Source organism: Chlamydotis macqueenii, chromosome 4, assembly GCF_036417535.1.
Source record: "Chlamydotis macqueenii isolate bChlMac1 chromosome 4, bChlMac1.mat, whole genome shotgun sequence".
Lineage (NCBI taxonomy): Eukaryota > Metazoa > Chordata > Aves > Otidiformes > Otididae > Chlamydotis > Chlamydotis macqueenii.
This window is the reverse complement of record NC_141559.1, coordinates 48,519,687-48,586,944: the sequence shown is the minus strand read 5'-3', so window position 1 is coordinate 48,586,944 and position 67,258 is coordinate 48,519,687. Positions and strand designations below refer to the sequence as shown.

Sequence of the window (67,258 nt, the reverse complement as noted above, 5' to 3'; positions counted from 1 at the left end):
TATCTGTGCACAAGAGAGTTGTGTGATAAAAGGCAAGAATCAGATAATCTATTTGCAAGAAGGGAATGAGTAATTTTTACCATGGGTGTTATGGGAGGAGCTCTGCCAGGGTATGTGGCAGATTTAGGAAAAAAAAAAAGCTACTTAGGCTTTTCTTTCTCTTTGCTGTAAGAGATGCTGCAAGTTACAGAACCTAACAGCCAGCTTTTGTACTCCTGCTTCCCCGAGCTGAAAGAGCCCATTCAGAGATGCTGCAGCTGTGGACTGTGGTCAGCCCATACTTGACCTTCTGGTCCTTTCTTGGCCAACCTACTGTTGCTTTCAAAGGGTGGATGGCTTCGGGTGGTTGACACAGGCACGGGCGTGAAGCAGGCATGAGTTTATGGAAGGACAGGAGGAAGGAAGAAATCTCAGGGTTTCTTCCCTTTTGGCTCACGCTGACATCACATGAAGCACTCAAGGCGGTGCACCTGGCAAGAACTCTGTGGAGATCAGAGCTGGACATAACCGTGCTCTGACTGGCTGGTGGCTGTGATGATCCCGCTTCAGCTGGTGCTGTACGGAGGGGAGCGGGAGCAGGAGCAGCTGGGCTGACTGCTGCTAACCTGAGCCTCGATGGCTTCTGGTTCCAAACTTGTGATCTTTTTGACATGCAGAGCAATGTGTGTGGAGTCCAGGGGCACCCAAGGGGCTCTGGCAGGGAGTTGTGTGCCTTGCCCCACACCTTTAGATGTGGGCACCCTTGGGGGAAACCAGTAAGCACAGAGGAGTACAGCTTGACCTCCATTCCAGCATCTCCCCCTTCTCCGGAGCCAGAGGAGGAGAAGGGGAGGAAGGAGGTGGCACCCAGGCCAGGGCAGAGAGGGGATAGTTGGGTCATCCCTCTTCCTGGGTGTTGAAGCCCTGAACAAGACTTCTTCAGGCCCCAAAGCAGGCAGCAGCCCTTCACAGCCGGGGTCCCCACTCTTCCAGGTCTGCAGTGCCTCAGGGTCCCTTGCCTAGTCCACTTCCCATGGCCGATCAGGTTTTCCTTTCACACCATTTAACCCTCACAGCCCCCAGCATTCAAGTTTTCCCATAGTGCTGCATTAATCTTTCAACAGATCTGGTCCTCTCTCCGCCATTTAAGAAGATTTATGAAAAATTTACCACTCTTACTTTACAGTGACATCCTTCTTTGCCTCAGCTGAGCTGAGATGTGATTGTTTTCACTTGATCTCTGTGCAAACCTGGGAGAGAGGTGTCCATTTCTGCCTGGGAGCACAGCAGATCCGCCCACCCCTTCCAAGGCAGGATGCCCACCGGGTGAGGAGCAGCACTGGTTTTTACCGTGGGCATTTTCCACCTTTTGTCCAGCCCTGGACTGGGCTGGGGTCATGGCTGGGTGCCTCAGCAGCATGGGCATATTCTGGACATGTGTGAAGCCTCGCCGAGGGCTGGTGGGGCAGAACATCTTGTTCACGGGCACGCTTCAACCCTTATTTTGTGGGGCTTTTTACCGTGAAAAAACCCCACCATGCTTAAAGAACTGCAGCATAGGCCATAGCTGCCCCAGGGACGCAAGCCTGGGGAGGGCCCAGCAGCTCGCTCTCCAGCGGGAAGGAGCACAGTTGTCCTTCCAGTGCGTCGGTACAGGGTGGGGGAAACTCCAGGAGACCCAGATCCTGGTTTGCAGAAGACAGCCATTGACTTTACAGTCTAAGCAGGCAGGTTACTTGCAGTAAAGCCACGCAGCAGAGTTCAAACAGCCAGCATTTGTTGATCTCCTCATGGAGAAACTAGTAAAACATCTAATTAATTTACCTAGAAATAGGACAGCAATCACAAGCCAAAGTTCACCACAATGATTTGCATTACGGTAACAAACATGCAGCTTAATCATGGCTGTACATCTCCATTTCCCTCTAGAAACTGCTGTGCCCTCTTCCCATCATGGAGAGCTCACAACTGATAGGGTGTGTAAGTAACACCCGTTTTCCCCCCAGCACTGAAATCCCAGGTAAGTCCTATGTCCTCTGCTCAGCAGCGCAGTTTCCATCCCACGGTACAACCCTGGCACAGAGAGCATCGTGCCGGATTCCCCGGGGTGCAAATGGGCGCAGCTCCTTTCCAAGCAGTGAAGTAACATCAGGTCACTCTGGCAGGGAGCACGGCCTCTTAGGGTCACGTAACCAACCTGGGAAATAGAAAAACATTTCTGTTAAAATTACCCAGCGCACTCAGTAGTACCTGGCTGAGTGGGATAAGAGCATGCCTCCCTCTCTACCTAAAAACTCCTTCACTGAATTCATTAATCATTCTTATCAGCATCCCCTTTTTTTTTCCTGCGCTATAAGCCTATTTGAACAAAAAACTTCTCAAGTCCAAATCCACTCTGAGTGATGAGTATCTTCAAAGCCATTAATTAACACAGGCAGTTGCTACATTACCTACATAAAAGTCCTCAGTGGAGGAGCAGTGACCCTGAAGAGAGACTATTAAAAGATAACATTTCTCTGACCTCTCTGCAACCTCCTAGCCAGGTAAATGTCTTATAAACAGGATATTTTTTGTAGCAGATCGAGCAAAATTAGCATTTTCCTTGTTATAAAGAGGCCGGTAGTTGAAAACTGGACTAAAATGTCTTTATTTTGCTTTTTAGCTTCCTAATGCTGGCTCACAGAAAAACCATCATGTGGAAAACCAAACAGGAAGCATTCTAATATTTGCGAGTGCTTTTCCAGTTTCCTTCCCTCTGTGATTATCACGTATGTTTTGACATTTATTACAGCCCTTGGCTTTGCCGCTTGTGGATTGTTGAGAGAGCACAGCTCTGACAGCCAAGGGAAGGCCATTACTGAGCGCCTATGTCCGGGTAACAATCTTTCAGGAGATCTGAAGGTGGGATTGCCAATGTCAATAACAAAACAGAGGATGTATATATATATATGTGTGTGTGTGTCTGTAGGTATATGCTTATGCTAGATTTACAGCTGGTGACTCCAGGAGGGACGGGGTACTGGCCCCTGTGAAGCAGCTCCGCGGTTTTGCTTAACTGCTCGCGAAAACGGGTGGCAAGAAGACTTCTAAGATGGCATCACAAAATCAAATGGCAAAGAGAAATCAGGCCTGCTGCAGGCTAAAAAAATATCTTCTGTGCAGGACAGGGAACCGAAATACCAGGGGTTTTATCCCTGCCTGGGGATTCACTGCTGTTTTACTGGAAGTTATCTGTTTCACTGGCTCACACAGGTGTGTGTACATATACACACATATACACACCTTTTATACGTATAAAAGCTGCATAACCAGAACTATCTGAATTCAATATGTATTACATCCAATTATTTATTAAAATAGTTTGGGAAATTAATAATTTAAATACTGGTTGGCAAAAAAACCCCACTATATTATGGAAAACCCTATATTTTTAAAAGTTCAAGCTTTTCCTTTGACTGCTTTAAAATATTCAAATAACCAACAGTAATTGCTAAAGAGTGTGCACATAAGACAGAAAAGCTAAACATTTGCACACAAAATGGTTTACAAGGAGAAAGCATGTGCATGCTTTGGAGTAGAAGACTGTTGGATGATGATGAACACTTAAACTTTTGGACGGAATAATTGAAATTTCAGCCTGGAGGTTAGCTTTGAATGTCCCAAGGGAATCAGACACTTTTTAGTAACTCCTAAATGCAGACAAAGGAATGTCAGCTACATGTTTTCATTCACTTTCTGGGGAGAAGTTTTTTACGCCCAGATCTTCCCATCCCACTGGAAAGTTCAGACTCTGGCAACTAGCACACATAGTTTTAACATAGCTTTGCTTTGATAGGACACATCCTATAAGCATGGCCATACAAACTTGATTGCCTTTGCACAATATCACATTCCCCAGCAAATGATCTAGAGATCTGGCAAAGAAATTTGACATGGTTTTCTTGAAAAAAAAACTAGAATAAAGTATTTACATTCTGTTCAGGTGAGGGAATTTATACTGTCTTGAATAAATATTTTTGGGATTTATCAAACTCTTGCCACCTCTTTGGAAATCAGAAAAATGACAACATTGAAAAATGTGGAGTTTTGCTTTCCTAAATTTGATTCATTCCCATTAGTATTTGCAACATTATTCCTTCCTTACCCCCCCAAATTAAAACTGTTTCTGCAAAGTTTCACTGGTAATGAGACAGCAAGGCAAAGAACGTGAATCCTTCTACAGTAAAAGGCAAGGAAGGTTGGTTACTTCTAACCTGAGGGGCTTTAAGATACAGGACCAAATATGCATACACTGAGGTAGGATGCTTTCCAGGCTCTGGATGACACCTCTTGGGGTGTGAAAGAAGAGGTGGTATGAAAGGGGAGCAGAGCTCTTTTAGACAAATTGTCTAGAAAAGTCAGAATTACTTTCTCCCAGAGGGACTTTAAAGTAGAGGAGAAAGGGCGAGCAGCCATCCTTTAAATGCTGATACGAGCATGCACACGAGTAACGTGCTGTGAAGAAGCCATGGGTAACTGGTAGGTAAGTGTCCTTTCTCCTGTGAGCTGCTGTCCCTATGCCTAATCACGCTGCTAGGGATGCTGAGCGGTCTCCACCTCCACTGCAGAGTAAAGGAAGACAAGTCTCAGAGCCGCACTGAGACTGGAAACTTCTCCAAGTCCTGCACTGCGCCTGGGTATTTCCACAGTAGAGAGTGCACATGCACATTCCCACGCAGGGCAATGCCAAGCAGTATTCCCTCCGAGTCAGGAGGATTTTCCCTGCTTTTCCCTGAACAAGCAGAAAGCTACGGCATGTCTGGCATCCAGGGTGCAAAGGGCATTTCAGCCATAGAGTTCTGGGGCCCGGGAAAGGCAGCAGACCAATTAGCGCCCTGACCAATTGCAAAAATCAGAGCTCATTCTTGAGGAAACTGGTAGAGCTTTTCAAGAAAAAAAAAAGTATCAGGAAATACAATAACATAAGGGAGATCAACCAGAAGGTCACAGTGATCTCTGGAAGCGAGTACCTGTCTACAGAGGCAAACCAGCAAGCAGGAGAGCGTGCTGCCTGGGCTGGATGGGAATCTTTGAGCAACCTCCTTGGGAAGCAGGGACCTCCCTCCTGCCAAGCCCCCTCCACCAGCAAGGGGAAGGGCAGCCATGTTCCACACGGATGGCATCCTCGCCAGTAGAGATTGCTGACACCTGAGAAGTGGAGCAGAACAGCTGGGATAAATTTTGACCAGTTTGCACATCTCAGGACCAGTCTGCATCTATGTTATCTGAAGTCATCTCCATGCTTTTTGCAGAGCACAGAGAGGTGTAGCCCAGCGTACTAGCCCTTAAATTAAGCAGGATTAAACAGGTCCCAGGTGGCACTTAATACTTGCACTGGGTTTGTCCATCCCTCATTTAAAAAAAAAATCTAGGGTTTACTGTAGTAGAAACCTCAAAGCAGCTGAAACTATTTTCCCCTTACCTAGTTCTGTCAGACTGCAGTACCCAAAATCATCCTCACGGAGAGCACTTTCTTGCCCTCTCATGCACTTGGTAGCATAAAAGGGGAAGAAACGATATTGCCAGGGCTAAGTCTCCAGCTCAGTAGCAGGCTGAACATGTTGATCTCTTTTTTTTTTTTTCCCCCGAAATATATTTTTAAACTAGTCTAAAAGTAGCTTCTATTTGATGCTTAATTAGTTCAAATTAAAACAGACTACATTTAAGTACTATACGTTGAAGCTTGAATGGTGCTCATCAAAATACAGTAAACAATAAAAAACCTGCACTTACACTGAAATATATGTGCCCTTTTCATCTCCTCAAGACTTCCAAAGGGATTTGGGTTATGAATTACAAACATTCCCCTCACCATTAGAGTCTTATGAGTCAGGAAGATAGTCATCATTAATCACTTCTCAAGCATTTTTAACAAGGTGGTTCCTGCTTGCTGCATGTTTTCATTCACATCAGTCATTTACATTAGCATAAAAGGTGTGCCTTGCACTTTACAGGCAGCTAAGACAAAAAACTTTGCTTTGTAGTGTTTACAGCTGCAGTAAGATCACACAAAACAAGGAAAGATTCTCTTTGTGAATGAAAAATAAAGAAGAATAGAAATTACAACTATGGCAAAGTAGCAAGTATTTTTTTTTTCCCCATGATGCAAGATAAGTTTGCGTTTCTGTCATTTGTTTGTTGTGTGGGATTTTTTTTTTTGTTTCCTCCGCCCCAGTTCCTACTTTTACTACTCAGCACTTTACTTAAAACTACACAATTCACTTAAGATTTTAATATCATTGTAACCAGGAAAGCGTTTTATGCCCTCCCCTTTCTCAAAGGAATGCAACTCACTATTTTGCTGTGAGACTGTTTTGGGAGGGCAAAAGGCACCCCAGTTCTCCACCAAACACTTGACATCACTTGCATCAACATGTCTTTTAAGAAGCAGTAGCAGACGTTCCAGAGTTGCTGTAATCTGAGTGGCTACTTAAAAAAAAAATTTGGAAATGAAACACATTTTCCACTCTTAAATAAAGAGATAAGATACCTATTCCATGACTGCCATTTAGTTAATAATAGTTAAGAATAGGGAAGGTTTCATTTGTTATTCCCAGCATGGTTTGTCAGTCGTCATCTTTTCCTCCTCTATACGCTGAAAAATACTGATAACTACATCTGCACTCCATGGAAAAGCTGTATACACTCACACATATTTTTTCAGGACTGCCAATTAGCCTACAGTCCTTTCATTGGCAAGGAATGTTTACATGCTTCTCTAACGCTTTTCTCCAAGCATTACAGCTGTTATTTTGGACTTTCGTGCCATAAAAGAATCTATCAGCCCACAAGACAGAGCAGAGTTATGAAACAACAGCTGTGAAAACAATGCAATTAAGGACACAGTTTCAGAAGTACTCTGTTACAAGTTGTTTATTAGAACTTCACTTTGACAATAAATAAGGTATTTCCCAAGCAATCAAAATGTAATTATTTAGAAAGTTAAACAACTGAAGTTTTCACAATGCATTTTTTTATATACATAAATTTACTGTATTTTAAACACCGGTTCATCCCAAGCTGTACAACAGCGGGATGTCCATCTTTTAAATTCACACAGCAGGAGACTCCTAAAACATACCTTTCATCGGGAAGCTGTGTGTGTACAAATAATCCCAAACCACATCAGCTGCAGGTTGGATAGTCCAGCCGTTAGGAATGAACCTCTCTGTTCATTAGACTATCTGTTGCTGCATTCAAATTCAGACATATGGCTTACCCAGGAGAAACAGCGCCTTTTAGATTTAGGGTTTTAAAGAACTAGTAAGCCGCTCGATTCCAATAGCACAACGTAACCATTTGTAGTTTACTGTGCTACTGCACACCCTGTTCTGCCCTCAACACAAGTGGCACAGAACTAACTTCTGTAAAGGATGATCATTTTCAATGTTTTAAATCTCAGTAAGTACAAACTTTGCACCTCAGCTTACTGTTAATTATGAAAATATCTTTCAGTTTTGGTCAAATGAATTAGCATTTCTCCACTTAAATACTCAAGACATTTAATATGACTTAATAATACTTTTAAGAGTTTGACATTCAAAGTTAACTTCAAAAGAATGTTCCTGTTAAATACAGCACCAAGTTTTCCCCATATGTTTATTCCTTAAAGAAAGTCTGTGAAAGACCAGGTGTTTTAAAACATTAGTTCTGCTAAGAGTTGTAATTTTAAAATAAAATTTAGTTCTTATGGTTTGATCAAAGCCATGTTTCCAAAGTGAGCTTTATATACTCCGTGCAACATCCCATTTTCTTTAAGTGTAGAGGTACAGGTCTCAAAGTTACGCAGCTGTAATTGAGTGATCATCTGCTTGACGACCCTGAGGCTTTAAGAAAATAAAGACAGATAATTAAAAAAAAAAAAAAGAACAACAAACGACCAAACACAAAAGACTAAGGCTGTTATGAAACTGTCTTTGCAATACATTGTGTTGATCAATGTAACTCTAGCACACAAGTACAGCACTAAGCCTTCTAATGGTTTCCAATAGCAGCACAAACACAGGGGACATCCAGCAGAAATTCCAGTTTGGCCCAGTGAGTACTTGGTAAAGGCCTCAGCTCGTTAACTGCCCTATTAAATGCCAAGGGCATCTCCATACACATTTGGACAGCTTAGCACAAGGCCTGGCTGATCAGAGTTCTGAGTATTACTGCAGTATAAAAAGCTGGTAATTACCAACACATAAAACAGGAATGAGACCAACAGTTTCTTGGAGGAATTTTAAGTAGAATCACTAGAGATGGGAGAGAGAAAGAAGGAATTTTTAAATAAAAAAGGGCATCCTTACAATAAGGTTCTTTGAGGTCCTGACAGCTCCAAAGCAAAAGCAAAGAACTCTGAAGCCCAAGAGATTCCACAGGAGCGTTGAGAACACCACGCTTTTGAGGAAAAAAAGCCTGTGTATTGACTTAAGAAGACATCTTGACAACCAGTCTAGAAGAGCCACTGATTGGCAGCATATGTACAAGTAAATTATGCCTATTTCTTTTGGCTAAAACAGAACTGAAAGAACGCCAGGCCTGTTTCCTGGAAACGGGATTACAGATGTCTGAACAAGTCCATCTCAAATCATATAAACAAACTCTTTGGGCTCCTTACTTGCTAAGAGTCTGACTAAAAAGTGAATACAATACTCTGGAGACAGCAGCAGTGGAACAAGAAAGTGTTGTTTTGGGCAACTGGATTTAACTTATTCTTAAAAAGTAAGAAGAAGCCTGCGATCCATTTTTGATAACGAGTGAATTTTCTTCAGAGTCATACCATGTAAGAAAAAAAAAAAAACAACTAGACTGAGTGATTCAATGAAAGGATGTGTTTTTAGAAGTTATTTAGGGAGATGTGGGATGCTATAGTGTTTCTGAACCTAGTCATATGAGCTGCTCAAATGCTTCTTTTTTTCAGAAGTGCTACAAATTACAATATTAAAGCATTCCATTACATTTAGCTTACTTCATTGTACTAAAAATACAGACAACTTTAAAACTAATTTCCTGAGGATTTTGGTTGATGACACCAATGCACAACCCAGGACTTTTCAAAGCAAGCAGCTCTGTTACAAACTGGTAATTTCAGTCTGCTCAGAAACACTCAGCTTTGAACGGGGCTGGGGGTGGTAGTCGCCAAGAACTGAGCAGCTCCACAGAGAGCCTTTAAACATAAGGCACTTCTCACAGTCTTACCTTTACAAAAATGTGTGTCGGTATGAATCGTCTCAGCAACTGATTAGTGAAGTTTGGGAATCGCAGCAAGTTAACGTGAAGAGATGGTAACTGCTGATATCCAGCCATCAGAGGATAGAAGTTGTATAACATTTCCTGCTGTGTGCCAGGAAGGATTCTTAATCGGATCTTAAAAAAGAAAACAGCCACAAACAGATAAGTTCTGTGACCAGAAGTCACAGTCCTTAGTCCTCTGTTTACTTTCTATTTATACATTGTTTACTTTCTGAAGTTGGAAAGAAAGCAACTACTTTCCTATTGTAGCTCAACTATTACTTCTATACTGAAGCACCATGTTACCCATAAACAATGTGACAAATGGCTCCTAGTCAGGCTTCCATTTAGCCCTTCTTTAAATGGAGTCTGCATCCATGAGTTCTTCCAGACAGAATTTACCATAAACATCTAAAAAACAATGAGTTTGTCCTCTCTGCACATCACTGTGTGTAAGTAGACTTACACATCAGTGTAAGTCTAACCAACGTATTTTTCACTACCATATAAGCCAGCAGGATCAGTAGATGTGACAATTTTGTACCTGTTTAAGGCCAGAGAACATGAAGGCATCACTGGGTTCCACTGACACCTCCACATCCTGGACTAAGTTGGTCTTATTTTGCAGGTGATATCTGACAGGTAGGGATTCTCGGACTCGACCAAACGATGGCAGATCTTTGGAAAGAAAGTAAGTAATTTCAAATACAAAATAAGTTTTAAAGTTCCATACATAAAAAATAAGTCTATTGCAAAAAGCAGTGAAAAGCTTGAAGAAAAAAAAAGACAGAATAACTAGGTATCCTAAAGCATTTCTGACAAGACTTTCCGGGGGGGGGGGGGGAAGATCAAAGAACACAACACAACTTCATTACAGCTTTTCAATTACACTTCTTCAACATCTAGTTACAAAACCTCCAACTGCTAACACTGCGTAGGAATGCTAACTAGCAAGTCACTTTGGTTGCTGCTGGGTGTCTTCAGCTTACCAAAAACCTTATCAGATACTGTCAGGAAGCTCCTTCAAAATATAACAGGAAATGATGGTGGAAGAATCTCAGTACAAGTGAGACTGAACTGAGGAAAGCATAGGAATTCTGTGTGTTCAGTGAGCTCTCCATTCCCCCTCTGATCTTTTGCAGGTGAAGTGCTAGAAGAGAAACAGTTCACCTGCCCGCAAGCAGCTCTAATTCTCCAGGCTGTTTCTTTCCTGGGATGCAGCCAGGGCGTGGGTGGATGGAACAATGCTTGCCACAGGCGTCTAGAGAAACCTACTGGGAAGGCAGCATCACCAGAGGTAACTCTGGCCTTTGTGCTGCCACATAACACAGGTTGATCCATTGACAGCTTTTAACAGAACACATTTGTGTAACTACCTTCCAGCTCTTCCCTTGAATTGAAGGGGGAAAGAGAGGGGCAAGGCTTGAGCCAGTCTGAGCGACAACAGAGTTTCTTTCACTGGCTCCATAACATGCAGCACCAGTTCTGTCTTTTGGTACAGTAAATGCAAGCTCTGGATGCTGTAAAACTTTGGCAGTCCTAAAAATTCTAATTGGGACATATATGTTGCCAAATTAATATTACCTGCATTAACATGGAGAGGAATGCTCTCTACAATCACGTGCGGTAGAGTGATGACTGTGCTAACGACTGGTAAGCTTTCCACAGGTGAACTTCTGCAGGAAAAAGTCAAACGCAGACCATGTTGAAAGTTAAACAACATAAAGTATCAAGTGAGTACACCAGAAGAACATCACTTAAATGTGACTAAAATAAAGTTATACTAATTTCAGTGATGGAAAGAAAAACCCCAAAGCCTTACATTGGATTGTCTGAAGTGAGCAAAAAAAAGTGCCATAGTATGGAGACAAAATAGCAAAAGGCAAGAACACTAAAAAGCTCTAAAAGTAAATAAAAGTTAACTGGAAGAAAGATACACCTCAATATTTGTCTTTGAAAACTGACTGAATACATAAAGCCACAGTCTAGGGTGGGAAAATAGTCTGCTCATTTGAAAAGTGTGTTTGTTTCTACTATTGCAAAACTATTCCTTTGACTTGGCTTCTCAAGTATTTCATGATGGGAAAAAACAAGGAGTGGAAGGTGACAGAACAGCTCTGTAACTGACCTAAGATCTTGCAAAGAAGAAAGTTTCATGGAATGTTAAAACCATAACCACGTAATACATATTTCTCTTAAGAAATAAATATTTATTCAAAAGTATAACAAGCCAAGCGGTAATTAGTAAGGTCCAAAGTCTAGACAGTGCTTGGTACAGGAAGATCCATAACCAAAAATGCCAGGGGGGAAAGAAGAAAAAAAAAAAAAAAAAGAAAAAAAGAGAGAGCACCAAAAAACCCAACTCACCATCATCCCTAAAAACAAAACAACTTATTTCCTGTCCCCATCCAGGCCAAGAGATACTTACTTTCTCTTCCAGGAAATGACGTAACATCCAGTTGCCACTCCACTAGCATTAGTAACTGGAGGACACCGAAGGCAAAAGCACTCACTGGCACTCTCACCTGTCTGTAAAACAACTATCAGCAACATTTTGTTTAAAATCAAAGCATAATCATTACTGCAGAAGCCACCAAGTCTATAAATCCAATATGGCACAAACACAACCGTTCAGCCAGAAAGGGCTTTGAAGTGCTTTGCAGACTATACATACATAATATATAAATTTAATAAAGATTGTGAAGTATCCCAATATTGTGTGACATACACAAGTATGTGACAGTTTACTTTCTGAACAGCATCATGAGATCTTTCACGTACACACAGAACAAGCCATTGCAAATGTAGAGTTCATGCACAAAAGGAAAAATAACGCCAGTTCAAATTCTACACTTCTCCCACTGCAAATTCCAAAACATCCACATAAGATGTCTGTCATGTTTTAAAATGAAAATGAACACAGACACTTCTCCTCTCCCATCAAAATGGATGAGAGGTGTGGAAGAGAGGGAACACAAGAAAAATCTACTGGCATTGAGTTTTTACTTCTCTCCCCCCCCACTCCAATTGAATGAAAAAAAAAAGAACAAAAAAAAAACCAAAAAAAAACCCAACCTTTTCACTTAGAGAGTGATTTTTTTAAAAAGTACTAAGGAAATAGATGTTTAAATCAATAAAGATTAATTATTATTTTGAATAAGTCTTACAAGGGAAAAAAAACCCAACAAAACAAAACCAAAAAGCGGACAGCTGAATAGCTGGTATCTGAGGGGGTTCGTACCTCCTGGCAGTTAGCTCTTTAGGAGCATCAACCAGAAGCCATGAAGCACAAGGTGCCAGAGCTAAAGATGAAATTTCATAGTTTGAAGACTGAAGGACCTGGGAAATAACTGCTTTTTGCCAGGTAATCCTTGAATCTACAGAGAAACTAGAGTCCTGCAAGTTCTTCATTACATAGGTGGACAGCTGCCCCACAATCAGGCAACAGTCCAGACTGCCTCATTTTATTCCAAGTTTTGATAGAATAATACACATTTTCACACCTTTGACTCAGTAAATACAAAGACAATGTTTGCTGGAAGATTTTGGATCCACTTTACTGCCAAGTTCTCCATTTATTTGACTTTAAAGGTCAACATACTGAACCCTTAAGGTTGAAATCTGTAAGATTTTTTTTTCATTTAAGTAATAAGTTACTAAATTGTGTGAGTATAAAAAAAAAATGCTTACCTCTAACTGTTATTTATAGCCTACCCTGTCTAGCTTCACATTTTTCAGTTTCATGACTGCAATCATGGATAAGGATCACTTTAGACTTTGGATGCTGCCTCTATCACACATTACTTGCATTCCAGAAAATATACATAGCCCATAAACACTGAAAGTACCAAGTATCTTTTCTTATGGATATCTAAGAAGTTGCATATCAGAAATACTTTCAGGTGCTTTCCCTTAGGTCTGTTATATTTAGAATTTTGGTTGCCATCTATATTCAAGTCTACTTACTTGATCCAGTGAAGCACAACTACATTCTGAAGCATACTGCTGTCTAAGTTGTGTTCTGGCAAGCAACTACAGTATTAAGCAGTTTTCTTTTACTTAGAGTTAGATAAGCAAATGCTGTTTAAAACATCCCCCTTTCTTACTCCCAACTTACGCAAAAAGTATCCTCCTGATAGAGAGCATAATAAGAAAACTTACCATTCTCCACATAAGATTCCAGTTGATCTACTGGAGTCATGGAAGCTGACAGCTGCAGCTGGCTGGTTACAATAGTGAGAGGCCAAGGAGAAGCACTCAGGATGTCTGTCATCAGTAAAAACGGTATATCTGCAAATACTCTGTCCAAATGCTCCAACTGTCAAGACAGACACAAGACCTGGCTATTTCTAACTAAACAGCGTAAGACCATTGGAAGTGGTGCAATTACAAAATACCAACAACTTTTCAAACATGTACCTTTGTGGAGACAAATTTGACAGCAACATCAAAAGGAAAGACTGTTTCTATGGTTACAGTTTCATCCTGTGTAGGTGTGAAGAAGAGGAAAAAAGTTACATTCAGTTTCAGACCTGGCTACTGATGTCAAAAGTTACTAATGTAAAATTACTTTTCATCATCATTTTAACAAAGTCTTCTCCAGGGCAGAATGTACCTGTAGTTATTTTTCAAGAACAAATACAGAAAAGGTTTTCTTCTGATTATACTTATGAAGCTGCTCACCCTAAATTGGGCTACCATACTGCTCATCTGGCATTTTTTCTATCTGCTAGAAACACTTCTAAGAGACTTGGAATTATAGCACTTAGATCGAGAATATTCCTTGTATTTCATGAATGTATGTCCAGCAGTTGGTGCATCTTAACTTCCTACCCGGTGACACTTGCAGAGGATTTCCTTCCCCTCAACGACAGTGTTGATTAAGTATGACACGTAAACCAGAAACATTCTTGCACCGACTGTTCCACAACGAATGTATATTGGTTTTTCCAGCTGCAAAATAAAGGAGATAGTATGAGCCAAGCTATTCCTAAAGTACCTTAATTAGATGGCTAATGAATTTTTGACAACTTTAGGCCTAAATTGGTCCAAGAGGGCAAGAGTAGAATGGATATTACTGACCATAAGGAATCTCCTACATGATCTTAATTATGCAGTGTATTATTTCAATCAGAGTAGCACAGCTGCAGTTGCTTTGCTACCAGGGATTGCCTGTTACTTAACAGTACAATAAAAGAGCCATTACTATGTAATATATGACATACCAAACTTCTAATTTACTAGTCACAATTTCAGTTTGGTGCAACATCTGCATATTTGGTGCTCTACCATGTTGAATCACACTTGCTGACTACAATTATCTATTGTCCATTAGGTAGTGCATTTAATGAACAGTTGAGATTAACCTCCTTATTTTCTTTCTTATCTGTCAGCTGTATCACCAGAGTACACCTTATTCCCAAATTTAGTCCAACATGGGATTAGCTAAAGAAATACTAAGCTACAAGTAAGCAATGTGTAAAATATGCCGTATTTCATTTATTTGTTCAGATATCTAAAACTAAATATAGGTCATTTTATGAGAGTCTTGTATTAGTTGATCCCCATCTTCTGAAGATCTGTTGCGTAGACAGAAAGTTTTAAACCTTCACCTTTTCCCCTGGTTGCAAGTCTCCTACAGGAATATCAGGAAGCAGCGCAGGAAAGGAGTCATCACACGTGTCTGTTCCGTGAAGAGTCACCTGAGTTTTCTGAGTCAAGTTGGCATCTTGGCCTAGGATTAAAAATAGTCTTCTTATTCACACAGGCTTACATCAGTGAAGCATGAAAGCAATAACTAAAAATAGTAAGATATTAATCTCAAAAAGCAATACACAAGGAATTAACATTGTTCATTTGGTTAACGGAAGCTTTCAAAAGTACCAGCAGAGGATAGATTTGACAACACGTTAAGTTTCCTAACTTGGAGGGAATCACATCCTGCAAGGTTTTTGTTTCATCTATTTAGGCCAGGGAATAAAACAAAAAACAAAACACCAACTCAAAAGACCTCAAAAAAGAGAAATCATATCTAAAATCGTATCTAGATGTTCCCTAGCACATAAAAAAAATCACAACGTGATTACGTGATCAAAGTTGTTCTTGGTATTCTATATGGACTAAAACGCAAGTTTCACAGTTCTGTGATTCTTCTGTTTTCAAGAGCATGGCTTACTGATTTTACATCTTTTTAAAACTGCTCTTCCAAATCTGTGTTGAAAATATGTAAAAACAAATGAATACATGTTAAATGAAACCATTCCTCAGTCAGAGGTTGATTACAATAATGGTATTACTGCAATCATGTGGGATAATTTTCAAAGCAAAACAAGCCACATCTTGCCAAAGAGTTGCAACTGTGGAAAATACATCACCCTCCCTATAAATGAAATGTCAGTTTTCAATTGTTCTTTTAATGTAATCAGCAAGCTCACATTGACCTTGCATATCACATGTTAAGAGTCAAGATCAAGGGGGAAAAAAGAAAAAAAAAAAAAAAGAATAAAAAGTAAGACCGACTATTAAACACTGCTTTAGGAGCCAAGCCCAAACATCCCATTAAATGAGTTTAAAGAACACTCCACTGACTCGACTGAACTGTACAACTGTATAGGGAATGTGGTTCTACTTCACAGTACACAGCACATATTGCATCCTATATGGCAGCGGCTTAAAAATGTTTTTAAGATAATCATAACTGAATGAGTCTGTTGGCTCTTGTTCTTACCACTAGTATCTCATAATTCCCAACCTTCATTTTGGTTTGGCTCTTAATTACTGCAGGAGAGCCATTTATATATTTCCCTGCATTGCATGAAGAACAAGGAGTCAATTAAGAGACTGATGGATTAAAAGGAAATAATCCCAAATACCTGGCTTTAAACCTGCTGTAAGCTTAACATCTTTGGCCACTGTCTCCTCATGTGACTGGACTGTCACAATCAAACAATACATTTCATTAGTCAAGGCAGGAGGTTCATGACGGAGCTGAACAGAAATGTTTGGCACTCTAGAAATAATCCTTTAAGAGAAAAGACTCAGTTATTGTATGCTTCTTAAATAACAAGTTTTTAAGCCTAGTTTAAAGGAGATTAAAACAGCCTATTGTTTAAGAGAGTTCTGACAACTGGTGGCCTATTCAACTAGAAGATGCGAGATTCCTGAAAAGCAACACGATGGGAACAATTCTATAGAACCAGACTGAACTCCAATAATAAGCATCAGTGGTTCAGATGTTCTGCCAGGAAAGAAAAAAGCACCCCCACCAACAGCAATTGGATTTCATTCTTTTGAATACATTTAAATTAATGTTAGCCTATTCATTAATAATTATTTTCCAACATAGTTTCTTAGGGATTCTGTTTGTGGGATAGCTTTTGTAAGAGAACAATAAGGAAATACTTCTTTACTGAAAGAGTGATCAGGCACTGGAACAGGCTGACGAAGGAAGTGGTGGAGTCACCATCCCTGGAGGTGTTCAAGGAATGTGTAGACGTGACACTTCAAGACATTGTTTAGTAGGCATGGTGGTGTTGGGTTGACGGTTGGACTTCATGATCTTGGAGGTCTTTTCCAACCTTAAAGATTCTATGATTCTATAATTCTATGAATAATACCTCCTAGTTTGCACAAAAATCTGGGAAAAGTGTGCCTAGCAAAGTTAGGTGAAGGGGAGATTTAAAGCATACTTGGTATGCTCAGAGATCAACGCAAGCTTTTTCTGTACTTCTAGCTATCTGGAGCCTCAAAAGTCCTAAAAATTAAGGTAGTATCTATCTTATCCCCAGTTAACCAAAGACATGTTAAAAAGCTCACATGAAAGAAGTCCCAACAAGTCCTTCTTCCTCTTTTAGGCAGAGTGATCAGGACTTCACAGGAGACTCACAATGATATATCATATGTATTTTCAAGTTTTTACTCACATAGTGCTTGCCTGAATAATCAAACTGTCCCAGTGCACTTCATTATCTGGAAGCTTAGGTCTTCGCCTGAAGGAACGTGCTGCCTGCAATGCCTCCTGAGATGAAGCAGCATCTCCACCTCCTCCACGCCAGTTCAGAATCACACATCGACCAGATTCACTTCCCAGGATCAAATCCACAGAGGTGATCTGATAAGACACAAATTTAAACACATACATATAACTTTGTCTTCGGATCACCTACTGTTAAGAATATAGTTTTCCAACACACACACCTTTATTGTGCCTGCGTATCACCAAAAAGCTTCTGGCAGCTTTGCAGACTGAAGATACCTCAGCACTCCAGGATTTCATTTAATGAAACAGTGGTGGGAAAAGTACCCGTGCTCATAGGTGTGCAATGTGGTATTTCGCAGTTTCCTATCCTCCCATAGTGCTATATACCACCCCTCCCCTCTGCCTTTTTTTTTTTTTTTTAATGTATTGCACATACTTAAACAAACACACAAGCTTGAAGCAACACTTAAGTTTTTGTGATAGTTTTTTGCTTTGGTACTGTCAATAAAATTTTACTCTCTTTTTTTGGTACTTAGTTTAAAGAATTCAAACATTTGGAACTGCAGTGAAATTAGCAACTGGTGCCAGACTACAGGCAGCTTTGTAGCTTTGAGTTCTTTGTAAGTAACAGTAAGAAAGGTGTAAAACAAATGGACCAACCTCAATCTTCTTTCCTACATCTTCAGTTTTTGCAACAAATTTGAATGTGAACTTTCTCATTTTGCCAGGGACTAAGCACATTGTTCCTTGCGACGACTGTTCTAGAACATCACTTTTTTGATAGGCTTCTTCTACCACACAGTATTGGTTGTAATCCTACAATGAAGGAGTGAGGAAAAAAAGTTCATAAATCCAGACTTAAAACACCTTTAGAGGGTCATGATAGTATAGTAAATGGTAAGGCTCTGTGTTACTGGATCAAACTATATGGGTTCTTGCCACTATTGGCAAATAATTACAATGCAACTCTTTGACAAAAGACATCCATTATATTAACGTAACTTTATGAAAGAACATCAAGAGAAACAAGACATTAAAAAGATCCTTCTGAAACTTCAGAGAGCTTCACAGAAAAACAAAGATATGACAGATGAACTAAGCAAACTGCATTTGGGAGTTTTATCACAGTAGCAATATACTGTGATAATGCAAAAATAAAAAACATCTTTCCAACATAAGTATTAACATAATTTTTTGAAAAGAACTTTCGAATCTTTTAATGTTTAAAACCACTAATAGATATTATTCTATTCTCATAGTAAGCTTTATCACTCGGTCAAAGACAGACAGAACATAGTTACCTGATTATTGAAACTGATGCAGAGTTTAGAAAACCTGATAGGATGAGGGCAATCAGTTTTCAAGTATACATCAAACTGCACAGGAACATCAACATGAAAACTAGGAGCAAGAAATTTTGCTTTGCACTGCACTGGAATAAAAAAAAAAATTAAAAAATTTAAAAAAATTAAAAAGAGGGAAATTTTTTTTTAAAAACCCAACAACACAAAACCAACCAACTACAAAAAAAACCCCAAGAAGTACGTGTTAACAAACTATAACATTCAATTCCAGAAACACATTCTTGAAATAATTGTGGTAAGGACTGTTCTGTGTACATTCTTAAAACTTTGGTTTGATGTAAGTGGGACAAATTCAGCCACTAACACTGTCACAGGAAGCCACTTCTCAGCACTCAACCAAAACCTCTGCAGAGAAAAGGAGAGGCAGATGTCCAGCATAAAAAAAAAAAAAAAAAAAAAAAAAAAAAATCCCCTACACTTAGATACACTTCCTTTATAGGTAATGCTCACTCATGCCCTGTTTCTATGTGGAGTATTACTTTGCACGCATTCTGCCCTCTTTCCTCCGAATCCTACTTCAAAGCACACCAGAGCAGCAAAAGTAATTTAAAAAGCATGAGTTTACTAATTTACCATGTTCAAAGGCATAGGTAGCCTCAGCTGGAAGTTCAGAGGTTTGTCCCCCTCAGACACAATGCTCAAAGGATTCTTCTTTAGTAATCCATATTAGGGATAAGAGATCACTAACTGACAATTTCTTATCTTACAGATTTAGATGAAGAACAGAGCAGTGCTGAAATAAGAGTTTTGGTGTTGCTGGCTTTAATATACACTTTATATTTTTTCCAAATTTTTTTTTTTCAATATATAGCTACATTGAAACTTATAATCTGGTGTAAATTTGCTTTCTTACTTACCAAATGGTATAAAATCTTGGACTTCTATTGTAAAAACATTACTGCCTGCCAAGGAAACACGGTCAGCCCACAATTTTTGTGATGCTTTCACAGCAGCAGCATCACAATCAGGTTCAGGATCAGGGCTTTCATTCTGTACCCAGACAGAAGATTACAAATAGCAATAAAAGAAGGTTACCAAACATTGACCACTCTTAAGATTATTTAAAAGGGTAATAAGAGTTGTGTGACTTACCATTAGAACTTTTATCAGATTTTTTTCTGTTTGAGATTTCTGATCTTCTTTAAGAGTAGATGCTAGCAAACAGAACAAAAACAAGAGTTACAAGACAGAAGGAAATCCTTTTTTTTTTTTTTAAACTTAAAAATAAATCTTTCCTTTAGGTTGCATCTTTCAAAATAAACACATTTAGGGGGATAAAGAATTCTAACATCCATCTACCAGTAATGAAAGATTCATTCAGTTTTCAGAACTTTTCCCATTTTAAGTGTTTCCTCTTACTTCCACCAAGTAAATTTTTTTTTTTGTTAGACAAGTGTTTCATAATTTATTGGAGGAAAACTCCAAGAGAATAATGCCTATGCCTTCTTGTTATTTATGTTTAGGAACGGAAGAAACAGAAAAGTCTGAAATATGCAAAGACACAGTCTATTTGAATGAAATTAGTTTTATAACAGAAGAGTAAGAAAATTCAGCTTCCAGCATATGAGAGAAGATAGCAAAAGCTCAGCACAGCTATACAGTTATTTTGTAGTCAAATAATTTGAAGTACTGTAAGCACTGTGTCTGACAACGATTTGTCAGGCTTCCAAATAAATCTACTTTAATTTTTCTGTACAGGCCGAGTATATTTCTTAAAATAATACCTCTACCCAGCAGCTCTAAAGAGTACGTTATATAATCTTTTAGCTGGGCCATCAGATATGAACATTTGAGAGCTGTCGTCAATATGGAAGTGAGAAGAGTCCACCATCCCTCACTGCGATATTCACACATAACATAATCCAAGAGCCTGCAACACAGTAAAGTTGAGAGAAAAACAAGTTATACACACAAACATTTTTCAGAAGCTCGCATTTATTTGTTATCATTAATACAAAATTAATCTTCACTAATACAAATGCTAGATTAAAGTCAAGTCTACTGTTTACACATGGCAATGATTTACGGAAAACAGCATGAAATTACTGTAAAGAAACACATTTATTCAATTTTTTTTTAATTTCAGGCTAGAACAACTTTCACAAGAGAATGACAGGAAAACTGACCTGTCTTCACATAAAGAACTACTCAAATTGCAATTAGACAGAAGAGTCCTAGTGCAGCATTGCATTAAAAATATGCTTTACTATTCAGTATGCAGTAAGTTTTCAGAAAAACAATCCAAAACACCACCATAAAGTCCTCTTCTAAACTAAAGAATTTTAATGTTCCTTAAGCAGAGATGTTTCTTTTCCCTCCTACCTCCTATCCCCTGCTCCATTCAAGAGTTTCAAAGATCTACAAACACATGCATCCATCTGCAAAACTGCACACCTTAATACTGAGCAATGTTTGCTATTACTAACAAACCAAAGAAGTGAATTTTTTAAAAACTCTGTTCAACTATTCAAGACATGAGATTCTGCCTACTTCAGAAAAACGTACCTAGACATAAATAAGAAAGGCTTGTTCATACAAAAAACAGGCTTGATACAAATTTATCTGCTTATCCTAGCTTATCTTCTCCTCCACGTAGCTTCCAGTCAGCTAGTAACAACAATAAATGCATCTCTCCTACCTCAAACATACTCCCTCTACAACATGTGATCTCTGACGCCTAATTAATGAAAACATTGTGGGAAACCTTGACTCTGTTTCTCCTTAAAAGTATAAAGTTAAGAAAGTAAGCATAAAATAAGTCGTTCAGAAAAGATGGTAGCTCTACCTCAGTATTAAGCCTTCCTAGCTCTGTAGTCATTAATAGTAGAAAACTACACCAACAAAAAATAATCCCTTTTGCTGATTCCCTGGTATGTAAATAAAAATTTAATTCAGCTACATTTTCGTATTTTTTCAATTTTGTAACTACAAAGTCTGTAATTAAATGCAACTATATTCTCATTGCAGTAGCAGGCAAGTTTCAGAAGTCATCTGGGAGATTATATATATAGATATATATATATATAACTTAGTGAGCTAGAAATAAATAATATTTACCCTACAAGGCAAATCCTCACAACAGTTTACAGCATGAACTTTTTCTACTCTAATAACTGACTCATCATATCTGCTATGCTTTCTTTAATATAAGTGAAGTTTGTAGACTCCAAAGCTTGTGCTTCAGTCAAATCCTGGTACTAGCAGCATCTTAGATGAGCTTCCAATACTACTTCATGGTAGTAAGATAGGGGTCCTAGTGAGAAGAATAGCATGTGAAAGAAGTAATCATGGATGGTACTCACTTCAAAGCTTTGGCATAATCTTTAGCGTAGTAATATTCTTCTCCCATTTGAACCACTGATAAAAAAAAATTAACAAGTATCAGATCAATACTGAAAATCCTCAAAAAATTCATTTTTTAAAAATGCATCTGATTATCTATACTCACTCAAATGACTTTTCATTCTTGGACACTTGTACTTCTTGAACTGTGCAACAGCGTTACTCAACAAGGCAATTATTAGCTCCTAACAGATAAAACCATTACTGATATTATTATATATGCAAACACTAGGATAATGTTAGAAAACAGGTTTGGGGTTTTTTTGTAGAGTAAAACTTACTGAGTGAAGGACATTTTTCTCTTTCAACTGTAGCGATAAAATCCCCATCTTCTCCTTTTCAGGATCAGAAAGATCAAAGCCTGCATAAGACAACGAAAAATCCACGAAATTGAAATTTTGTCCAGGAAGTGATTTATGTGGTGAGCTACCTGCAACGCAAGCTCCAACTCAAGCACACTCAGACTCTTCAACACTCTTTTGCCTAGGAGATGGATATATTGCTTTAAGAACTCATCCGTCCTATGTGTTCTAGAATGGAAATTCTGCAACAAATACCTTGCCTTTTGTTTAAAAGAAGTTATCTGAAGCTACTCCAAAATAGCAACCTACAGTAAGACGACCTAGGCTTTAGACTGCATCTATTAACATTTAAAGTGCGTATGTTAAGACAAATTTGCAACCCTTTTCCTATCTGATTTCAAGTAAAGATTCAGGCTTAGGTTTCCCTAGCAATAGAAAGCAACAACATATGAAGAACTGTACAGGGCTTTAAAAGACTATAAACTCTTGCTGGAACCAAAAATCCTGAATATATTAGCAAGTAAAGTTTCTCTTAATCTTAACTGTTTAACCTTGGCAGTAGATTCTAACATTTAAAAACTGTAACACTTGAAGATAAAACAGGTTAGACAGTACTGTATTTACAGTAAACGAAATAAAGTCTTTTAAGAGGGCAGTGATAAAGTGGCAAAGGACAAAGGATATGCAGAGAATAAAGAATATGAGACCAAATGGAGAGGGACAAAGGGGAGTAAAACCACAGTCAACAATGAAGGTCTCAGAACTGCACGTGTATTCATACATAGATCAAAGCTGTACGTTCAGTCTGAATTTCTGGGGAAACTTCCTTCTTAAGAGGAAAAACACAGATTTCTTTCTTAGATTAAAATCTAGTCATTGCATCCTCTCAATCCATTTCAAAACCCAAAAAGCTTTTTCAGAAAAAACCTTGTGAATTCCTGTGCACAACTGACAAGATGCAGTACGAACGGAAGGAAAAATTTATAACAATCACATACAGGGACATTGTTACTTTGCTGTAATCCAGTTCTCCAGCTTCTTTTCCCAGGAATGCATTTCACTGCAGCCAGGCATTCCTGCAGTACACTGATCACAGGTAGCTTAGGCAGCAATAGAAACAAAGCAGCAGCAAAGGTTCAGTACGGCCTATGTAACTTTGCTGAAGATCAGATCCTGCACGAACCTGAGGCTCCTTTTTCTGTTTGTTACAGAGACCGAACACACTTTCTGCACTTCCAGTTGACACCTGTTCAAGTTGTACCACCAGTTAACAAGAGAGCAAGGTCCAAGCCCTGCATCTGGCTCTGTGGAAAAGGGATTACAAGCTCATACCCACTAAGTCAGCTGGCAGGATCAGCAACTAAAAGAAGTTTGTCTGAACTCCACAGATACAAGACACAGAAACATACTTAATATTCCCTGCCGCCATGGTCTTTGCCCATAGAAGTCAAGCACTCCAGTTTGCGTTTCCAGGGGATCCGGATTGGGATATATCACAGAGGCCTGTAAATTCAGCACATATAGTCATAAAAAGGATTCCTGTGTCATTTTCAAGCATTAAAAGTGATCTGATGCTCCAATACACATGCACATAAAACCAGAAATTTGCTTTAAAACATAAAACCTTTCTAGCCACCTGTATAAAAATAGTATTTCAGGAAACCCAAACATTTCAATACTTCTCATTAATTCCATCTGACACCATACTTCATTCACCTTCATTTGTCTCAACTACCATTAAAGAATAACTGGGTAATCCTCTTAAAAACTGGTTCCTAACAAGATAATTCAAAAACAACAAATAATAGCACCAATAGGAGCAAAGACATTTTTAAAGAATTGGGACATGTCAGCTGTAGAGTAGTTACATATAACCAGCACATATGTTCAATCAATTGCATAGATCAATTTTCCATGCAACCCTTTCTTCCAGGCAAGTGTCAAAAAAAAACCCCAAAAAACAACAACGACCCAGCTCCCACACGCTCTAATACCAACGTTCTTGTTTCTCTGCTTCCGGTAAGTCACCAGATACAGTGCATGTATAGAGAAATATACTAGAAAAACAAAATAGTAAGATTTCAAGTATCCAGAGATGCAGAGCATACTATATTTTTATAAATATTTTGAAAATATGTCAGAATTATTGGTAATACAATATTTTATTACAAACAGTGTTTAAACACCCCTCCCAACTTACATCATGGTTACAAAGCATACTTGCTAGCTGTTTCCGTTCCTGTGCGTAGTAGGCTGCCTGCTGGTAATAGAAACCTGGATTCTGAGTTTGAATTGCTGTCAATCCCAGCTTAATAGCTTCATCAAACAAGTCACCAAAAGCCTGAAACCTATTAAAAAAATGTTCATAACCAAGATTATGTACAGCAATTTGAACTGAAAGGTACATTTCAGTTAAAAGTTCTGGTTAGTCTTAAAACAGATTATACTTTCACATGCAAGTTTTGTGGCTGCATTTGTGTCGTACCCTGTTCACTCCCAGAGAAAAGTGATCAATAACCAATGCAAATCAGAGTAACAGCATACGGTTTTTATGACCTAGTGTATCTCTTTCTTAGATAAAGAGCTCAGAACTTGTATCTTGCCTAGAGAAATAAAACAGTGAACTTAACAAGGTTATATAAGAACTAAACAAGAAATATTACTACGTAAAAACATACTGTTTAGACATCCAGGCAGCATGCTCGAAAGCGAGTTCTGCACTTCCTATTTTTTTCTTGCATAAGTCAATATGTTTCCTGAACTGAGCAATTGCATCCAGTGGAGTATTATGCTGAAAACAGAGGCGACAGATCTAGAAAAAAATCAAAATAAGAGGAAAAATAACTGCATTAGGCTGCTAAAGATTAGCTTTAAAAAAAACCAAACAAACAAACAAAAAAACCAAAACAAAAACGCCACCTCACAAAAAACCCAAACAAACTTATTTTACTTAGAAGAGCTTAAATAGCATAGGAAACAGAAGGAGAAAGAGAGATGTAAACCATGATGTACTACACCTGAAACCATGTAGTCCATGTAATGTTATTTTTCTTCCCCTTCTCCAAGTCATCAATGAAAGAGTGCATAACTGACAGCCAAATTCAAGATGGAACTGCAGAGCCACTGAGATCACAGAATCATAGAATGGTTTGGGTTGGAAGGGACCTTCAAAGGTCATCTAGTTCAACCCCCCTGCAAGGAGCAGGGACATCCCCAACTAGATCAGGTTGCTCAGAGCCTCATCCAGCCTGGCCTTGAACGTTTCCAGTCCTCATCCAACCGGTTCCAGTGCTCTACAACCCTCAGCATAGTTTTTTTTTTCCTAATATCTAATCTAAATCTACCTCCCTCTATTTTAAATTTGTTACCCCTTGTCCTGTCACAACAGGCCCTGCTGAACAGCCTCTCCCCTTGAGGTACTGGAAGACTGCTATCAGGTCTCCCCGGAGCCTCCTCTTCTCCAGGCTGAACAGCCCAACTCTCTCAGCCTGTCCTCATAGGAAAGGTGCTCCAGCCCTTTTATCATCTTCGTGGACCTCCTCTGGACCTTCTCCAACAGGTCCATGTTCTTCTTGTGTTGGGGGCTCCATACGGATGCAGTACTCCAGGTGGGGTCTCACCAGGGCAGAGTAGAGGGGAAGAATCACCTCCCTCGATCTGCTGGCCACACTTCTCTTGATGCAGCCCAGGATGCGGTTGGCCTTCTGGGCCGCAAGGGCACATTGCCGGCTCATGTTGAGCTTCTCATCCACCAGCACTCCCAAGTCCTTCTCCTCAGGGCTGCTCTCGATCCATTCCCTGCCCAGGCTGTATTTGTGCCTGGGATTGCCACGACCCAGGTGCAGGACCTTACACTTGGCCTGGTTGAACTTCATGAGGTTGGCACTATCTTTGAGGCCTGCAGTCTGCAAGTGGAATTTGATGGAGTCCAACTCCAACATTGTTGTAAACGGAGGGACAGGGTTTTTTAACTAAAAGCCCCCAAAATACCACAAAAGTATGGTCTGATTCTTGAAGAGTTACTTTCCTCCTCCTAACAAGCAGTAATTGAATTATACTGACTTAAGATTTGCAAGAAGACAAAAACATTTAAGGAACAAGCAACCCCTGTTTTCTCTCCTCCTGCACAGAGTGACAGTTAAAGAGATTCTACTTTTTCAGTTGACTGCATTTCAAATGAACTCCAGTCTTTAAAGATACTCCCAAATTCAGCTAGGGATTTTTGTGTGGAATTCAGAAGACTTCGCAAGTCTGAGTGTAACTGGTATTCCACTGATAGCTGTTTCTAATCTCTCTCTTTAAAAGCAATATAAAATGCAACTTTTAAACTTTTACACATTAAAGATCATTAACTTTTTTTTTTTTTAAGTAAAGGTGGTCACAGATTAGAAGTACATTTGTTACCTTGTAGTTTATAAATCCTGCCATGGTCTTGATTTCCAGCATGTTTGTTTCATGGGCTCTCAGTTCATGCACAAGGTTATAGGCAGTTCTGTAATTTCTAAGTAGGAAAACTTAAATAAGAGTTAAATCATACAAGATAATAAAATTTAAGAACAGGACAGCCTGTATTCTGCGTATTCTTCCCAGTGAAGAACTCACCCCTTATAGATAAATTTGTAATAATAATAATAATAATAATAATAATAATAATAATAATTTTGCATTTGGGAAAATATTTATCATAATCTATGGCTTAGCAGTAATTTAGGGTAGAGAGGGTGGGGGAAGATTACTCGAGTCTTACTTGAGAGCATTCTGCGTATCCTGTTTCAGCTCACTGAAGAATGCTATTTTGAACTGATGTCTAACAAATAAAAGCTGCAAAACACAACCAACATACATCATTCACAAACATCTGAACATACCTGTTACCTACAAAGCAGATACAGGTGATAATTTCAGAGGTTTACATAATATAGCAGTTGACTTGAAAAACTGACTATGCAACTGTTTCCTAATCGTTCTCTCTGCCACCATGACGCAGCAATGATCTTTCAACAGATTTAATCTGTTCCAAGCCTTTCACTCTGGAACAGGGGAGAGGCTTTGTAACACCCCAAAATCTCTACGCCAACAGTGTCGATTGTTTGTTTGGAGCTCACCACTTGGATCTCAGCTTCCAAGAGAGGGAAGCTGCCAATCGCACAGAACATTGTGCATCTGAGCAGATACTTAACAACTTGAAAACCAAAAGCTAAAAGCCAAATCAAGGCAAGTTTAAGTTATGAGCTTCTCCGGGAAGCACTTTCCAGAACTTGTTAAGACACTACATTCAAACAGGTTAACCCATATAGAAAATTTAGGGTTTTGTTTTTTTTTTTTTCATGACAGAACTTCATTTTTGGGCTGTGGGTCTTTCTCTAAGGAAGATGTGATAAAGCCAAATAGACGTAAGAACAAGAGCAATCAAAACCAAAGTTTAAGTTGCAGAGAATAAAATCAGATCTACTTTCAATACTGAGAGAAGGCATCTCAAGTTGGAAGTGGGGAACAAAAACATATAAGCAACAAACAACCCTTATTTTCATGTTTTAACATGCACTATAGCTTGCACAGTATTTAAAAAAATAGGGTAACGTTACCTGATGGGTGGTTTTGTTCAAAAACTCCTTATGAGATTTAACTCTTCGTATTTCTGTATAATAGTAAGTTTGTGCGTGCTCATAGAAAGCATTTTCCAACCTGCAACAAAGTTTCTCCTAAGTTTCACTAATTTTTTTTCCCACATACAAAGAATCTAAAGAACTTCAGAATATGTTACTTTCAACTATGCTTATTTTAAGGCGGGCAAAAGCAGCTGGAGGTATTACTGAACTCTCCTTTAAGTTACCACACAGCATAAGAGCTTGCAGACAAAAACCTCTTCACACAAAGCCTTACACAGAGGTAGCACAAAGTAGAACGAGTAGTTTCAAGAGCCTTACGGACTGACTTTTCATACCACAATCTCTACTATTTAACATGAGAAATTCTAAAGATAAGCTGTTAGGATTTTGCAAGGCAACAGAAAGTGGAGAGATGCCTCAGTCAAAACAAGCAAATTTTGCAGAGGCTCCTGGGGTAAGTCTAAACAGATCAAGATCTCATTTGCTGATCTCGAGGGTGAGGAGTGGGAAGGAAAAAATAGCAGTAAATAAAATTATGAGGGCACAGGCTAGGTTTCATCATTCTGTCAAAACATCAACAACTACCTGGGTTGCAAAGGTAACAGTCAAACTTGTATTTGCAAGATAACTAGCCCAATGGCAAGTCAGAGGGGCAGAAGAGGCCCAGAACACCGAATACAGCATGAGGCCAAGGAGGATCTAAGAAGCATATGCTGCATGATCAAATTATAAGGAGTAAAATCAACTAGAACAGGAACAGAATCCAGAAGAGGAACACATTCAATAGCAGTGAGGCACACACAAAATAAAGGATGAAGTACCAGTTCTGTGATTTGGCCAAGAAGGGATCACTGCAGACTTTAACTAAAGCAGAGCACAACTTGCATTCTGCTCAGCACGCAACAGAGAGGATGGCGATGAAAGCAATGGACAGCAACTGTTAACTATGAGTTCAGCCACAAAAGGAAGACAAGATAAATTAAGACTACCTATTGTACTTATTTTAGCATTATTTCGTGGTTGTATAGAAAAGACAACCTAGTCCAAGGGGTTAAAAAAATACATTCTTTTTTACTACTATGAAATCTCAAATTAAAGTGTCAAAACAGAAAGATTAACACCAGGAATTCTGACATGATTATACACCTAAACATTTTTTTAAATGTGCACGAAGAGCTCTTAATCCCCAATGATATATCCTTATCTTCACAAACTTGGAGACAGTTGCAAATATATCAAAGTGCAACTATATGCAGTTTGCAAAGGCTTACACTAGTTAACACGTAGTAAACATTCCCTCTTCAGCACTATGCAAAATATTAAAAACTAGAAGCAACCGTTACTTTATTTTGTTCAATTTAGTAGCTGTTTTATGAGCAGCATGGATACGGTAACAGTACTGATTTATGCTGAGAACTTCATTGTTTATATATAAATACGAGGGAGAGAGAAGGAAGAATTAGTCTCTCAGACCATGACCCCTCCTCTCCCTGTGCATGGAAAAATTAAAACTAATTTTAATAAACAAGAATTTGTCTTAGTTTGAGCCCTTCTTTTTAGTTCTACACAAGACCGTCTTTCTTTTCTTATTCTGTTTGTGAGAGGCCTTCATAATTTAAAATTTACAGGGAATACAGCTTCAAATAAAACACAAAGTACAAGAAATGTAAAGAATGACAGAGACATAATATTTGCAACCAGATAAATGCCACTTAGCATAAACAGAGAGATACCTATACAGCCAGGAAGTCGGCGGCATGGGGGGAAGCAAAGACCTGCTAATACAGAGTGACATCTAACGAAACATTTGTAGGGAGAATTATTAAGAACCAGCAGGGCCAAAACCATTTTAGGGGTAGAAAAGCCCACTTTGCCTTTACCTGACTTGAGGAAGGGAAAGTCTTGGGATATCTAATAATGTTTCTTCAAAAGCAACATCTTTGACAGTCATTACGCAGCCTCACAGAGAAAGGGGAGCTGTGTGGAATTCATCAGGTTGCAGAATAACCTGAAGAATTCCAGCAAACAAATAAAACATTCACTGCTGGTCTACAATGAGCGTGCCACATAGCAGTCATCCCATCCTACCAACTCACTCAATACCTACGTTAGCAACCAGAGCAAAACAGAGTTTTAAAGTCACTTACCTTATAATATAACCAACAAGATGATCAGTGTGTGGAAGCACAAAGAGGGATTTCCCAGAAAGGTCACAAGCGTTACATAAAGCCGCTGCCCGCTCTGATGCAATAACATCTTCCCCTAGCAAAGTCAAAGAAAGTGGAGGTAAGCAGTACGTGGTGCTGCAATGTGAAATTAGCTCTAAAAGCTTGACTGATACAAAGTACAGAAAAATCAAATACACATAAAATTAAGACCACATTCTTTCTTACTTCTTTCAGAGTACTACGTGCTTCATCCAGCAGAACACATTGCAGAAACTTTCTAGAAGTGGCTTAGCTAGCAACAACCTACAAGTATCACTGAAGTTTTCCATCTCTCTCACAGAATTAAATATGCTGTGTCTTGAAAAATACAATAGCTTCCAGAAAAGACAAACAGATACAGCAAGTAGAGGAAAAACCAACACCAAATAAAGGGTTTGTCAGACACCAGAAAGTAAGCAGCTATAGCTCTACAGAAACTTAAAGTTAAAACACATCACATTTCACAGCTCCACTTGACTCCAAAATGTTATTGACTAAAACAGAGTTAAACTAAAAGGCCTCTGTAGGTACCAAATACCCTTCCTCTAAGTTCTCAGTGCTTTTACAGCTTTTCTTGATCTCAAGCAAGGTTTAAAATGCAACTTGCTTACAAGAAGGCATGTCACATGTATTACGCCAGCAAACCATTCTTGATACTGTGTATCAAAAGATGGACTTGGACTTAAGAGGAAGAAGTCAAGGATAGAAGTATCAAGTGTTTAGGGTCAACTGCTCTGAGCACTCTTCCCATGTGCACACCTCCCTGCAGCTACCACACACTTAATGTGTGTAGATGACATTATATTAAAAACTGCAGACAATGTGACAAATGACAGCCAGCTCAGTCCATCAGGCCTTCCAAAAAATGAGATCACCACAACTGTGAATAGTTTTCTATTACCTGGAGGTAATGGCGTTTTTTTCTGAATCAAAACCACAGCAACTTTAGTATTTCTTCCCTGCAAACTTTGCCTAAAATAAAAACAACACAGCACAATGTCAAGGTTTCACTTCTTATTTCTGAATAAGAACAAAATGAGAACTCAGTCTAGATGGCAGTATTGAAAGAACACTACATAAGAAATAGAACCAAACAGAACAACATGCTCCATCATCCACAGAATGCTGCGTTCTCTTCTTTGTTCAGTTAGAAGAGAATAACTGCACTGAGTTTAGCAAGCAAGATTTCAGGGGCTGTTTATGCTTAAATTACTTCTACAAATATATAATTTTTTATTAAAAGTCTCTTTACTGTCAGTCGTACATTAAAAAGCAAAGTTCAAGTTCCCCTTAATTTATGACTAGGAAAAAAAAAATATATACTTATATATCTTAGAATGCAAAAAGGATTACCATGAGCTTGTAGTACGTTATGAACCAAGTGAAAAAACTCTTACCTGACAATTTCAACTCGAGTAGCACATTCCGACTGTTTTTCTTTCCATTGCGGCTCATCCCAGTCTAGTTCATAGAACACCACTACAAGCGCTGGAACCAAATTCAGATGTTTGTTCATCCAGCCAGTCTTCAGGATTCCTTTTGGAATATACCATTCATAGGATGTCCTCTGAAAATATTGAGGGTATTAAAGCAAGGTACCAAATCCATTTACCAGCCTCTGAGTATAGCAGAAGAGGAATTGCCTCTACATTCTTGTCAGTTTGTGGATATGTTTGTCATCTTTCCTTTAGCATTCTTCCCCTTAAGCCTTTGCTTCCTGTTCAATAAGACATACACCTTGCTCCCTGGCATCAGGGACTGATGCCTGAAACACCAGCAACAAAAATAGCAGATTCCAGGTAGACTGGAGATAGAGGTGAAGTTCAGAAGCACGTTTCACACACCTTCATGAAAAATTAGGTTTATTTTAAAAGAAGGCTCTTGAGGGGCTCCCAAACAGAGCCAGGAGAAAACCGTTAGGATTCTTGTTCCTTGCCAGCATCACAGAATTAGGTAGTTTTCCATGGGTAAAACCTATTGATGGTGCTTCTTAACTGCTGTTGCAAAGCAGAAATTAGAGCAGAGCTATTCTTTCTGCTGCATTTCACTTGGTTAAAGGCTTTACATTTTTTTTTTTTCAGAATATGCCAATTTCAAATACCTAGTTTCTCCAGAGTCAAACTTTGGGTTTCGTTAAAGCTCAAATTTTACAAGCGTACCTTAATGCTGAGTAAAGGAACAGCAAGTACTTTAAAAAGCAAGTCATATAGGCTTTCTCTGCTTCTCGCTAATGACCTACGGCAGCCTGGTTTCCTACGCATCCATAGCAGCCCGCCACCGCGCCCCAGGCTTCCCCCTTAGCCCCGACAGCTTCTCTCAGCCTTCGAGCTGCCGCCTTTCTTTCCCCTCCGGCAGCGGGGGAAGAGGCAGCAGAACGGCGGGCTGAGCGTTCCGCGGTGCGAGCGCTGCTCAGAGCTGCCGGCAAACCCGGCCGATCGGCCCAGCCCCTCTCCCTCAGGGAGCCCCCAGCTCCCGCATCCCGCCCCCGGGCTGTGGCTGCGGGGGCAGAGGCCCGAACCCGCCGAGGCGAGGAGCAGACGGGGCACAGGCCGCTCGCTACCTTCGTCCTGCACTTGGGGTACTCGTGGTCGCCAGGAAGGACTTTGAAGGAGATGGGGACGCGGTCGGCTCTCCGGTTGGCGCAGAAGGCGTCCCAGACGGCCCGGTGGACGGCGTTGTACACCACGTCCAAGCCGGTGAGGGTGACGAACGCCATGGGCCGGCAGCACAGCTCCACCGGGAAGTCCCACTGCGTCGGGGTCATCCTGCGCCCGGGCCGGCGGCCTGTGAGGCAGTAGGAGGGCGGCTCTCAGCGCGGCCGGCGCCTTCGCGGCCCAGGCCAGCGCCCGCCCCGGCTGCAGGCGCTCCGCGCTGACACAACGCCCGGCCGGGCCCGTCCCTGTCCCCGCCCCGGGATGGAGCTCGGCGCCGGGCAGCGCCAACCGGGAGCGGCTGCGGGTCGCGGGAGGCGGGGCAAGGGCACGCCGCCGCCCCAGGAAGCGAGCTCTGAGCATCGGAAGGGCAGCAGAAGCGACCAATCCGCGCTCCCGTTTCACCGCCGGGCCAGTCAGGGTGGGCCCGCGCGGTTGGGTCACTAGCGAAGGAGCCAGTTAGCAAAGAAGGAAGAAAAGACAGACTAGCTAGCTGACCAATGGAAAGACGGAAAGGAGGTGACGACGGGAAGAGGGGACCAATAGCGGCGAGCGACGGCGTGACCCGTGCTGCCCTCGGGGGAGGTGTGTCCGTCCGTCGGGCGGGGCCGCTCGGGCCTCCCCGTGCGACACCGGCGGGGCCGCGCCTCGCCAGCGAGGCCCGCGGAGCCCCGGCGGCGGTGAAGGAGGGGGAGGGAGCGAGGGGCCATCTCCGCGCTCCGCCTCCCCCGCAGCGGGCGCCATGGCGGCCAACGAGGACCAGGAGGTGAGACCCGGGCCCTGCCCGCCCCGGGGACGGGGAGGCCGTGAGGCGCCGCTGCCTGAGGGGGGAGCCGGCCCGGGAGGCACCCCCGCACCGGCCCCGGGGCTGGGAGGGAGCCCTCGAGTAGGGACAGGGGTTTTGGAGGGGAGGCGGCTCGGGGGGAGCGGGAGGGAAGAGAAGAGGAAGAGTCCGGCCGCTTGCGGGGGGGTGGGGAGGGCGGGAAACCGGCGGGGACGTGCAGAGCTTCGCAAGCCGAGGCGGGTGGGTGTGAGGGCCGTGTTGGGGCTGAAACCGGTAACCCCCCTTCTCCGCTCTGGGCTGCAGATGGAGCTGGAAGCGCTGCGCTCTATCTACGAGGGAGATGTGTGCTTCAGGGAGCTGAGCCCCGTGTCCTTCCAGTACAGGGTAAGGCAAGGCGAAGGTCTGCCAGTCGCTGCAGCGCAGGCTGCGCCTTGAAGTTGCTCTGCTTCGTAGCGCGGTGCATAATATTTAGGAACCTGCTCCCAGCGTGGGTTTGTTATTCCTTAGCTAGGCATCCTGCTTGTATGTCTAGTACTGCGTAGCTAGAACTGTCAGACTGGCTGGGGGAGCCAGCATGCTGAGTAATACTTAAAATAGCTGGTCAAAAATGTCGCTTACAGAGATTTTTATATGTAAAGCTCTGAATCTTCCTTACTCCTCAGTTACAGAGCTCTAGTCTCTCGTCTAGAGGTAGTTGACATGCCTTGTCTACCTGCTGAAGAAAAAATCCACAAAATGCTTTGGGCATATGTACAGATAGGCTCAGGAGAGACATACAGGGAGTGCTGAGCTTGAGGTATGCAATTAGATTCTAGCATGAAGTTTTTGACAGCTTTCTCAAATTTAAAAACCTGGAAGTTCTTCGGGGCATGGACGGAGGCAGATCTTTGGATGGCCAGAGAACTTTAGTAATGAAAACTTAGGCACCCGTGGAACAGAAGGGGGACTTTGAAAATGCCATGTCCCTGTACTGGGGAGAAGGCATCTAAAATAACCCTTTTGTGACTTCTCAGGTAGCTTCAGAATAACATCAGTAATTGTAGTGAGATAAGTCGATTTAATTAATAGCACTTGAATGCCGTCCATGTGAGTGCAGCCTTCCTTCACTGATAGGACCATTGTTAGTGAATTTAATTTCCTCAGAAGTCAAATGTGACCTGCCTACTGGTCTACAGTGTATCATTCTACATTTTACTAGCTTTGGTCATCGCTAATTTTTATTAGACAGAAAATAATTGTCAAAAGTTAGAACTCAAATACTGTAAAACGTAGAGTCAGACACGGCAATCTTTTTCATCTTTCCCATGGAGAAGAATTTGTATTATGGGAAGGCGTAGTGCAAGTAAGTACATGAGAAGGTAGAAAAAATTAGTATGCCGTTTTTCTGAGTCTCATTTGTCTTGCACGTCTCATACAAAACACAGCTATTTTGTAACCAACTAAGGCTACCCAATTTTTAGGCTGCACTGGCAAAGCGGACCGTGTCACGCAGCTTTCTGTATGGATTTGCTCTGTGTGCAGGCAGTGCTTTCCCGAGAGAAGTCATCTGTAAAACAGACCATCAGTTCTCTTTCTGGCAACCGTGGGAGCCGGACTGCAACACTGTAGATGATGTCTTGATAAATGTTGCAGTTGCAGGTTCCTGATTTGTTTCTATTATTTATTTATTTATTTATTTATTTATTTCACCTCTAAACCAGAAGCTTTTGAATGTCAGTTATTCCACTCTGTTGAAATAGACACTGTACATTTTAAAGGTACCAACTTTTTTCCTTTTCAATTTTTTTTTTTTTAATTTTGAAGTACAGTAGCCTTAATTTTTTTTTTTTTTCTGGCTACACTTCATTTATATAATTTAATGAAGCCATATTTTGCCTATTCTAAAATGAGGGAAATAAGGGAGAATTTTTGTGTGGTTTTAGAATACAAATTTAACCAACCTGGTTGCACTAGTCTTCCAAATCCTTGTGTTAGTGTAGTATGCCTTTGGTAGTACTGTACTAGTTTTAAATTTAAAAAAATGATTGTTTTTTATTTAATTTAACATTGTAAGGATTGTATATGTAATTCTCATTCACTAGATGGGTTTGATGTGCATGGTTATTTACATTAAAATGTGCCTTTTTTAATGTTACAGGTTTTTTTAATCCAGTCTCATTCTGTTGACTTCTTAAATATTTTACTGTTCATTCTTTCTCATAGTGGAATAAAATCTGTGTAGGGATGAGACGTAAATACTGAAATTCTCATATATTAGTTTTGCTATCTTAGGTCACTAGTTTATTGCTGTCTTTATTTCAGCACTGTCTTGTGGTTTGTTTTCACACTGCTCTCAACTTGGATGCGTGTGGGGAAAAAAAGAAGGCTCCATCTTTTTTGCTCTCGTGATTGTATAATATTTGGCTTGCAGGTGCTGCAAAGTAGCTTTTAAAACCAAGCAATTAAAAAAAACCCAAAACAACCATAAAGAGAGCTTTGAATGTTTCTCCTGCTTTTCCTAGGATGAAAACTGCAGGGTAGAGGTTAATACTGACGTCATAAACTTAATACTTTTTCTAGATGACAGCTTTATTTTCTAACTGATAACTTTATGAAAATAATTGTTATCTTAAGGAATTAGAATACTTTTGAAGAAGTGCAAGACTTGCATATTGGTGTTGTAATCCTTAATGAGTGACTGAAAACTGTTAGCTTATAAAGTTTTTCTTTTCCCTTCAGATAGGTGAAAGTGGAGATCCCAAAGCCTTTCTAATAGAAGTTTCTTGGCCAGAAACATATCCCCAGACAGCACCAGTCATATCGATGGATGCTTTCTTCAACAACACAATGTAAGTTTTTAGGCAGCTTCACTTTCTAGCTTTATATGTGGGGGCTTTTTCGTTGACAAGCTTTCCTTCATCTCTCAAGAATATAATACAGTTTGATTTTTTTTTTTTTTTTTTTTTTTAGATCTTCAGCTATTAAACAAAGTATATTGGATAAGTTAATGGTAGAAGTTGAAGCAAATCTCGGAACTGCTATGACATACACACTTTTTGAATATGCCAAAGACAATAAAGAGTTGTTCATGGCGAATCAGCCTGTTAACACTGTGGTAAGTAGATAAATTCAGATTTTAATCTCTTGCTTGTAAAACTGAAAAAAAAAAGGCTATTACAACTCTAAATACTTCATAGGTCTGTTTTTAAGTTGTTAATCAGTATAATGGGCATGCACATGTTAGTGGCTAAACAGTGGCACACAGACTATGGTGTCACTATGCTCTGTGGTCTTAATTGTTTAACTGTTATTTTACTGTTATACCAAAGTGTTTGTGTGCTGCAGTTCTTGCCCACAAAGTAACATAAAAATAGAGACTTGGAGCAGAAGCAAAACTAAAGAGAGCTGAAATGAAGATTAAAGGCGTCTCCTTGCGGGCAAATTACTGCAGCCTTCCTGCGATGCAAGGGATTGCATAAGTGCATCTCCAGAGTCTTGAATGAGTCAGACTGGGTCTATTTGTGGCCTCTGTGTTGTGTAAGGACATTATTGGCTGTTGTGGTGCTGCAGATGTGCTTTGAGGAAGGAGTAGATTCCATGTTTGGGAAGTCTGAATCCCGTCAGACTAAATCACACTCCATGATTAAATTTAAAAAGTGTAAAAGGTGCCATTTTCAACTCTGAAGGGGAATAATTCCAATTCCCAACACATGTTTTTTAAAACTACAGTCATGACTGTATGTTGACTAAAAGCTGCAGACTGCTGACCACATTGCTTCTTTCTGACAGTCAAGATATTTCAGTATGTCAGGATCAGTAGTCACACACAGAGGTATCTGTGGAATTAATATGCAAAATATTAACAACCATTTTTATCCTTCTCAGACTTCAGTAAGCAATAGTATTGCAATTGGAACTCCTGATGTGCCAGCAAGTAAGAAAAAAGATAAAAAGGAGCAATTATCCAAAACCCAGAAACGAAAACTAGCCGATAAAACAGGTTTGTTCCCTATAATACTGTTTTGTTTGAGCAGTATGAGAATCCAAATTTTGTAGCAGTGACATCTTGCTAGAGTCAGAGTTAGTAGTCTTTTGTTTATAAGAATGGCTGCTTTAAGACTGTGTCTCTGTTTTGCTTGTTATAGATGAATTATTCTTGCCTGAGATGCTAGTTCTGGTCAAAGCAACTTTCTATAGAGTAGGGATTGCAAGATGTCATTGTTTTTGGTTTTTTTTTTTTGTTTTAATTTGTGACAAAAGAGAAATTTTCAAAAAATACTTGTGGGAGAAGAGTGTTTGAGACTTCTAAAAATTCACTTTAAACAAAAGACGTGGTTTGTTGATGGGCCCTCATAAATAATTCACATTATTAAAAAAGTAATTTCTAAATGAAAGTATTTGTTTCGGGACCCATATAAAACACTTAATTTAGTTTGTATCCTCAAAATAGAGGTGCTTCTGCAGTTACTTTATGCTTTCAATGCAATGGTAGGTTTTTGACTGAAAAGTGTTTGGTTTTTGTGCTAGTCTGTGATGACTTGTATGTGTTCAACCTTAATTTTTAATAATGATCTGGATAATACTATCCTATTGCAGCCATAAGTTGTACCCTGTGATAACAATTTCTGCATATAATTTGCCTAACCTAATGTATAATTGGCATATTAAATTTTGTCCATATAAAGGAAAAGCTGTGTAAAATTTTGTTCTTTGGCAAAATGCATCATTGCTGGTCAGCCCAGGTCATGTTGGAGTTGTCTTCTAGATTAGATGTCAGATGGACTTATTTAAACAGAATTACTTTGAAGAGCAAGATGTGTTTAAGGCATTAATATCTATTTTTTGTCCTCATGGGTTTGTAGCGGAGAAGTTAAGGTTTTTTGGACCTTTAGAATTTTGCATGGTGTTTTTAAAGAAGATAAAGATTGCCTTTAGCTTCTGTGTTGAAAATAAAATCTTGTTATTCTGCAGATAACAAAGGGGAGCTTCCACGAGGATGGAACTGGGTGGATGTAATTAAGGTAACATGACTGTATTATATGCAGTATTATGAAAATACTGTGTATGTATATTAAAGATAATTCATACTTATATCTGAGGAAAATAATCTGATTTTGTTTTTTCTTGCTTTTCTTCCTAACTTTTTTTTGGATTTGACTATGGTGTCTGATCCATTTCTATGTGCATCCAGCATGTAAGTATTTTCAAGTTATCTTTTTTAAATGTTAAAAAGATTTGCAAGAAATAGTAAGAACCGTTCCTCATTTTGGATTCTAATTTACTTATTTCTCAAATGCTTTAAAATGCTTGGTTCTTCTGAATATTAGAGTCGGAAGGACTTTGATTCCTCTTTTCACTTTGTTGGTTTAGTATTTCTTTTTTATTTGTTGAGCAATTACATTTTAATTTCCTGGCCAAATGCACTGCAACTATTCTGTCTTCATATGGCAACAAGATGTAAAATGAAGTTAGTGGTGCTGCCAGGTTGTGGAAGATATATGGATATGGATAAGTAAGCAGAAAAAGAGAGCTGTCCCAAGTGGGAGCACCTTGCGGTCTCCTACAAGCCTGAGCATTCTCTGCCACAACTCCTCTAGTGAATAATTCTTTTCTGCTTGCTCACTCAGCATTGATCTCTTCTACCCTCTTGTCTTTGCTGATTCAGTGGAAATCAGTATAGCTGCTTGACAATTTTGAAAGCAAACTAAACTATTTTATTCTATGCAACTATAAGTAATTCTTAGGCAGAGTCCTGAGTTAAAAGTAGCTATTTGTAGTGGGTGTCTTGGATTCTAGATGGATTTCACGATAGAGGCAGTACATTTAATAATTATAAACTCAGTTTTAAAAAGAGAGAAATAGTAAGTTAATGTCTCTTTTTATATTGTGTAAATGTCTATATGGGAGTTCTCTCAGAGATGTGTGGAGATGCTTTTTTCCGTTACTTCATCTTTTTTCTTTTGGAGAGCTGGTGGCAGAGTCTTCAAATTAAATAGAAACAGTACCCTGAGGTTTTTCCGGGGTTTTGTGTTGTTGGTTGTTTTTTTTTTTTTTTAATCAACTTCCGCGTTCAGGAAATAAGCTTATTTTGTCTTTATATTTAAGAAATAATTTTTTATGCTTTTCAGTCTCTTTATATAGTAGCACAATCAGTCTGTATCATTAATTAAATATAAATATGTTCTATGTAAGATGGAGATAATGTTCTTGTTCCCTAATAAATGGAATGGCAGTCTAAACTTTGAATACTTTCTTTTTGTGTCTCTTTTATAGTTAAGCAAAACTGGTTCTAAAGATGATGAATAAAGGACTTTGGTACAAGGAAACTCCACCTTTTAATACAGTGCAATTTTGGGTCACCATCTTTCTCTTAATAACTTTCATATTTGTTGAAGTAAACATTTTATAAAGCTCAATTTCCTAACTTACAAACCTAGTCGTAGAAGTTTATCTAGAGACTATGTGGTCTTCTTTGGAAAAAAATAATAGACAAACTTGCCTTAAATAAAGGTTAGAATGTGACAAAGGATATAGAGAGCAAATGTGGTGAAGTGAATAGTGCTATATGCAGTGTTTATTAATTTATATTTTAGTCTGTAGTAAAATCCTGTTATAGTGAACCCAGTGATACTGTAAACATTTCCTGATGTTCTTACTCCAATTGAAGAAAAAAGCACTATAACAGTGATTGGTCACTTGACAGCATAATTCAAAATAAATTATTCCATGGAAACAAGACCTTTGTCATTTGTTTATCTAATATGACTGTAGAAGGAGAACATGGAAATTGTTACATTGCAATACAGACTAGAGCTTGTGGTCCCGTTGTCACTAGTTACTGGCTGAAATAGTAAATACTAGCGAAAGCAAGGCCAAATATTCTAGTCTACTCGAAAGTGAGTGGTTACAACAGAATTATGTGTTCTTTATTCTCTGCGGTATCCATCTGTTAGTCTTTCTCCAGTGTGCATCTTTACAGGAGGTTGGATGTCTGAGAGGAGGGAAAAGGGCTTTCTTGCACGTGTCTCAATGAGTGTTGGGATTTTGTAGCTCTTTCATTGGAGAAACCGGCATTCCTTGGAGAGGTTTGCTGACTGAGTGGTGGGATGGTGGAAGTCAGCATTCTGCCAAATGTTGGGAGAACTTTTTTTTTTTTCTTTCCTCATCTGCTCTCTTGTGTCAGAAAGAGAAGTCATTATTAATATATGAACAGTTACTGAATATAAGATGCCTTAATGTCCTTTATTATTTTTGTCTGGTTTGAGATGAACTTTAATAAATGCCTATTTATCTGCTGTGGTATGTGTTTATTTTTTTTAAATTGTGTACTGCGTGCTGCAGTTCTACAGCCGCATTTGAATTTGCAAAGGATTTTCTATTACAAAGAAAGCGTTCTTAAAAATTGGTGGAAGAATATCTTCCCTTTTTCGGTATACGTTTACATGTTCTTCAGGGTAGCTGTGTTTGTTATTGATATGAGGGTCAGTCATCTCACTGAGAGCCATCGGAAAATATCCATCATGTTCAGTACACACAGCAAGTCCAGTGTCTCTTGAAAGAGTGCACTCCACTCACTGCACACACTAGGTACAGCATTTGGTGAGAGGGATATGAGGGGCGCGGGCTGGATGCTCTCATCAGTGGTGCTAAGAGCTTTTATATCCAATAGAGGGTAGCTAATGTGACTGTCATATTAGGACTTCATTTGGTGGAGTGGAAGTGTTCATGCTACTGTCTGTGTCAAGAGGGCTTATATGCAACATACATCAATATAGTTCTCTTATATTCTCTTAAATTATTTCTGTTTTACCAAAGGAGGATACAAATGCAAAATTACTGCTTGTCTTCATGTATATATAAAGAAAAAAAAAGTTATTTGAAATGTAACTGCAGGTGAAGGAAAAAAAAAATGAATTTGTTCTGTGTTTTTCACTCTTCTGAAGAGACTGTGAAGAGATTTGAAAGAAATATGGTCTGTACTGCTGTCATCCACCAAGAAGTTCTAGTTTTTACTGAAACACTCAAGTTACAGTCAAATGTATGTGCTCCCTCAGTGAGGAAAATACTATTCCTTCTTAAAGAATTCTTAATTTCAGAGAGTCATGATTTCTTTTTGACCTCAACTTGCATTTAGTAAAAGCTAGTAAAGGACACAAGGTGCATTTTCCAAATTATGCCATCTTGCCTTTGACATAAACTGGAGGCTCATGGCTGCCATCTGAGCAAGAGTGTGTGGCAGGGAGCAGCACCATGGGATGAAGTTGCTTTAGTGGCAAACAGCGATCCTGTAACAAGGAAGGGCATGTAGCTTTAGTCTCTGCCAGTCAGAATGGGCAGGAATTCTTCTGTTCGCAGGTTGTCTGGGGGGATTGACTTGGTGTGTAATTCAAGTTGCTATAACAATTCTTCTGAATAGATTAGTTGGCGGGGCTAGGGGAAGGACAAATAAGAACGACATCTCTTGCTTTTGTAGCGTTACTGTGTGTAATGGCAAATTTGTTAACCTTGTGAAATGCCTGATTTTTCAGCTCCTAGTCCGCCTGTAACTCATACACTCTTGTGAAGAGATCTGAGCAATCTCCTCCTGTTCTGTTAGTAAACGTGTTTGTTTTGGAAGTCTATTTTCAAGGGAAATATTCTGCATTGGGCATTTTTTTATCGGTTCTTTGCTTCTGTGTAAATTTTGAAAGGTAATTTGTGTCATTAAACTGTTTTCTTGTATGATGTGGTGGCTGGAACAGCGTCATTTCAAGAATCTAGATACTTTATAATATGGAAAGGCCTGAGCCCTGACAACTGAGAGGAGGGAAGACGCAGTGATTCTTATCAAGAAAGGCACAACTGTTCCGAGAGATCACGACTACTGAGGGAATTCTAAACAGTGGAAAAATACATCACCGCCACCAAGTTTTGTTTTTTTTTTTTTTTAAGTAAAAACCCACTAGCAGTGGAAAAACAGTGGTTTATGCTTTATTTCAGTGGGGCAAGAGTCTCTTGATTGTAGGACTACACCATCTATTTAAATTAATGGATTTTGCAGCAGAGCTTTGGCTTGCCTGAGAAGACAAGTGTCAGTACTAGTAACAGTAAAGTGAAAGTAGAAAGTGTCCAAAATACAGGATAATTAAAGAGGAATTTGTCTGTTTACAAAATTGTGGATAGTCATTGCTTTACTGAAACATTAGTTGAAAGGGCTTTTTTAAAAAAAAAAATTTTTCTATAGAGTTGTTGCAGTAACCACTCGGAAATCTCATCTGATCAAACAAGGTTGCTTTTTTCCCTTTTTCAAATTTGTTTCTGATAATCTTTCCTTGGGACAAATTTGATGCAGAAAATTGAGGTGCTGATGCCAACGCTAAAGTTTTTTGGTTTTTGTTTTGGTTTTTTTTTTACTGAAATTTAACTTTAAGTATTTTTTATTCTTCAGGCTTTTAGTGTATTTTTGAGTTGGTTAATATTCCTAATGCTTTTGAAAGTTAATTAATTTTAAGCTATGCCTTTTTTTTCTTTCAAAATTTTTCTCAGCAGCCGTTCATTTCATGGTTTGTTTGCTTGCTGTTAAGGAAGCAGGGAGTCTCTCTCTTTTCCCCCCCTTCTCTTTTTTTTTTTTTTTCTTTCTTTTTTTTTTTTCCCCCTGTCCATCCTTAAGATGCCCTGGAGCACATCGCTAGACAGTGCACTTTCCAGCCTCAACTTACAGGAGCTATTAGGAGAGGATGTATGCAGTTTTTACTACAAAATGATCTGGTATCTCTGAAACACAGCGACCTCTTTCCCAGAATCTGTCCAGCTCTTTCTGTCACTGATACAGATATTTGAAAAATACAAAAGAAAAATGCATTGCAGAGGTGCAAGAAGTGTCACTATCACACTGGTATTTTATCTTTGTCTCTTTGGATGAAACTTCAAAGCAGTCATGAGTTGTGTTTGCATGATGTTAAATACAAGTTCATTCAGTGCTGTGAGTACCAAGATCAAAGGTGTTTCCTTGCGCTGTAACGTATCAAATCCCGGGGAATAATGCAGGCCGCCTTTAAGTAGGTTGGGTGGAGGGATGACGGCTGTGATCAATGAGCAGTGTGTACCGAGCATATCCTGCTCGCCCCCTCGGTCAGCCTGGCACAGCTGGCGCTGAAACCAAGGCTGCTAATATCTGCATACTGCTGCAACGGGTGGTGTGTGGCATGGACAGGTAAACCAATGAGTGATTAGATTATGGTGAGTAAAAGAATGATAGGAAAAAAAGCCATCGTGTCTTGATATAGGACCTTTTGTAGAAGTGCAGATTTAGGGAGCCGATCCTCCTTTCGGCTGAGGCAATGCAAGTGGTTCTGGATTGCACTGTGGACTTTGTGCTGTGAAAACCATTGAACTGGCCTGAGCCAAGAATAGTTCCCCATTAGAAATTGTTTCCTACAACTGTTTGGTGGCTTATAGTACAGCGCCCTAAGTACTCGGAGTTAGCAGCAGAATGAAGGGAGGAGGAAATTTTCATTCAACAGAGAAAATACCAGAAGTGTGAAAATTCTGAGTGGATTAGAGGAGGAAGTGGAGGGAGAAAACCATTCTCATACACAAAACTGGAAGAGCATAGGAGATGAACCTTCACTGCTGCAGAACAATACAACAAAAGAAGAGCTAAGCTTATGGGTGCCGAGCTATATATTCTGGAACAAATTTGGGTTATGGCAAGAGACAAGGGGGTTGTAGATTTTCTTTTTGTCACTGTCACCTATTCTTTCACCAACATGAATTTGGCTTCATCTCAGAATGGAGCTGCTACATGGTTGTGAGAAGAATTTCTGACTGTTGTCCTTCCTGTTATTCTCTTTTTGAGCCCATGGAAGCAAACTCTGAAAGCCTGGTGTACACTCAGAAGTGAGTTAAGACAAAACACATTGACTGGGCGCTGGAAAATCGTGTTGGAACATTTGAGGTGGATGAAAAAAAAATAACTGTTTCTTTTCTTTCTCCTTCATTCAGAGCAAAGTGAGGAGTGACTCCAAATGGCTGAAATACATAAGACATATGAGAATCTAAATCCAGACACTGGTGTCCTATGTCAGACTGAAAGCTTGTTCATCTAGTTTCAAGTTTTATATAGCTGTCCCTCAGTACTGTGTCTGAGCGTTCATGCTTGTGGTTCCTACAGTAGTATGTGTTTTAGGTAACTAATGTTTACAGTATGGCAGAAATTTGAAAACTCACTGTGATCACATAGTGCAGATTGCTTATGTTGTGAGATCAGATATAGTCACAGCAATGAGAGAGACCGCCAAACTATAACTTCACAGCCTTAGTGGAGAGGAATGGAGTTGTGTGGGTGTCTCTGAGGGCATAATTCCTTTTGCAGGATCTTTATTACTGGTAATGATCAGTGAGAGTCAGTCTAGGATGAGTTTGGAAGATACCATTCAAGAAAATATAATATTTTCCTTCTAAAAATATTATCTGTTATAGCACCGCTGAGAGGTGATAAACACAAACATAGTCTTGTATGGAGTCACTCTTCAGAGCAGGATCTTACTTTAAATCAAGTAAGTGTCTCTGTCATTAATGCATTTTATTATTTCCTGCAGGAAATCAAACACGAAGAAAGCATTGCTATCTAAGGAGCTGCCATCTCCACCGTAGGGAACCATTTGATCTCTGCTTATAGGGAAAACTATGGTTCAATTAACCTTAAAGAGAGATATTTATTTAATAACAGTACAGGGAAAATGTAGCAGCCCGTTGATAAAAGTCTGATGGAAAGTACATAGCCTCTAATATGGTTCATAAGTTTGCACAGCACTATTAGTTTTATATTTTTCTCTGAAGATCAGCACTAGAATACTACCAGTTTTTAGTTAACTGGCATACTGCATGATTATGATTTTTTTTTCCCTTCATGCCATATGTCTTTGGGTGATAAAAGTACAGAATGTAATATATAAATTTATTTCCTAGATTAAAATAGTGCTAAAGTTACAAATCCACTCAAAGGAAGGAAATAAATCTTATTCAGAATTAAGGATGTGCCAAAACTGAAGCTGCCTATGTGATTTTATATGAAAAACAATGCAAAAGAAGATTTCCTTAATGTGACAATATATTTTGTTTGCGGGCTTTTTTCCCCTGGCAGTGTCCAAGCAGATGCTTAGTGCTTTGCTTCCTAGAGTCCCTGTTAGTAGGAAAGCATGCAAAACCCTGAGTTTTAATATGCTCCTAAATCTGAATCAGGAAGAAAGTTGTCACTCTGTAGAAGTAAATAAGGTTACAGAACTGTCCCTGGAACAAAGTGGACAATTAAAACATGATGACCAGGTATAGAGGCCAATTAATTCGCTTTAATCAAACTAACTGGACCTGAGTGGCTTTAATGACTGCTTCATAGACTGTCTCCGTGCAGCAAATCTGTGACATAGAAATGCATGTGGGTAAGTTCAGGTTGACTGTATAGCTGCAGTCCATGTGATTAAGTATTGCTTTCAATAAATTTGTGTTACTGAGATCAGTGCAGGTTCTAATGTGTTGTTAATGAGCTCTCATTAACATCTCTTTTTATTTGGTAGAGGAGAGGCAATATACTGCTTACTTCTCTGGGAAGAAAAATCCACGTGTGCTGTCAGCGAAGGCTACCTTGACTTGGTCAACAGGTATTACAATCAGTCTGAAAGAGTTAAAAAGGTGAATTTCTGCAAGATAATTGTAGTAGCTTACATGAATGTGGATCCACTATTTCTGTATGTTCCTTTCTTTGTTAAGTTGCTTATTGTCATCCAGTCCAAACCCCCTGCAAGGAGCAGGGACATCTTCAACTAGATCAGTTCTCCAACTCTTTTCCTGGTGCATGCCTAGGGATAATATATCCCTCCCCTGGTTTTCTTCCCAGGATGGGCAAAAAATAGTACTCAGCACCAGTGCGTGTTTCCCTCATAGAAAGGTATATTGGGGTGGGGGAGAAAGAAAAAAATAATGTAAGCTACTGACTGGTACTGGTGCCTCACACCTGAGCTAATTAAGATATCTGTGTCATGTTGCATATAATTACTGCACAAGCTATGATATGTCTCCCTCCTGATTTATTTTATCATGTTTTAAATGTGTGTACTTGAGACTTCTACCTCTGACTGGTAAAAATTGGGTAAAATCTCTTTGAAATCATCACAATAACTTTTGTTTCAGAGACACGAGCCCTGCTGTATCAATTAACTCGAAGCCGGGGTGGTCAGTGTCTTGCAGGATCAGGAAATGGAAAATAAGTGTATTCTGTGAGGAGACACATGCTAAATATGAAAACCAAGCACTGAACTTTGGATGTCTGTTCAGGGAGAGATGACAGACGTATTGAAGAGGTGAAAGAAAGAGGGAGGAACAGTTTGGCGTTTGGAACCTTACGAACATGGTTGGTTACACTTCTAAAAAATACTGTTGATAAACATATGCTGTTTCTCTGCATGATAAAACATCTCTAAGGTGTTTTAAAAGATGACAAAATATTTTTGAAGGCGTTAATGATAAACCCTTGAGGGGAGGAAAGAATGTTGTCAGAAGAAAGTTACACATGAGCAAACTTGGAAATTTTTATTTGAAGCTCTGAGATTCTTGTTGTTCCAAGCAAATGCCATTTCCATTATGTGAAGAGATGGAGATAACTCTAAAATTTAGCTTCATCTTTCCTGCCAGATGCTGAGTAGTTTAATATTTTGAGTGTTACAGGTTCAGAATTTTATCTGCTGGAAAGAAGGGTAATGCACAAAATTTGGATTTACATTTTGCACATGCAAATTTGGCTCATCAGTATTTAAATTTCCAATTAAAGTGTGTGACTTGTGAGCAGAGTGGTTAAAATGTGATTTACTACACTTTTGCGTATATGCACAATCTTGGTAAGGTGCATCATTACATCATATCACTTAAGTTACAAATAAATGTATCCCCTGTAAGAACATCTGTCTTATTTGAAAAATAGCTGTCCTCTGACTCATTCAGAGCTTTTGTTGCCACCAAATACAGCAAAATAATCAAAACTGCTTTTTTTTTTCTTTTTTTTTTTTTTTTTTTTTTACAACAACCTGAATTCCTTATCCTTATTTGTGCTAGAACCAGAGGCAGAAAGAAACAAACACATTAATGGAAAAATCCTATCCTCAATTTTATGATTAATGTGAAGAAAGAGGTTGTTTACTTCCAGTTGATGGAGCTGAGGTGGGAGCTTCCAGGTGGTGTGAGAAGTGATCACTACAATGTTTTACTACATGAGACATCAAACATTTGTTGTACAGTTTTCAGGATCTTTTTATTTAATTTTGGAATTCAATTGAATTTATTTTTTTTAGGATACGATAGATACATTACTGGTTTTATTATATAAATAATGTGCATATTGTAGACTTAGAATGCAAATGAAGAAGGGATGGTGAAGCAAATTCTTGACGGATACGCACTACAAGAAACCTGTTAGGTTGGCTTTTGTGCTTTATGTAAATCAAGGTTGTATTTGTCTCCTTTGTGTCTGCATTGCTTTTTCCATTGCTTTCAGGTTTTCGTTGGGCAAAGGCCTGATGATCTTGTCATCCCAGGAATAATATGAAATAAAAACTTAGAATTAATTAAGGGGATAATTGGAAGAATGAAACTAACTGAAATCATGCAAAAGCAGAAAAATGTAAGTGTTGTATCTCATGGGGAATCAAAAGAGGCAGTTCTAACTGGAAAAAGCAGTGGAGACGGATGATAATCAGGCAGGTGTTACTCAACACTTTTTGAGAACTGGCAAAACATCAAAAGAAAATATAACTGGAATTCACTCTAACAGAGAATCAGACTGAAACATTTCAGATGAGCAGGATCTGTTTAATGTATCATCTTCATTCCTCAAGCATAAACCAGCCATTGAATGTGACAAAGAACTGCAGCTTCTTAACCAGTGGTACGGACAGCATGAAAATTTTGTTTCAAGTATTTGCAAACTGCAGCCTACCAGGTTAGTGCTGAGTTCCTTCTGCTCAGAAGTTGTTTGGTAAAGAAATAAATGTCGTTTTCCTTCCAATCCATTAAGGAGATGAATTTATTCTTCGTTAGTCTGAAAGTGGTTCACTTCTTTTACTCATCTTCATAGCACATTTTACAGGGATATTTTCAGCAGTCATCCTGCACACAGGCAGCAAGCTAAGAGCTTGCTGAGCTTTTTCCAGAAACCACGTATTTCAAGAGTGTGCTCCACTTACTCTCAGGAAGGGAGCATCCACTGAGCTTCTTGAGACAGATAAGACTAAAAACCCAAAATGAAGAGAAGGGCACTAATCTGGCATGCTCAGCAATACATTCTTTTGTAAAAGGAGGAGAAAGTTTTGTTTCAGTAATAACTTAAAGGCATTAGAGACACCACTGGTTTTGGGACACCTGAGAATCTTGTGGTAGGACAAGCAATACTTAGGTGAGTGTGTTACTGCTGTAATAAATACGTAAAACAGACAGAACTTCAAAGACGTTACTTCTCAATAACCCTAAATGCCTTTTCCTGTTCAATGTACTACTTAGTCCACTTAAGCATATGTAACTCCTTCTACAATCTGCAGGCAACTCTTTAAGCTCTACTAGAGGAGCAAAAAGCCTGGGGTTTGGCCAAATGAAATAAAACACCTGCTATGAAATTCTGTTTAACTGCAGAGAATAAAAATAGTACTGCAGAATAAACTTAATAATGCAATAACAATTTAACAGCAAAACTACACATTTCATGAGTGTTTTTACAAACAGATCTTTTCTGGTTTTCATATGAAGAACAAAGGAAAATAAAATATTTTCTCTGAGATACAAAGTGGTTGTGCATCAGAGCTAAGAAAGTCATTTAGTACAGTTTAAATAATTTGAGAGGTTATAAAGCTATTAGCCTTCAATCCAGCAAAGAAAGTTGCTCCTTCTGAGGTATCTTTGGAGTTGTTTATGTATTTGAAGACTACCCTTGTTGGTTACTGGTTAGTATGAGTTAGATCAATTTAGTTCTTAATTAGTCCTTGTGGCCATTTCCCCGATTATCAAAGTGGTTTGTTAATGTTCTTGGCCCGCCCTCCACTTTGATACCTTTCTCTAGTGTTTTATAAGTAAACTCAGTCTCATACTACAGCCACACTTGGTCACAGATTATTAATGGCCTGTTCCATGAAAAGAACAAATCTTTGAGTTTAGCACCTAGAATGACAGAGGTCTTTTCTTGTATCCATAATCACGATGTGATATAGACATCTTTCAATTCCACTCTTTCACAACATTATTGTATTGTAACTTTTCTCCATCACTTAATGTGTTTTCCATTGTGCTACCCTGGCCCAGGCCAATTAATTAAATTCCAATCAATAATTTGTTTTATCAGAGTTTGTTAGACATTTTTACAGATTTATAGAAGAGTCTGTGTTGCTGCAAGCACACCAAGATCTTTATTGCCATCCTCATGCACACTGTGTTCTCTTCCAGCATAATGCTTTCTTAAATTACTTTGATGGTAACTTTTAAAAATTAAATTAAGGATTAGAACATTTTTTTCTCTCTCAAGTCTTGCAGCAAGAGGTTGATTCAAGGGTCAGGGCTCTCCAGAAAATCACTGTTACTGCTTCAAGACTTGTGACTTAGAATACAACCTGTCAAGCAAACTGGCTTAAAAATGTGTTGACATCCACCCTGTGAAAACAGAAGTTAATGAAAGGAAGTACGAAGCACATCAGAACATCATAGAAAGCATCCATGCACAAGTATGCCTACCATCACTTTCAAGTATGCCTACTATCATTTTCCTTTATTCACCTCTGCCCCAGATGCTAAGGATTTCTTTTCATCATGTTCTAGAGCTTTAAAGAGGAAAAAAACTAAGATAACAGTATTTTCTATCTTGTCTTTAGTGTAACTCAGTATTTTTAAAGGTGCATCCTAAACCTGCAGTAATTTTTTATTCCCAAGTCACATGCCTTCCCTTTTCCTTTAAATACCTTCTCCAAGTTCCCGTCTTTCAGCTTGGTTTTTGCACTTAGGTGTTTATTCTGATGTTCTTTATCTCTCTCTCTTAATCGGCTGCAATCTTCTAAGATTTCCTGAAGACCAGTCTTCAGTTTGCTTTGCCTGTTACCTCAGTTCTCAGTATTCAGGAGAACCTGTACAGAGGAGAGTCCATGTCACTTTAAATCCTTACAGAGGCATACTGAGTTAGAGTAATGTAGAAGGCTAATATGTCATTCTTAATTTGCCCTGGGTACCTAGCTTCATCAGCAATGGCATCGGAAAAGGTGGAATTGGCATGGAATTAAGGCAATGTGAATAAAGAATCAAAATCTTATCAGCAGTGTTAATTTATGTTTAATTAAAATCTCTATCTGCTAATTTATTGCTATTAATTCTTTGAGTTTGTTACTAACTCAACTGTGTCTCACAAATCTGAAGAAGCCAAGGAAAGTATTAGGTATGGCCTGGAATAACTCTTTTTCTCTTAACTGTAAAATGAGATCTAAGTGGACTCATTCAGCATTGGGGTTTCGGGATGCTTTTCTGTTATATGAACTCGCAGAGAGAACACTGTATTAATCTGTTGAGAGAAGGTGTAACACAAGATATGATGTATCTATTTTTGGCTTCACTTTATCTTAATTCTTCCCTTCAGTCCTCATCTTAGATCACCTTTCTTGTGTATGGATATGTGCTCTGGGCTTTACAAGTTTGTAAAACAAAAAGTACGTTATTGAGCACAAACCCGCCCTGTGTTTTCTTCCTACCCAGCCCCCTTTATCTCCTCTTTTGCGTCTAGATGAAATGGGTTCGGCCATTGCTTGTATTATCCCTCAGCATACTAGAAAGCACACATGAAGGGATGTTACTTTCTTTTTTTTTTTGTTGCAAACCTAAAAATGTCAGGTAGAAATAGTAATGCACAAGCTATCTTCTAGGAGTGTTAGAAATTTATTTAGTATGACTTGTGCGGAAAGACGTATTTATCAGTGTACTGGATGTAATGCAGACTTGACTTTGTTGTAGCAAGAGTTATCCCTGGTTGCCTTCCAGTATGTTTTGATTCAACGAGTTTCCATGCTTGATAGTTTTATTCTCTATATTTAGCTTCATCACACCAATATCTAAGAAAAATGTAAGCTAGGACAAAGACGGAATTGAACCTATCAACAGCAGATCCTGTTCCTTCTACCTTGAATGCCTATGCAATGACTTTCAGAAAATGGTCATCGCCCAATTCCATTGGTCAGCTCTTCACAAAGACCTTATCTGAGGGAAAACAACAAAGATCAGAAGATGTAGCAGCTGCAGACAAAAGGCTATGTTTAAGTACTCTGAAAAGTTAGAGTGAAAAAAATCCCCTTGTATTTACGTGAGTTTGAAAATGATCTTGAGACTACCAAAAACATGGACAATTTACCTGGTATGCCTGGTATGAAGTGAGATTTTTTTCTAGTCAGCTGATATGCAAGCACACTGCTTACCATGTGAGGATAGTGTTTACAACATATTTTCATTTTATTAATACAAGAAATGAAGAATAATTAGAAAATCAACTTGGTAGATTTGGAGAAAAGTAAACCCTTAAATTAAATTAGCCTTTCCTATTAATTTTTATATTCCTTTGTCTCCATGTGATGCTTAATATGAACATACAAGATTTTTTTTTGGTTTGCAACTATACAAATCTACTGGGTTGTACACTAAATGTCATATTAAAGACTTTGACCTCTGCCTTTGAATGTGCTTAGAATTCACTAGAGCAGTTGAAGATAATGGCATCTTTTCTGTGTACTTACAAAAGCCTGTCTCTGCAATTTTATGAAGAATTTGTAGATAAGGCAGCTGGTTTAAGAACATAGTTCGCGTATTAGGCAACTTTCACGTGTACTTCCAATGTCATTATGAAATAATGGTGCTTGGGTTGCTGTTCAGGGTCAGGAAGAGTTATTTGTTTACCTGTAATACTGCTGGTTGTTTTGTAAATAAAGAAAAAGGAAAATGTGTTTAGCAAAGGCTTTCTCTCTTTAACTAGAATGATCAATGCCAAGTTTTCCCCCAGAAATGCTACATGTCAGGAGAAAACGGAAGTGTTTACAACGGGGGTGAGGAAATTCTGGCGCGTGTTCAGCAGGGTCAGGCTCTGTGAGTTCAGCAGCAAGCTGCTGTTTACTTTATGTTCACCAGCATGAAGCTAAGTAAGAACATGGTGTGGTGGAGAAAACTTGGAACATCTCACCTGTCTGTAAAAATTGATGAGGTTTTTTCCTTTTGAGAATAGCTGTTTGCTTTTATTTTCTTTGCTTTCTTTTTTCCCCTCCAAAATAGGTTCAAAAGTATGTGTGATTCATCTTAATAATACCCCACCAATTTATTAAGGGAGTCCTCCCCACAGTCCTAAGAAGGGACAATGTTTTCAGTGCTGCAGGAACAAAGAAAGATCCTCCAAAGTTGTAGCTGGCCTGATATAGGAGAATGATTTGATATAAAATCTGATCGTACACTTGATCTGGAGCTTGGCATTTGAAAACTAAGGATTTTCTGTGCTGCTTCAGTGTACTGCTACCGTTCACCCTTGCGTACCCCAGCTTGTCTCAGTGTTTCAAGGAAAGACAAAACACCTTTTCTCAAATATATCTATCTGTATACGCAAATATATCAGTACCTGAGAGGAGTCAGTTACGTACACGAGAGGAGGTGCAGTTTTTCTCCTGAGCTCTGCAGATGAATGCCAAAAGCATGAGATTTGCTTATATGTATTCTCTTAGCACAGAACTGTGAGTGTTGCAGGCAGGTGGACACAAATCCATTCTGGCCCCAGTCTGTGATACACAAGCAGGAGGATTAATAAATTTACAGATAAATTAGCCAGCCATGGAGGATCCAGTCCTACATGTCTGCAAACAAGTCAGTTTGTACTGTATGTGACTTGCATGCAAGCTCCTCACCCCATAAAACCCTTATGTTAGTTAATGTAAAATGCAAGCATATGAAACAGCATAAGAGAGAGGGAATTAATTAAAATAACTCTAGGAGAAGTTTCTAGGGTATTTCAGCGATTGCTTAAAATTCCAGTTAAAACTACATATCTGGTGAAGAGCTTCTGATATCAAATTCTTATTTGTACCTGACAGTTGGATGGTTTCCTTTTTAAAAGGAGGAAAATACTAATTAGAAAGAAATGTCTTTTATAAATTCTACAGTTTTCTTTCAGAATGAAAGTTGTGATGTAAAATACATGCCTGCAGCTTAGTTATAATAGAATCATAGAATAGTTAAGGTTGGAAGGGACCTTTAAAGGTCATCTAGTCCAACCCCCCTGCAAGGAGCAGGGACATCTTCAACTAGATCAAGTTGCTCAGACTCCCGTCCAACCTGGCCTTGAACGTTTCCAGGGATGGGGCATCCACCACCTCTCTGGGCAACCTGTTCCAGTGTTCCACCACCCTCACTGTAAAAAATGTTTTTCCTAATATCTAATCTAAATCTACCTCCCTCTATTTCAAAACCATTACCCTTTGTCCTATCACAACAGGCCTACTAAAAAGTTTCTCCCTGTTCTTATCAGTCCCCTTAAGTACTGGAAGGCCTCTATAAGGTCTCCCCAAAGCCTTCTCTTCTCCAGGCTGAACAGCCACAACTCTCTCAGCCTGTCCTCATAGGAAAGGTGCTCCAGCCCTCTGATCATCTTTATGGCCCTCCTCTGGACTCGCTCCAACACGTCCACATCCTTCTAACTTTGGGAGTTCCAGAGCTGGACGCAGTACTCCAGGTGGAGTCTCACAAGAGTGGAGTAGAGGGGCACAATCACCTCCCTCGACCTGCTGGCCATGCTTCTTTTGATGCAGCCCAGGATGTGGTTGGCTTTCTGGGCTGCAAGCACACATTGCCAGCTCATGTCCAGCTTTTTGTTTACCGAGTTATCTTTAAACATGATGTAACTCCATAAGCAATTTAATGAAAAAACTATACAGTTGTGTAAGTTGGTCCTGTGCCTGAACAATATGAACTTGGTCCACCAAAGAATGTGAACTCGTGCCAATTTTTACCCTAAATGTTCTCACACTCGATTACTGGTTTCTGATGGGAACATTGTTGTTTTTCCAACAAAACTACCTCAGTATCTGTTTCAGATCAACAAGTAATCTTCTGAAAGAAAAAAAAATTAATGCAGCAATGCAAGATTAATAATTGGATTTATTGGTACCACTGGTGAGAGCAGAAAGCTACAATTAATTCTAAGCCCGTGCTATCAGACTGCTGATGTTTGCAAAATTTCCATGGATTTTTTTCTGAGGTAACCAAAATTTCAGTACTGTTTTGTAGTGCAGAGATTACTGGTGCTTATTTTAGTATTGTAATTATTACAAATTGCTATTATCATAATCCATGTATTTGGGATACTGCAATATAGTGTGCACATCATTCTTGTAGAAGGCCTAGATTTACGCCCGAGAGTCTAAATTATAAAATAGGTTTTAATTTTCAGTTATTTCAGCTGATAAATGTGTGGATGCTTATGGTTTGTAGGTAATATATCACAGATTTAAAAGCATATTTTTCTTTTCCGCTGGAACTAAGGTCCTTGTAACAAAGAATCTTTGGGTTGTGAGATTTGTGAAACAATTAATTTTTTTCTGAATTCTGCAAACAAAATGTTTTTGAGAAAGGACATCAAACTTTAGACCTCAAAGTATCAACAAGAACAGAAATCCAAGCGAATGTTCTCATCAAAAAGAATAGTGTTTAATTAGTTCCTTATTTTGTTTTAATCAGCATTAGGTGCTGAAAATAGATTTTGGCCTGGAGGAAAACCCCCATCTCTGTTCTGCTCTGAATTCGAAGGGAGTTCAGTTCTGGCAGCAACCTTGTATCTTCCTCTTTTCAGGATGAATGTGTCAAGTTGCAGCTTACAGCTCTGATCTCAGTTATAATCATTACTTAGCTGGTGTATTTCTGTGTATTTTAAGAAAAAAAAAATATAGCAACGTGCATATCGTTTTGTTCCATGGTGGCTACCTTTACTCATAGTTGTTGTTTTCTGGAGTGTGCATTACCCACCAGAGGGAGCCAACGCCAAGAACTGATTTTCCTATAATCACAGAATCATTTAGGTTGGAAAAGACCTGTAAGATCATCGAGTCCAACTCCTAACCTAACACTGCCAAGTCCGGCACTAAACCATGTCCCTAAGCACCACATCTACATGTCTTTTAAATACCTCCAGGGATGGAGACTCAACCAATTACCTGGGCAGCCGGTTCCAATGCTTGACAACCCTTTTGGTGAAGGAATTATTCCCAATATTCAATCTAAACCTCCCCTAGCACATCTTGAGTTGGCCTTTCAGTTCCCAGGGGATTCTGTGTGAAAGTCCTCTCTTACATTTCATTGGACTTTGGATTTGGGCATCTGTCCTCAAGTTATCTTGGGAGCAGACACGGACTGGGTAGGAAATCGGTGCCCCTCCCTGTGCTAAGTTATGACCTCTTTTGGGAACAGTCACTTCAGTGTCAAAGTAGGCAAAGCAAAACCTTGTGATGTACATGTCATCGTTCTTTGGGTTTTATGTATGCAGCTCTTTGTAACATGAATAAGGACTCTAAAATTGTATAGAAGAGAAATAACTTTGAGAGTAAACTAATTATCTCTGAGAAAATTAGGCTGGGTAGAACCAAGGGTGAATAGATTATCCGTCTCTAAGAGGAAGTCTTTCAAAATTCCTGACTACAAACAAGCTGCAGGATATTTGTGCTATATATTAAACTGACATTTTGTTTATTGAGAAGTAAATTAGCTGGAAAAGGATAGAAGGTGTAGTTCATGCACATTACGTGTTTTGATTTCGTTCAGCACAGAAATACATGTCAAGTGTCTAAAGTGTCTATTTTGACAGAGGATTTGGGAACTAAATGTTTAGTGTTTGCAAACTTACATATCTTAATTTTTCCTTAAAAATCACAGTATTTTGGCATATTCCAATTTATCGCAATTCATTATGATACACTGAAGAATGTTCTGATTTTTTTAGTCAGCCATTTTTTTATCCAGCTCAACTGCAGTGGTTTCTTAAAAATATATTGATAGAAGCTTGTTAAATTCCAAGCCATTTTTAAATGATATCAAGCTATATTTTCATTATTACATGTAAAAACCCCAGGCCTCTAATTATTTAAAATTAAGTCTTAGTGCTATGGTGAAGAGGTTAGGAGCTCGACACATTGCATAAAAAGCAATTAAAAAATATTGAGAATAGTGATATAGATAATTTATTTATCAGCAATCATGAAGGATTAAGACATACATCTCCTTGCCTTGAGTGTGCCAACACTGACATCAGCAATGAATGGGGAACTCCTTCTTGGTTTTTTTGATGGTAACCAATTAGTCAAGGTGAGAGAGGTTTTATTGTTTTTGGTTTTCTTTATGTTAATTAAATCATAAGATCAATTTGTATTTAATCAATTTTAAAAATAATCTTTGTTTGACTTAGAGGATGGGAGGAGTGCTGATCCTTCAGGATTGTTGTGGTTTAACCCGGCAGGCAGCGAAACACCACACAGCTGTTGCTCACCCACCCCCTCAAGTGGGATGGGGGAGAGAATTGGAAAAATCAAAGATAAAACTCATGGGTTGAGATAAGAACAGTTTTAATAATTGAAATAAAATTTTTAAAAAATAAATTGTAATTAAAAGGAAAATAACAAAAAGAGAGAGAGAAATGAAACCCAAGAAAGACAAGTGATGCAAATGAAAAACTATTGCTCACCACCAACCGACCAATGCTCAGCCCGTTCCAAGCAGCAGCCCCTGCCCTCCGGCCAGCTCCCCTCAGTTTATATGCTGCGCATGACGTCATATGGTATGGGATATCCTTTTGGCCAATTTGGGTCAGCTGTCCTGGCTATGCCCCCTCTCAGCTCCTTGCTCACCCCCAGCCATCTCACTGGCAGGGCATGAGAAGCTGAAAAGTCCTTGACTTAGTGTAAGCACTGCTTAGCAACAACTAAAACATCAGTGTATTATCAACACTATCCTCATACTAAATCAAAAACACATCACTATACCAGCTACTAGGAAAAAACGTAACTCTATCCCAGCCGAAACCAAGACATGGACAACTCAGCTGCTTCTCACATTTCCTTCTGCACTTGGAATAAGTCATCTAGAGAGAAATAAGTAGATGCTGAGACATGGAGATTAACAGCTGAAAGGCGGTAAGGAACAACTTCTTATATCATTTCAGAGTTGTAGCTGGCCATATGAACACAAAAGTCTTTAGAAATAGGTGGAGTTGACTTCTTCGTACTACAAAAGCAGGAAAGCTCACGTAGTTAATTATAGCTGAGCAATCATAAACAGAGCTGGTCCTTATTGCTTCTAAGGCTTGATGAGAAGCTACAGGATATGGTTTAGTAGCTATGGCAGCAATGGTAGTGGGAAGACGGTTGGACTAGATGATCTTTTAGGTCCCATCCAACCATGTGATTCTATGATCTCTATGATCTCTATAAGCTGCTTGCTACTTACAGGATCATAGAATAGTTTGGGTTGGAAGGGACCTTCAAAGGTAATCTAGTCCAAACCCTCTGCAAGGAACAGGGGCACCTTCAATCAGATCAGGTTACTCAGAGCCTTCTCCAACCTGGCCTTGAATGTTTCCAGGGATGGGGCATCCACCACCTCTCTGGGCAACCAAATAATTTTGTACTTGCTCAAGCCATTTCTGATTTTCAGTGCTGTTGCATCCTTTGACTTCTGCAAAACCATTAGTCTATGGGTCATAAGAATTATGACCGATGGGAGACATTTAAACTTCCCTAGGTAATAGTCAGATTTGCTTTCTACACCACCAATCGTTGGTAAACAGCCTATTAGACCTCCTATGGGATTTTTTTTTTTTCAAATTCAAAATCTTGTCATACAAAAATGGTAACAGGCACATCAAATAACCTCAATTTCAGCTCAGGTGTCTGTTCCTTGACAGTATTTTGTCATGTCCTTCAAAGGAAGGTACAAGACAGTTTATATCAAATCGCTGTTTAATGGACTTCACTTTATGGCTTTCTCAGTTAGAAGTTGCCAGTGAGGTTTTAATAGATTTTTTTTTAAATGTCTGGATCCTATCTAACTTGCAAAGGGCTCATTATCCATATCTCAGCATTTCAGAGAGGAGGACTTATTTTTGTATTTATTTTCCTGTCAATTTACTTAAATAATGGCATATCTTGTCAGGATTTTTAATAGGCATTTTCCAACATTTCAATGGGAATTAATCTGTCAAATGCAATAAATAAAAAGAGAAATGTAAAAATTCCACAAAGAGTAGCAGGAGACTCACAAATTTGAAAAACAAACCAAACCTTAATGCAGTTTACAATTGTACCTCCTCAGCGGTGGCTGTAGGATAAATTACAGTGCTGTATGACACGTTGAAAGTGCACTTTAGGATTTTCTTAATTAAAGAAAATAAAAAGGGAGAAAACTGACAACTTTTTTTTTTTTTTTGAGGAGATACATTATATTGTAATTTCTTTCAGATGCAGTTAACTAGCTATAAAATAACCACGTCTCTTTTTTAGTTTTCTTGGATTACTTTTTTTCGCTCCTCCTAATTATTTCTGACAGCTTTTTTCTTCTGTCTCTGCACTTCATTCCCACTGTCACTTCAATCTTTGTTTCAGTTCTCTCTCTTGTTTAGGTTTATTTTTCTCTCCTGCTTTGTGTGGGGGCAATATTTTCGTATTCCCTGTTTTTGCATTTGATTTCCCTTCCCCTCAGAATTTTATTGCCTCACACTTTATTCTCAGGTCAAGGGAGGGAAAGGAATAGACGCCAGATGCAGACTCAGGAAATATAGTCAGCTCTGTGTTTGAACCTGTACTTTTTTCTATTATTTCAGGGTTTTGATCTGATGGACTCATGCCAGTTGCTGCATGAAATAGACATTTCTTCAGCAGATACTCCTATACACAGGGATTGCTCCATACTTACATCAAGAAATTCAGTGAAAGATTATATTCTTTGTGTTTATAGAGTAGTAGGAAGAATTTTTCACCAGTGATAATTTAGGATTAAAAAATTCCTCTTCATAACTCAACTGAATATCAGCCTTCCATCATTATATTTTTGTGAAAGGCAGATCTGTTAATAATTTCTTTATATTTTCTCTGTTGTTCTATAATTGATGTATTCTTATTATATAATCCAAATCCAAATGTTATAAGGGATTAATCCTAAGGGTACACTTTGTAGGCATCAATTCCATCATCCCATCAACAACCTACTCTATCTTCCACTAACAAACTCCTACTCAAGTACTTCTTCCAAACGTAACTCAAAGGGCCCTCTTTCCTGGTTTGATACACCAATCCAGCATCCAGCTTCAAGCAGTGTTTGTTGAGACTGTCAAACTGAAATTTCTAGCTTTTGCTGCTAAGAACAAGATTTTTCCTACTGCAGTGCAGGAGGGCTCTCTCAGTTGGTGTCCTACTCCCAGTGTCAGCTGGGAGATCATTATTCATCTTTGCTCTGTGAAAATACTGCAGACATGTAAAAAAAATGATGGGTTTTCTATAGCATATAACGGTAGGAAAGGATAGTCATAATTACTTACGCAGTATGTTTGACAGGATTTGAATGATGAGGTTTAGGAGAAGTCCAGTGTCTGCCACTCACATTAATTTGATTTTCAAATGGCACTGGCAATATTCTGTATCAAAGACAGAAATTGTTGGAAAGGCAAATCCAGCTGCAAGGAGTTAAGACAAAGTGTTAGAAAGAAAATTGATGGAAGAGGAAGGAAGCAATAGGCCATACATAAAAGAGATTATAAAGAGAATCATCCAAAGTGTACGTTGGTGTCCTTATTCAGTCCCATATTTTATCACAGGTATGCCAGGAGGGTTTAAAAGCTAGGTTTGCAGACGGTAATGACATTGGGAGCACAGCAAATCATAATCTGTGCTGCATCTAGATTCAGTGCAGGCAGAGATGGGGGCAGAATATTTCAAAAGAAGCAAAATCAAACCACATTAAAAATCCCAACTACTGTACATGACAATCCTTTATAGCATTAAAATGTGCAGTTAACTAGCATATTTGGCAATCTGATAGTTTTTTATTCCTCAGCTGTCGGGGCAGCAAGATTGCCCTTCCAATCCTCCCCCTCCCAGTCATGTCATAGTTGGTATAAAAAAATCCAAGTCAGGCTGCAGCAGGGCATCTGGGGTTTATTCTGTACCTTGCTCGTCTAGTTGATTCTGACAGTATGGACCTGATGTTGTCATATACCCCTTGCACTGGGCTGTGCATACACATCTGGAAACACTTCTGTCCTCCTTGTATAGGCACTTAGTCTTGAGGTTTTATTTAGTAGTGTGACAGAATAAAGCTACATACAAGGTATCTTTTATTCCTTTTAATTGACTCTTCTTTTGCAGAGGAATAGAAGAGAAGCCATGGTGTTCAGTGCTAGCAAAGGAGATATGACTGTTAAGCTGATATGCCAAGACTCTGTGGCCGCTGTTCAGGGAGGAGCTGTAACTTCTGACTACTTCCTTGTGATCTTTAGGTAACAAATGTTTAGAAACTATATTTTTTCTTCTCCAGAAAAGGAAGGTGTGCCCTATTTTTTAAAGTATTTGGGTGGCCCCTGAGGTCTTCAAGAGAACCTATTCGAAATTCTGGAGTTTTTTAAAATCACACTGGCAGCCCTCCAGCAACTTTAGGTGCCTAATTCCTCCTAAAAATCTGGGCTTTTACCCCTAATTTTTTTCACCTAGGTGTGTTCCATCTGAAGGTAGGAAGTTTCAGCTCTCGTGCCTCTGTTAAACCTTACAGGTTCTGGTGCCTGCATCCTATTATGCCTGGCAGCTGTTCCAAGAGCAGGTTCTGTATTACTCCGTTACTTTCAGAAGGGTCAGCAGGGCTGCCCTTGCTCTACGCTGAGGTGAGTTTGACCCTAAAATATTCCTGAGAGAGCACATTTTATTTTCAGATAATGTTACAGATTTAAAAGCAGTTGCTGTTCTAAAAATGCCTGTAGTGGTGTAGTAGAAACCTCCCTCTCGCTACGAACAGCTCTGACGTTCCTTGCAGGGCAGCAGACAGGCTATTATGCGAATAGAACTTTTCAGTGTTAGCACCTTTGCCTACTCATGCTTTTCAGGGCTGCTGCAAGGACTTTATTTTCACCTGCTTCATTAATCATCTGGGCTATCATCTCGTGGCATTCAGCTGTATTCCAAAAACTAATACCACTGAGATTACACTCTGGAATCTGAAAACCGCAGGCATGCGGCCAAGTTACCTTCAGTTCAGCTTGCAGGTGAGCGGTTTCCTTTCTGTTACCATTTGTTAAATAAAGGAGAATTGTTTCTATGGAGTGATTCATTTCTGAAAGGATCGTGCAAATGTAAATCTCAAACTATCAGTACTGTCATTCCATATTCCTTAGTTATTGCAGTCTGTACTGACTTCTTTCAATAACCTCTTCTACTTTATCATGGTACATGATTTAATTTCCTACTGTTTCACATGAACATCTGAAACAGGATTGCAATTAAAAACTGTGTGCCATGGGGTTAAAAAAATGAGTACCACATGACCTGAGTGTTCTGAAATCAATCATGTGACAAAGGAGACAGACTTAAGTGATGAAAAAGTATATTCATTCTTGTGAGAATGCAGGAGATCTGAACCAAACTTCATAGGAATTCTGTGAAACTTGAAGAAAATGTAAATTAAGTTCCAAAGGTGATGGTTACTGGTTATCAACGAAATGTACTCTCTAATCCTAAACATCTCCACAATTTTGGAAATCAAAAATCTGAATTTCAGTGCTGAAATCAAGCTTCTGTTGCTATCGCAATACTTTATTTAATAAAATGACTACTGTTATCAAAGATTTCCATAAAATTGAATATACATTTTATATCTTCTTGTAAATAATACAAGATTCAAACATATATTCATAGAATCATAGAACAGTTTGGGTTGGAAGGGACCTTCAAAGGTCATCTAATCCAACCCCCCTGCAAGAAGCAGGGACACCTCTAACCAGATGAGGTTGCTCAGAGCCTCATCCATCCTGGCCTTGAACATTTCCAGGGATGGGACATCCACCATCTCTCTGGGCAACCTGTTGCAGTGTCCTACCACCCTCAATGGCATTATTCAATGGCATCAAAGTCAAACAATGGCTTCTTCTAAACAATACCCAAGTCCTTAAATCCTGTGCAGCTTAGCTCAGGAAAAGATGCTTGAAACATTCCTTCTGAACACAGTTGCTGTGATAAGACAATTGCAGAGAGAAAATTTTGCTAACTTCTACATTCTCTGTAAGCAAGATCATGACAGGTTTTATACAGCGATCAGTAACCTATATTTCATCTAGAAAGTGAACAGATCACCAGTGCACACTTTTGTGTATCTGGCCTCTGTGTACTTCCCAAAAAGGTGGACAGCAAAATTCATGTAGATGTTTCAAGCAACCTCACAAGATAGTCCCAGTAGAACCACCACAGACAACATGCCTTAATTACAGAATATTCTGTTCCTGTGCTGCAAATACTCATTTCTCAATTTAACCTTAATTATGTTGATTTTTGTCCTGGACTTCTTTACTGTTTAGCTTTTTGTAGTGAAGAGAAGTACTTTTGAACATGGAACTCGGCTCGTCATTGATTTTAGTGTTCAGAAGATTCATAAACGAGGCCCCTTCAAACTTTAAAAAATAACAGGGACAACTCTGTAGGCTAAGAAATTACTAGATATAGATTGGTGAGTGGTTTTGGTTTGGGTTGTTTTTTTTTTTTTTGTCTCAGAGATATGTTTTATGCAGGAATCTCAGTGCTGGAGTGATTACAGTGTGGAACATAGTAAAATCAAAATGCCATGCTGTTAGAATGGAAAAGGGATTTGCAGAAAGCACTGAAATTGTGATGGTGAGGGATACAAAACTCTTTGTCTTTACAGACAAGGATTGGCCATCTTATGGATTCTCTGACACTGATTTTTCAGGTACTAAATGCAAATTTATTCAGAAAGTAAGTTTGGGGGGTGTGCATGCTTATGGATTTTTTTTTACATTTCTGTAAAACCTAATTAAACAATACATTTACTTAGATAATAAAGGTGGGGTTTTTAAAATATTTTTACTAGACTCTGGTAACTTATGACCTTTTGAAAAAGAAGTATGTGAAGAAACAGTCAGGTCATTACAGCATTCCTTGCCAAAGTAAAGAGTACAGGATTCTTGAGGGAGGGCTACTGCTTGGCCTCTCTGAGAATAGGTAAGAGTTTGTCTCTGGCACTGACTGCATCATCCATAAAGTTTTACATATAGAACAAATTGCATGTTCATACTCCTTACAACTAATGCTAACCACTTTTAAATAGAATGATTGTTCAGTCAACCATCTTATTTTTTTTAATTTTCTTGAGTCACAATAGTCATTAGCACAAAGGGCATTCTCTTAAAATCCATCAGAATCTATCAGAGATACTCATGGAAGTATCTCTAAATAAAGTTAAAATCTGAAAATAAGCAATTCTTTACAGTATATTCTGTATCTGAGTGGAAACTTTAAGTATGGTTAAGGTCAGCTGTGCTACTTAGTTTTAAAGCTACTGTGGGGCTAAGGCTCCCTTTTCCAGAAGAAGACAAAAGCAGTCACTTTTCAGGGGATAAAACCCTCTAACAGTAATAAAGACCTCACTGGCGCAGAAAAATGCAACTCGTTCTTCCCTGTGCCTGTTGGACTGAGTTGGTTTTTCCTAGCGTTTGCGAGGTCTGTGAGAAATGTTTGGATAAGATCTTTTGGTGCTGTTCCCAGAACACGGTTCATGTGATATCAAAGAATCCTGATGTTTTGCCAGGGACCTTTTTGTCATTGGGAATTTAGAGACTGGGTTTGTAAAGGGTTTGCTGATCCAGAATACAAAGAAAACTCCTGAGCAACCTATTCTGGCAGGCAATCTTCTGTCAAAGGCCACCAGGGACCTGTACGAGAAGACTCCACCCAAAAGGAGAATGAGCAAGGCAGTGACAGGTGACAGCTTTAACTTCTTCAGCACTGCAGAGCTGGAGCCGAAACATCAGTTGTCAAGGCCATGGATTTGCACTGAAATATGAATTATTGGAATAAATAAATGAGGTCATTGTAACCTTCCTTAAAGCCAGAGTGTCCTTGTCTTGAAGCAGGGAGATCAAAGAGACGAAGACCAGACTGATCTATAATTATTGTATTCCTTCAATTGCAAGAATTAGTGACCCTAGCTGCCTGAGAAGTGGGAAGGAGGAATTATGACTGTGCTCACTTAAAAACTCTTAAAGTAGCATTACTGTCTCTCTAGACATCAGTCTAAACCAGTGGTTTCCAATCTTTTTTCCATCTGTAACCCATAAGTTTTGCCACTGGCAAGGCAGTCCTGAGTGAACGGAAGGGTAAGCACACTGACAACTCACAAAAAGTTCCTCACAACTTTTCATTCACCTCTTAAAGTCTGGAGTTGCAGACAGCCTATTTTGACTTCTGAGTAAACACAAGGAATTTATCTTGAATCTACCACTGCTGTTCACAGCAGTTATTTAAGGTGCAGTCTATCACCACCTCCTTACAATATACAAAAGATGAGATGGAAGCAGGTTTTCCAGAAGCCTTAAAATTGTAGTGCTCACCTTTTACTTAAGTAAATTGTGCATCCTTCCTTTTGAGGAATTTTGCTTCAATTAATGTAATCAAAAGATTCTATCAGGTAACAAATGTCAATATTTGTTATTTTTCCAGAACTTTGGACCCCATGGGAAAGGTGCAAGGAAATTAAGACAGGACAGGAGACTGGAGAAGAAGGTAAAACAAGAAATGGAAAAAAAAGGAATTTACTAGTGAAAAACACAATGCCATTAATCAGTACTTGCTTAGTGGAGATGAAAAGCTGAGAAACAGCATCTTAATGTATCATGTTTATACAGTTTCTCTCAAATCTCAAAATATTGTTCTGCTTTCTGATGGACATGCTATGTAACAACTATTAGAATGCGGAGAAGCTATTTTGTCCTACTTTGCATTTCCTTTTTATTTCCTGGGGTCATCATCATAATTAAGTCCACCTTTTGATTGCTTAATTTACACTGATGATTAATTTTCTAACCAGAAATTCTATAGTTTTTCTTCCTAAAGATCAAATTTTAAATTGTAATAAGGATTTTACAGTTTCATTTTGTTGTAATCAGAATCCCTTTTTTTCACAACTTTGCAAAGTTTATTAATACTCTTTGCCATTTACTGTCATCTGCATACATAAAGTACCACTGGTGGGCTGTGTTTGGCTTTACTATGAACAGTTTCCCATCTGACTTACTGTATATAGTCTCAGCCCTGTGTTCATTTGACATGTTTTACCCCGAGTTTCTCAGTCAGCACCACACTGGGTCACAAGACAGATCAGCTGGAGAACTTATTACAAGTGTATGTGTGTACATACACAATAATTCTTATGTCCATATGAAAGGGCTTATGCCTAGAGGTCCGTTTGGTTTCAAGGTTCATTGACCAACGCCAATGCCACTTAACTACTTATCTAAATAAATATGCTAAGATTGAGAAAAGAGTTCATATCTTTAATTAGATATAAATGAGTTTTAAAAAAAAAAGTGCTAACATAAATCTGCAGACAACTTCTTGAGCTTGTGACTGACTTGGCAGATGATCTCCTGCTCCCTAGGTCACAGTGTGTTCATACCACATGCACCATCTCTCTGAGTTCAATTTGCAAGCCCTGTGCCAACTCCGTATCCTTGAAACCAGCACATCTATCTTCTTTCTATACAATACTGCCTTGACCCACCTTGGCCACTATCTGGTGCTTCCCAGCTACAATGAAGTAGAGAAAATCAACTATATCACTCTGTGGAATGTAGAAACCAGAGTGATAGGTATTGTTTTTTTGTAATTTTAAATGCACTTTTCGTATGCTAGATGTATTTATAAAAATAACCAGGAGTTTGGATTGTGAATATTTGCATGAAACTACTCAGAAATGATCAGCATGCTAGGCATTACTTCCTAAGCATGTTTTCTAGTGGCTAAAAATTCATGTACTCATTTTGCCAGTCCCTTCCCAGTGCAAAAAATTATCACTTATCAAAGAAAATACTTTGAAACATTCTTCCAGTGTTTCTTGAACAGGTAGAAACCAAAGCATAGTATCCAGGTTTGCTGCTTAAAACATCCAAACATCTACCAATTTTTTAATGAGTGTGGAGAATATTATTACTTTGTTATTAATTACATATGCAACAACTAGAAATCAGAGCTGGAAATCCCATTAAGAGGTCATATACTTCAGCGGTGCTCAAGTTTGTTATTATTGGGCCTACCTTTCTCCTTTAACAAGCTGGGCCCTTCATATATACAACTCCAGCAAACAGGTGGTGCTTCTGCACAACAGCTAGAATCTTATCCCTGGGTAGGTGTATTCTGCAGCCATTGCCTGCCTCACTAGGTATCATCAGAAGGTTCCTCTTGTTTATCCTAGTCTCGACGCCCCTGCGAAATGGCACCATTCCCCACACCCAATGCCTTTAAATGATCCTTACCTGTGGGATCTGAATTGTGCTGGGAAAAGAATGTCAGCCATCCCCGCGGACTTTGTGCTGCTGTGGCAGCATAACCTCTGACACAGTTCAGCTCACTTTTCCCAGGGGAATGCAAGGAACGTGCAACATGTGTCCACCTAGTTGGCCATGGCGATGCTCAAAATGTGCCCTTACGTAGAGTGTCTTTATTCCTATAAGACTTAGAAGAAAGTTAGTGTTTTTAAGTCC

At 39.1% G+C, this 67,258-nt stretch overlaps 3 protein-coding genes across 5 annotated transcripts in view; 2 read left to right on the top strand and 1 right to left on the bottom strand.

Annotated features, from left to right (window-relative positions):
- Positions 1–6,876: 6,876 nt before the first annotated feature.
- TRAPPC11 (trafficking protein particle complex subunit 11) lies at positions 6,877–32,962 on the bottom strand. Of its 2 annotated transcripts, XM_086746919.1 has the most exons (29): positions 32,597–32,962; positions 31,434–31,603; positions 30,938–31,008; positions 29,977–30,091; positions 27,806–27,905; positions 26,968–27,041; positions 26,625–26,721; positions 24,899–25,032; positions 24,421–24,568; positions 23,630–23,723; positions 22,200–22,279; positions 22,025–22,103; positions 21,879–21,933; positions 20,301–20,446; positions 19,669–19,730; positions 19,434–19,566; positions 18,514–18,644; positions 17,873–18,028; positions 17,157–17,344; positions 16,107–16,255; positions 14,847–14,968; positions 14,068–14,187; positions 13,654–13,719; positions 13,396–13,552; positions 11,663–11,774; positions 10,819–10,910; positions 9,779–9,912; positions 9,202–9,369; positions 6,877–7,844 (listed from the first exon to the last, which is right to left on the bottom strand). In XM_086746919.1, the coding sequence occupies exons 1-29, from the start codon at positions 32,798–32,800 to the stop codon at positions 7,800–7,802; spliced, it is 3,402 nt and encodes a 1,133-aa protein (XP_086603045.1). In that variant the 5' UTR covers positions 32,801–32,962; the 3' UTR covers positions 6,877–7,799. The 2 variants fall into 2 exon arrangements, with proteins under 2 accessions (XP_086603045.1, XP_086603046.1); XM_086746920.1 differs by lacking the exons at positions 6,877–7,844; positions 9,202–9,369; positions 9,779–9,912; positions 10,819–10,910 and having other exon boundaries at positions 11,663–11,763.
- Positions 32,963–33,271: 309 nt separating this feature from the next.
- RWDD4 (RWD domain containing 4) lies at positions 33,272–40,745 on the top strand. 2 transcript variants are annotated; one of them, XM_086747470.1, is made up of 7 exons: positions 33,272–33,453; positions 33,775–33,855; positions 36,190–36,299; positions 36,421–36,565; positions 37,336–37,450; positions 38,422–38,471; positions 39,724–40,745. In XM_086747470.1, exons 1-7 carry the CDS (start codon positions 33,430–33,432, stop codon positions 39,754–39,756), a joined length of 558 nt encoding a protein of 185 aa, XP_086603596.1. In that variant the 5' UTR covers positions 33,272–33,429; the 3' UTR covers positions 39,757–40,745. The 2 variants fall into 2 exon arrangements, with proteins under 2 accessions (XP_086603596.1, XP_086603595.1); XM_086747469.1 differs by lacking the exon at positions 39,724–40,745 and adding an exon at positions 38,642–39,264.
- Positions 40,746–60,865: 20,120 nt separating this feature from the next.
- LOC147600973 (uncharacterized) overlaps positions 60,866–67,258 on the top strand; it is a 12,939-nt gene continuing 6,546 nt past the window's right edge. The window contains exons 1-2 of the mRNA XM_086747669.1: positions 60,866–61,000; positions 61,598–61,756. Of these exons, the coding sequence (XP_086603795.1) occupies positions 61,724–61,756 (33 nt within the window). The 5' untranslated portion in view covers positions 60,866–61,000; positions 61,598–61,723. The remainder of the gene's footprint in view (positions 61,001–61,597; positions 61,757–67,258) is intronic.

Bases quoted from the DNA above. Each gene is read 5' to 3' on its own strand.
- TRAPPC11 (XM_086746919.1), bottom strand. From the start codon at position 32,800: ATGACCCCGACGCAGTGGGACTTCCCGGTGGAGCTGTGCTGCCGGCCC. The intron at 21,934-22,024 runs GTGAGTATAGAT...TTTTTTTATCAG, and splicing joins AAGAATGAAAAGTCATTTGA to TGGTTCAAATGGGAGAAGAA. The intron at 19,567-19,668 runs GTAAGTCACACA...GTCTGGGTACAG, and splicing joins ATCTGATAAAAGTTCTAATG to AATGAAAGCCCTGATCCTGA.
- RWDD4 (XM_086747469.1), top strand. From the start codon at position 33,430: ATGGCGGCCAACGAGGACCAGGAG. The intron at 33,454-33,774 runs GTGAGACCCGGG...TCTGGGCTGCAG, and splicing joins CGGCCAACGAGGACCAGGAG to ATGGAGCTGGAAGCGCTGCG. The intron at 38,472-38,641 runs GTAACATGACTG...ATGTGCATCCAG, and splicing joins ACTGGGTGGATGTAATTAAG to CATGTAAGTATTTTCAAGTT.